At 42.1% G+C, this 72089-nt stretch overlaps 1 long non-coding RNA gene across 2 annotated transcripts; it reads right to left on the bottom strand.

Moving 5' to 3' along the window:
- Positions 1 to 39407: 39407 nt before the first annotated feature.
- LOC134474181 (uncharacterized) lies at positions 39408 to 48246 on the bottom strand. Of its 2 annotated transcripts, XR_010044836.1 has the most exons (4): positions 48126 to 48246; positions 47968 to 48038; positions 44578 to 44738; positions 39408 to 39670 (listed from the first exon to the last, which is right to left on the bottom strand). It is a non-coding gene; the product is annotated as an uncharacterized LOC134474181 (long non-coding RNA). The 2 variants fall into 2 exon arrangements; XR_010044837.1 differs by lacking the exon at positions 44578 to 44738 and having other exon boundaries at positions 48126 to 48245.
- Positions 48247 to 72089: the final 23843 nt, after the last annotated feature.

The raw sequence follows: 72089 nt of genomic DNA, 5'->3' as shown, positions 1-72089 counted from the left end.
CCTTACATATTATAAGGGCTAGTCTACCATCCTGTTCCGCTTTTTATAAAGCACACAAGGTAGGCTTGAGGATGACAGTATGGTCTTGAGTGCATGGCCCTGTGTGAGTATCTTTGCTCAAAGCCAACTTCACAGTGATAGAGGAGAATCTGTGCCGCTTCACCTTGAGCCTCAGAGGAGTTTCCCTGCTTGAGGAGCACGTGGATTTGGCATCTGCCAGGACCACAGTTCCCGGGAGGGATGCAGGTGCCAAGAATGAAGCTTTCTGGGGAGCGAGCACCTCTCCAGGCTTGAGATGAGAACCGAGGGACAGTGAAGAGCGTTTGGTTGGACCTCAGGGTCTGGGGATTGTGTCAGTGCTTTATCTTCAGAGACTGGATGCCACACAGTTTTGCTCAGAAATCATTTCTTCAGGTATAAAAATTTGGGTATTTTATGTAAAAAATGAACTTTTAAATCTTAGACTCAATGATTTTCTTAGATTTTAACTTGAAAGAAATCATTTAAAGTGAAAAATGAGGTATGTTTCTTAAGGGTAAGGAAACTTCTTTTTTAATGAAATTTAAAGTGAAATTAAAGCACCATAACTCATCTAGTATGTTTTCTAGCAATCACTGTTGTGTCCCGATTGGTGCCTTAGTTGTGTTTGTTTTTTCCTCCTTCCATTTTTTCCTCCTTCATTGGCCTGTTCAAAGAGCCTGAGCAAGGGGAAGGAAGAGATGGTGAACTGAACTTGTTGGCCTTTGCTTGCAGGCTTGATTAGAAAAAGCACTTTCAGGGGCTGGGGATTTAGCTCAGCGGCATAAGCGCCTGCCTGGCAAGCAGGCAGTTGTGAGTTCGATCCCCGGTACCGATAAAAAGGAAAAAGACAAAAAAGAAAAAGCACTTTCATGAGGTGTACAATAAAGATTATAGGTGCCTCCTCCGTTACCCACTCCTTGTCTTCTCTGCAGCCTCTGTTTCACCCTGCAAGATGTGACCTGGGAAGCTGTAACCAAGTGTCTGAAGTGAAGGTTACTGTCTTTGTCACTGGGGCAAAATTCCCAGCATCCACACCATGAGCAAAGAGAGGTTCATCAAAGTAAAGCTCATGGGGCTGGGGATTTAGCTCTGGCATAAGCACCTGTCTGGCAAGTGCAAGGTTGTGATTTCAATCCCCAGAACCAAAAAAAAAGCTCATGGCTTTTAGAGGTTTTGGTCCGTAGTCCCTTGGGCTCCAATGCAGAAAAGCCCTGGTGGAAGACAGTGGCTTCCACCACAGCATCCACAAAAAGGAAAAGGAGCTGAGGAGGAAAATGGGACCTTCCAGGTTGCACCCCTGGTGGCAGTGCTGTTCCAGCCAGGCCCCACCTCCTAACACATGAGGCTTCCAAGGGGACAGCTAGATGCAAACCACACCCGGTTAGAAGATTCACTGTGGAAGGTGCCCCTCTCCTCCCAGGTGAAAGCGCTCATCCTCTCTCTCTCAGTTGGTTCTTGTGACCTCTTTCGGGAAGGCAACTCCCTCCTGGCCACACTGTTCTGTCTCCAGAGCATGCCTGACTTGCTCTTGCCATCTCCTGTGCTCAGACTGTTCCATTGCCAAAGCAAGTTCAAGAGGACCTGAAAAAAGAAAGCCTAGTTACTACTAAGGAACCCACTGTGTATTATGTGCATCTGCGGAAAACGATACACTGCATGTGCCCAGAGACACACAGTTGTCTTTGAACTTTGCCATTTGAAACAGTGCTGGAAGCAGAGATCTGGGGACCATGCTAAATGGTCTCCCATTGTAAATGATCATAATGTGAGGAACGACCAAATTCCTGCCTCTTGGAAGGAAGCTGCTGCTCAGCTCTAGTAAGCAGCAAGGTTGGATTTGCATAGGCAAAGCTGAGTAGAAAGCTTTCCTATGCCAAGGAAAGTAAACATCGGGCAGAGAAGAATGTCAAAGAGGACAATGAAGTTGTTAGTCTTACCAAGAAACTTTATATTCCTGTTCTTAAGGGGGCCAGGAGAGGCTTAGGTAAGGATACATCATGCAGAAAAGTCCAGCTGTTGGGTTTACATTTACTGTGGCACCTAGGGATTGATTTCAGGGCCTGGTGCATGGTAGGTAAGCACTGTCCCACGCTGATACAACCCCAGCACCGTTTCGGTTTTTGGCACAAGGCCTTGCCGTATTGCCCAGGCTGGCCTCAAACTTGTGATCCTCCGGCCTCAGCCTCTCATCTGGGATAACAGGTGTGTGCCATTATACCACTTAGATTTTTATGACCTTCACTTGACACAAAGTTTGTAAACGGCCCCTTTATGAGTATGGATTTCCTCAAATCCAAGGGCATGCAAATGTCTCCCACCCCTACCCCCGCCACCACCATACATCTGTGAATGAGGTGCTACCCCATTGCTTAAATAATGTTGGTCAGACCCGCAGGGACATTGACTTGTTAAGTCTTCTACTTGAGTGGGGAGTTCTGGAGCCCTTGGAATACACTTGGCTCTCGCAGAGCTGTGGGTGCACAGTGGAAATGGCCTTGACTGGTGAAGACAGTGGCCTTGGTGAACAGTGCTCTGCTGGCCTGGATGGCAGCTGGATAGCATGTGCCCACAGTCACAGTGTAATTTGCACTGCACTTCTGAGTCATGGGCTCACATAAAAACGCTGCTGTTTCCTGTTCCTGTCACACTCTGGCCCGTAACCCCTGACCTCTACCCCCACCCTCCAAGCCAAAGCAACACAACATTGACATTCAGGGTGGAATCAGCGTTCAAAGCATTCAGGATTACACTGATTTGTCAATTTGCACATTTCTCCAGGTTGGTTTGTTACCCGTCAGTACTAAGCATCAAACCTAGGGTCACTACCTTCACCAGCCCTTTTTTATTTTTTCGACAGGGACTCAAGTCATCTATGCTGCCCCCAAAGTCATAGTCCTGCCTCAGCCTCCAGAGTAGCTGAGATTATAGGCTTGCACTACTGTGTGCCTCTTAGGTGTGTGCCTTTGAGTTGCGTCCACAGCTGTCACACAGTCCCATTTTTCTGAATCTGATGATCTGGTCAAGCATCACAAGCCTTGTAGTTTTATCAGAAAGCTTTCCTCCCCCACGGCTCTTCCCTCCATGCAAAACCTACACCTTGGTGACCAGGACATGGGTGAAACCAGGACGGATTTTTTTGATGAATGTAATAATTCGGATCAGAAATTCTCTGAATATGAGTGGTGAGCAAACAAAAATGAAACCCCAACTGTGGACCTTGCTGACTTACTAGATATTTCATCTTCCTGTCACTGCAGCTGTTCTACCCGGTGTTGCCGGGACAATAATTAACCAGTATCAGATAATCCCTGCTGCCACCAATCCTGAAATATGCCACAGGCCACACTGCACCTGTCGAGGCCTTGCACTGCCACCCACACTAGCAAGTTTTCTTGGCAGTGCATCCTAGGAGCCAGTCACTATCTCCCATTGCCACCTCTGGATGATGACTCCTTTTTGGGGGGAGTTTCAAGGCCACCAAAGTGAGTCTTTGCTGCTCCAGACCCTCTATTTTAAGTTAGACTATGCAAGCTTCCAAACTCAACAGATTTTCAAATTTTGTGGTTCAAAGGGAAGGCCAAAGTCCTTAACTGAATGGATTATTGTAATAAGTTGAATACTAAAAATTAAAATATACTAAATGTAACTGTCACCATAATTTAGAACAAATAAAAGAAAAAGCCAGAGGGGAAAATCACTTTTTTCTAAACATGTTTGATCAACATCCATGTGAATTCTCGATAAGGACATTACTATCTTTATTTTTTGGCATTTTTTCATTGTAAATATGCATGACAAAATTTGCCGTTTTAATCATTTTAAGCAAAGTAATGATATTAAATATATTTGCAACATTGTACAGCCACCAGTATCTGACAGCAGCTTTTCCCCATCCCAAATTCTTCTAGATGGTCCATTAAAGTGGAGTCATACTCTTTGGCCTTTTGTACCTGGCTGATTTCTCTTACATAATGTTTTAAAAGGCTTATCTCTATCAGAGCACATGTCAAAGTTTTCTTCTTTCTGGGAGTATAACACTATTGTGTACCATTGTCACCTAAATGTGAATTGTCTTTCAAAGATTTGTGTACTGAGGGTTTAATCCCCCTCGAGCAAGCTTCAGAGTGGGACCTACAAATTAATTTGTCTATGATGGTGCTCATGGAATTAGAGGATTCACCAGTAATGACTTCATAACTGCACGGACTGTTAGGAGGCAGCTCCAGGGGGAGGAGGCAGATCACTGAACATGTGCTTTGGAATGCTACATCTCGGTGCGAGCCCTTTCTTCTTTGGCACTCTCACCTGCCTCCTGGCTGCCAGTGAGGTGAGCAGCGCTCTCCTGCCATCATATCTTTACCTCACCTTGGGTCCAAAAGCAATGGACTGACGCCTTTAAAATCATGAGCCAAAATAAATCCTCCTTTGAAGTTGTTCTCAGGTATTTTGTTACAACTAAAATGCTAACCTACGTACACACTTTTATTTAGCCATTTCTCCATGAGTTTCTTCCGCCTTTTAGCTATTGTGCATAATATGCGAATATTGAGGTGGAATTGCTAGGTCTTTATGTTCAGCTTACAGAAGAACTCCAAACACTTGTACAGTGTCTTCGCCACTTGCTATCTCCATTAGCAATACGTGGGGGTTCCAGTTTCTCTCTTGCCAGTACTTTTTGTTAATAGCCATTTGCTAATGGGTGTGCACTAGTAGCTCATTGTAGTTTTGAATTGTATTTCTCAAATGATTAATAATAATGAGTATCTTTTCATGCTCTTTTTAGCCATTCCAGTATCCTTGAAGTTTATAGTGGTACCTCAGTATTTAGGTTATTTATTCTTTCTGGGAGGTGTGAAGAATATCAAAAATGGTACCAAACAAATTGTTTCAGCTGGAAATGATAGTCACCAGGCAGCTGATAGCAACGAATCTCAAGTATCACACATATGGAAACTCTTGGCATCAAATGCATTAAGTGCCAAGTTCATTGTGCTTCAAACCAGTCAAGTACCAAGATATGATTGTGTTGAAGTTAACTGCCCATTTTTAATGGAATCAAGTCAGTACATGTGTGATTACAGAAGTTCTATATATTTTGAAGTTTAATACTTTATCAGATATGTAATCTGTAAATATTTTCTTTCATTCTATGGTTGTCTTTATCAATAGTATTTCATACACAATGGTTTTTAATATTGGTAAAGTTCAAGTTTTTTCCCTTAATTGCCTATGTTTGACTTCATGACTCAAGGAACTATCACTGTCTACTGCAAGGTCATGAACATTTTCACCTGTATTTTAAGAGTTACATAGTTGTAGCTCTAAAATTCACCTTTTGATCTGTTTTTGATATTTGTGTATGATGTAAGAAAGGAATCCAGGTTCATCCTTTTGCACATGCAGGCTCCATTTTCCCACCACTGTATGTTGAACAGGCCACCAGCTTTAGTTATGACAGTGGATTGAGCTGCTCTGTCTTCCTGCCTCACCAACACGAGGGAGGTTAGAGACAGGAAGTGCGCAAACTGTTTCTTCCACTTCTTCCTGTTACCCAGCCAATGAGGTTCAACCTTGATTCCTATGATGGAGGCTCCTGTACTCGTTTAAAATTTCTAACTGGCCAAGACAAATACACTCTGGGATTATATATTTGATTTCCTGAATGTTTCCTTGAGTCAGTTTCATGTATTCTATTGTTTTCTTACATTGTTTATGCAAGGCTTCCATCTTTTTGCAGTGCTTCTCAATTTTTTAACTAGGTCTTTAGATGTGCTTAGCATTTGTTTTATTATTTCTTTATTATTTCTTTATTTATTTATTATGTTTATCATTTCTTCTTTTACCCAGGAGATTAATTCTGATGAGTTCCTTTATAAAAGCATTATGAAGTTGCTTCTTTATTCTAGTTGCTATCATTTCAGAAGTTTCAGGTGTGTGGCTTATTACATTTTCTTCTATGTCCAGGTTTGTTTAGGATGGGCTGGAAATTTGAGGTTGCATTTTGCTATTTCATTTTGTCATTTTCCTGTATTTCCCTGGTTCCATAGTGGCACTTGGAAACTCCCTAGATGGGGAGTATGCACTGGGTGGATCTTCAGCACTCTTCACGTGGATCGCCAAAGTACCCCAGCTGCTTGAGGTCACTGGGCAGGGCCCTACCAGGTTCTGAGTGATGTAGTAAAACTTAATGGTATATGGAGTATACTAGGCAGGCTTTCAGCTCATACCACATGGCACACCAAAGCTCCCCAGCTTCTTGGGGTCTCTGGGTGTGGCTCCACCAGGTTCCAAGCAAAGACCCACCACAGCACAGCTAGGTAGGGATGGCTGTGGTAGGCTTCAGCTCACAGGCGGTAGCTCCTGGCTACCTGGAGGTTGCTTGGCAGGGCCCCTAGGTCCCAGGTGATGACCTAAAGGTCCCTCGGTGTTCAGGAATGCTGGGTGGGGCCTACCAGGTTCCAAGCTGAGTCCTGAGGCTGCACAGCTAGGTAGGGTTCTCTGTGGCAGGCTTCAGCTTACATGCGGCGGCTCCCTCTAGACTCTGGGACTGTTACTTACCCAGTTAACTTTTATATAGTGTCTTTCCCAGAAGACCAGTAGATGGCTGTGAGAATTGATGAGGCAGTGTACACAAGACATGTAGCACAGTGCCTGTCACACCATGGATGGGTCAGATGGAGCTTTTGATTCTGAATTCAGCTATCATAAGCAAGTAAGGAGCTTTCTAGAAAGTTCATTTGAAGGCTGAGAAAACAGGCTGGAAATGGCTAGAAGCCAGATAATTAGAGGAAAGATCTAGACTCTTAGCTTCTGTGGTGACACAACAAAATTCAGCAAAGCATGGAGCACACGTGTAGTGTTCCAGAGACTTCCCAGAGGAAATTGGTGCAGTTAGGAAGAGAGGGTGAGTGGGTTCCTCACTGTCCACTCCCACGTAATTTGCCGTCTCCCCAAATCACCTCATCTTCTATGGTGGAATTTTGTCTCCAGAGTAAGAAAACTCACCATGTTGTCTGTGACTGTTTGAGGACCAAGCTGCCCCTGTAAGACCTTTTAGTTCTGTCACAAGCCAATCTTGTCATTTGTTAACATTTACTAAATGATGACCAGCGGTAGATTTGTGGGCAGGTAGGGGAGGGGCAGCATAAAATATCTGAAAACTTAGATGTGTACATACTACTACTTGTATCATACTTTCCCCTTCCTGATCTGGGACAGTCATCCCACCTGTTACATTTCATTAAAAGAAGTCCTTGGCAAATTTCTTAAAAATACGCCTTAGAACTGAAGGACACTTTCTATTGGATATTTCCTGAAAGGGATTATATACCTTTATCAGGCTGGCCATGTGGTTTGCTTTAGTCAAAAGTGACCTTAAGAGACTCATGAAGTTAGTCACACGGTCCTGCCACCTCCTGTCCCTCTTGTCATGATCTTGGCACCCTTCCATGTTGGGGACAGATACTCCATTATCCTGAGTCACAGAATGAAGAGAACATAGGCAGAGCCATGATTATTAATTCATGACTGACACCATATGATTGAAAAATACACTTGGTATTGCAAGCTACTGAGAATTAGGATGCATATGTCAAAGCCAAATTTAGTTTTTATTAATGCGAGTCAATAACATCCTAGTCTTTTAAAAATCTATTTGCCCACTAGAATGAGAAGCTCCAAATGGTGACCTGGCAGCATTCCATCATATTGGAACTGTGATTTTGAATTCCTCCTCTGGATGTAGGACCCTCTAAACTAGTAGTCATAGAAGTAGAAAACAGTCTTTGTGTGTGACCGCCATTTTGGTTCTGCACCAACACAGTCCAACAGAACTTCCTGTATCATGTAGGACGTTATTTGTCCTGTATGGCAGAAGTTAGCCAGCTGCAGCTACTGAGCACTTCAAATGTGGCTGATGTAAGGAACTGAATTTTTGTTTTCTTGAGACAGGGTCTTACTAGGCAGTGCAGGCTCACCTTGAACTCACTTATTTAGCCCAGGCTATCCTCAAACTCACAGCAGTCCTCCATCCTCAGTCTCAAGTGCTAGAATTACAGGTGTTCACCACCATGCCCAGGTAGGAACTAAATATTTTAAAATCTGTTAAATAGCAATATGTAGCTAGTGGCTACCATTTTGGACAGCACCGTTCTACACCCTCATAACTGGCTTTGGAAAGAAGCGCCATATTCAGCTAGTGATTCGGAACATAAATGGAATTCACAATGAGAAGATGCTACCTCCTAGCTAGTCTTGGACTGGTTTTCAGTAGGCTGAGCTTCTGTCTAGAAAGCTGGATGGTTCTGGGTGATGGAAATGTGATAGAGCTAATGAATTCAAGATTATTTGCCCAGCTCCCTTGTCCTACAAAGTGAAAGCAGATTTGTCGAGGACTTGGTCTTCCTCCAAAATCTTGTGGTCTGATACTATAGTCCTAGTGAATCCTGAGACTAAATAGCAAGTTTCACCCATTTCTGGTTGGGCCATTTGGATTACTTTCTCTTACCTTAGGTACCACTCAAAGCCCAGGGGAGTTTAAGTAATAATTTTAAGGGAGCAAATGATTTAAAGGGGGAAAAAACACCTAAATGATGTATCCAAGGCTGTGTCTCAAATTTTAATTCTTCAGCTTTATTGAATCTTGAAACTCCTCAAGACTCTTCTGATGCTCTGTGAAAGTCATGCATACCTCCTTGCCTCTTTATCCCTGTGAAGGTGATAATTTGTGAACACGCAAATTATTAATTTGGCCCCTTGATAGAAGACTTTAGAATGCATATCATTTTCTACAGGCAAGCTAAAACTTAAGGTTGATCAACAGAAGGATCCGGTGGTTTTCAGTGAGTATGTGATCTTTGGTATGTCTATCTTGAGACTAAAGCATTTTACACATATAACTAGACCAAAAAAATCATTTGACTTTTTTGTGGCAGTAAGGATTGAACCCAGGAACTTTGCACTGAACGATACATTCCTAGCCCCTTTCTTATTTTATTTTTTATTTATCTATGTATGTATGCATGTATGTATGTATGTATGTATGTATTTGAGACGGGGTCCTTTCTAACTTGCCCAGACTGGGCTCAAACTGGCAATCCTCTTGCCTCAGCCTCCCGAAGTGCTGAGATTACAGCTATAGACCACCACACCTGGCTAGTGTTTTGATTTTTAGCTCTAGTACTGTTTCAATGTATTTTAAGAAAAAAAGTAAAAGAATAATATGATGAATTCCCAATACCACTTCCCTGAATTTACCATCCTTTATATTTTGCCTCACGTGTCTTTCTCCCTCCCCCACCATACACACTTTGTAAAATCCCTGAGATATCGAAAGCCTGCTTTTTTACCGCTAAATACTTCAATGTATATTTCCTGAAAACATAGTCTTGTACATAATCATAGTATAGTTGTCACAGGGAATACACTGACGGGCATGATTAGCTCATCTGCAGTTCACATTCAGATTTCATCTGTTATCTAAAAATGCCCAGTGTGGCAGAGCTAGCTGTTGTAATTATTTCTCACTCTGAGGTTCAGCCCAGAATCATGAGATTACATTTGGCTGCAACATCTCTTTGGTTTCCTCCTCCTGCACCTGTTCTGGCCACTTTTGTCTTGATTGACTTTGCCATCATAGATAAATGGAGGCTACTGACAAAATATTCCATCAGAGTTGTGTGGGGCTCCCGCATTAGCTCCAGATCACCTGGTGTTGGCAGGAACCCCACAGGACCAGTATCACACGGAGGGATTTGCAGCAACAGGCGCATGCTGGCTGTCTGTACCATCACTGAGAATGCTGTCTTTGCTCATGGTTAATGGCTGCTGGTTTTGTTCACTGTGAAGTAATGTTTCCCCTTTGCAGTTCATCTTCAATTGTTAGGGAACTTACTAGCATCTGAGTGGCTTATTTTTCATTGAACTCTCACTCATCTGTCTTAGCATCAGTTGATTTTCTAATTTCATTGTTCCCATATTGTACTATAAGAAAGGCTTTTTCTTTTCGAAAACTAACAAATGTGTCTAACATGCTTTTCCTGGACGCTGAACTTTCCCAGCCCTACATCCTATCCCATTGGAGTGCTGAGTCTTGTCCGTGACTTGCATCTCCATCTCCAACCTTCGCCCAACCAGGATTCCATCTCCCTTCACAGCCCCTGTCTTTGGCCTTGAGTCTGGACAGTGTGTCCTAAAGAGTAGAGGACATGAATAAAATTACTGAAAGCATTTGATCTGTGAGAGAACATTAACCTTTTTGTATAAATGTCTCCTCTGTTTGTTTATACCTTATTCCAAAAGGTAATTTTCAAAAGTACACAATCTGGTGTTTTGTTTGCTTGGTTTTTTAGAGAACTGGGATTAAGGGAAGCAAGCATAACAAAGGTAAGACTAAGCGTGGTATAAATCCAGCGTGTGAAATGCTGGCCAGAGGGGCTGTGGGTTTGGCCTTCCTAGCAGCCAGTACCAAAGCAGTATTACTAACTGGTCTTTGCGCATCAAGAAAAAGGTGATATTTTTAAATTACCAGCTTGAGCTGAAGTCACTCGAAGGTTGCTGGGAACTTGCAGTATGCTTGTCATTGTCATCAGAAGTAGCTGGTTCTCTCCCAGTTCTCACCTCACCTGCTGATCTCAGCTCAGTGCAAGACTCAAGTTCTTTCCCTCATCAGTGCTCAGGAACAGTGTTCACTGAGAATTCTAGTGATCTGGGGTTCCTCAGATTCCCAGTTCTGTCTGTTCTACAGACCTCTGGACTTCATCTGATCCTTCAGTCTGTGCCATTGTCAGGAACCTCAGGCCAGGCAGGGAGCTGGCAAATTGATCAGCTCACATGTCCTCTCTCAGTAATCTCTGTGCTTCTTGATTCATGACCCAGAATTCTAAGAACCTTTGTTTCATATCTTTTTTTCTGTTTACTTATTTGCTTTATGTGGAAGGATAAATCAGACCCTCAGTATTCTATCTTGCTGGAATCAATGGGCCCTGGTTTCTCAGCAACACCAAACTGTCATGCCTGACCTGAGAGAGACCCTCAACAAACGTGCCACCCTCCACGAACAACAGGAAACCACTGAAGAGCCATGCTGCGCTCAGCAAACAGAATTGATGGCCATAAATAAAATTTAGGACAGGACATGCAATCTCCCCAGTACTAGAAAGTCCAGTATTATCTGCATAAACAGCACTGACCATCCTGGGAACTTTGACCCAAAACACTCCACCCAGATTCCTTGGGATTATAACCTCATCCCCAAACCCTGTACAACTTCACTTCTCCTCTGGCCAGCTGCTGAAATCATTCACTCTCCGGGCCTATCTGCACAGAGACAAAATAAATCCATCCTTTTGCTCACATCAAGCCTGTGTCTGAGTGGTTTTTCCTGTGCCCTTGGTAACATATTGGTGCTCAGGATGGAGTATTCCTCCCTTGAAAGGTCTTACACCATATCTCAAATCTTCTTCCTGCTGAAGCCACCCAGTGACATTTCAACAGTGCTCCAGGCACCTCCTGCCACGCCAGGTCTCCTCAGATCGGGTAAGGCGGGTAAGGCGCTGCCCTCAGCCCTCTGCTGCCTTCCCTCCCTTCCACCCACCGGAACAAAGAGAGGCTTGCCCTACTTTCTGCGCCTTTAAACTCAGTGCTGCTTACAGACACTCCCCAGGAAGGCTCACTTCTCTGGGTAGTTGATCAGTTGCAGTGGTGACTGCCTTGGTCACTCACCAGTGCTCCATTAATGACCCTGCATCCCAGCTGGAGATGTCTGTTGTGGACCTCACTGCCACTCTCATGCTGGCCGTGACAGTCACTTTCTGCTCTCCTTGGGAAAGCTTCCTGCTGTTCCTCTTTCTTTCCCTGTCTGTTATCTAAACCTCTTCACCTCTACCCCAGTTTGAAGTCCAGACATCTAATATTCTTCTGCAACACTGCACAGTACAAACTGGACAATGGCTCATGCTGGCCAGAAAACAGCACTTTTGATATCTCTATTCTGTGGGATTTAGCTGCTGGAGATGAAGCAAGTGGTTCAAAGTGGCCTATGTCCAAGTATTCCTTAAACGCCTTAAAACAGTCTTAGTTTCTATCATGCCCTTTCCTGTGAGGTCTACTCTCAAGACTGCTGGGACTCCAACTTGGCATAGCCAGTCAGGGGTGGTATAGTCACTTTTGTAAAAAAAAAAAAAGGAACTGAATGGGAATGAGTCAAAGCCCCAAGGGACTGCCACAGTCATTCTAAATAGTGCTTAGAGGATCCCCCAAGGGTGTCCTGAGCCCGAAGAACACAGTGTCAATGTGCTATGCAGACCTGTGACCCCTCCTTTCCTTTGAGCGAGGCCTGGAAGAAGTCTGAAGTAAATACTGTTCTCCAGTCCCTCCTGGCTTAACTGGCCAGCTCGCATCATCCTTTCATGGGACACGGCTCAGATGTCTGCCTTGGGATTTGTGGATTCAGATGATTCCTTTGCTGGGTTCTTGTACTTCCAACATGTTCAAGGACACAACCCACAGCAGTAGCCCGAGGTTCCTCCTGAACAGCAGAGGGCTTTGTTCCCTCAGGATCCCCAGCCCCTGCAGAGCCAGCCTTGTGACCAGGCTGGGCCTAAGAAGGGCTCCTGTGCCCGCCCTGCCACTTCACAGGCACGTGGAAGTGCTCCTCAGATGGCCTTCCTCCTAGGTCTGCTGAAGTCAGGCAGAGAAAACAGCAAGGAGTATTTGACAGAATGCAGCAGATGCTGCACCTCACAAATCTAAGTTCAAATCCACCGCTGAGCTTTTAACCACCAAAGGGATCACGGTGGAAACATGACTTGGAAAGCTGCCCTTGGATGCCTGGACAGGCTCTTTGCCTTTAGGGAGCATAAAAGCCAGCACTGCGGTGTCCAGGGTCACTGCTGAGCTGCCCCAGTCCTAGGGAAGTCTGGAGCTAGAGGCACAAGTCTAAGGCCTGCTCTCTACTTGCCAAGAAAGCTGACCTTATAAGGATGTGAGTGTGAATTAGACTTGTATGACTGTTTTGGCCTAATTTCATGATTTTCTTTTTGTAGTACTTGAGATTGAACTCAGGATCTTTGCACTGAGCTACATCCTCAACTCCTTTTGTTTTTTAAATTTTGAGACTGAGTCACTCATTTGCCTAGCTGAGCTCTAACATGCCACTCTTGTACCTCAGCTTCCCGAGGCGTTAGTGATACTGTGCAGTGGACCTGACAGACAGATTTCCACCCTGCACCTTGTGCAGGATGACAAAGAATTGCAAGTGTACATCCAATGGTAAAGGAAAAAGCAACTACAATTATTGGACATCCGGAGAAGATGTGAAAAAACAGTAAAGTGGTATTGAGTCGACAGGGAGTAAAAAGCACAGCACGATACACAGATTTTAAAAGCTGTGCACCCCAGCCCAGGCGACTCTCACCAGGTCTTTGGGATTGCCAGGAATGATTGACAGGTTCCAACTCATCTCAGGGGCTCCTAATGTCATGTGTGTGCTGGAGTTCATGCTGATTAAATCACATGCCTGAGATGCAGCCTATACTAGGAACCTTCAACAAGGTTTGAGAGGGGAAAATGAAACTTCGGGTCAGGCTAAACATCTAACATGCCTATGCTCTGGCCTAAAGCTTGAGAGATTTTTGAGGTCTTTGTCACACTATATTTTATTTTTTTGCTTCTCTCAGGACAAATGGAGGAATGGCCCTGGGGTGTTTCCCCAACCTCAGTGGGAGGCTGCTCCCCGTTACACTACTTGTATGACTAAGATTATGGTCATATACCACCATTCCCTGCTTCTGGTGAACTGTTTTAAATAGAGGAGGGATGGGATATTCAGCTGTTGCCAGAGACAAATGTCACAGGCCAAGCATCACGCTTTTCACCTGATGGTATGTCTGGTCTCTGCCATGTACCCTCTTCTTTCTAGCTGCCCCATACCACCACTCCACTTTACTCCTGACCCTTGAGCCCTTTCTCTGAGACAGAAAGAACATGGCCAGCAAACGGGTATTACCACCCATCCCACTGCAGTGAGCTGGGGGAGGGGGCAGCAGGGAAGTTTGGTTTCTAGAATAGGATTATTGAAGCCTCCAGAACTGCACTGGTTTCAGTTGGGCACGCTGGCACACTTGGGAGGCTGAGACAGTAGGATCACTGGACGTTCAAGGCAGCCTGGGCTACAAAGTGAGTTCAAGGCCAGCCTGAACTGCATGAAACCTTGTCTCAAAAGACAAGAAAAGAAGAAAAGAAAAGCAAGACAGATGCACTGCTCTGAAAGGAGCTGGAGCCCCTCTTCTTGCAAAAAATGTCAAGATTTATCGCAGCTCAGCTGATACCTGTACCTCCCTCATCATCCCACTCGGAAAACCTCAGAGACACAGAGCTGGAGTACAAGTTAGAGCATGTCATGCCCTCTCCTGTCGCTGAAAGCTAAGGTTATTTACTAATTACTCCTTGTTTCTTTTAACTCACCAGAGGGGACTTTCAGATTTCCTGGTACTTACTGTACCAGACAGACCTTCCCAAGGGGAGACCAGAACAGGGGTCCAGAGCAGCGAGACCGCTAGCTTGGATGGCCATTCTCTCCAGGAGGACAAACACTGCCCTGGGGCCTGGGGATGCACAGGGGATGCTGTGCATCCCTGGGGATGCTGTTGTCCCCAGCAACCCCTTCTCCTGGCCAGGCAAAGCTGGTAAAGCCCGCCACCGCGTGGTTGGCATTCATGCGCACATAACCAGAGGCAGGTTCTGCCGGGGCCTCCCGCAGGACAGTCTTCGAAATAACCCGCCCAGAGCGCGGTCGTCCCCGCGGAGAGGAAGCGCGGGCCGGACGTGGCCCATGCGGGGACCCGCACTCCACACCGCCGGGGCAGGCGCTCACCCTGCGGGCCCGCGTGGGCGCTTGCCCGGCTCTGGCGCTGGATCACAGGCTGCTCGAGGCCGCTGCCCCGTGGACGGCGCCCGGTGCCCGCCCAGCCGCGGTCCTGGTCACCGGCCAGCCTGTCCCGGGAGGCTCGCTCCCCCGCTGTCGCGGGCTCCTGGTGATGGAGCCGGCGTGAGGTCGGCGGAGCGCTCCGGGCCGGCCGGCGGGGGGCGCGCGTCTCGCTCCCCCAAGCTGCGCCCCGACTCGGCTCCCGCCTCCGCCCAGGGCGGCGCCCGGGTCCCTGGGGGCGGAGGGTCCCGGTTTCCGAGCTTAGCGCGAGGCCTAAACGGTCCGGCTCCGGGAAAGTCTCTCCTTTTCTGAACGCGTTGGCTCCACCCTTGAATGTGTACTAAAGGTCCGCCTCATAGCTTTCCCTTGGCTATTATGAGGGCCCTAAATGTCTTTTTCTGCGATGGAAGTCAGCGATCCTGCTGTCCTACTCGGTGGATAGGGTGGGTTAGGTTCCATGTCACAGCTTTAGGAAACTTCGCCACCACTGTCCAGCCACCGGACAGTGCAGATACAGAATGTTCCTATTATAGTAGAAAGAACCAGCTTATACACCAGTCTTACTGTGCTAATGCCGGGGCAGGCCTTCAAGGAGAAGTTAATAAACCCAGTTCACACTCAGGCAGCTATGAACCCTCCAAGCAGCCCACCTAACACTTTTTGGAAACCTCTTAATCGATGACCCTAGGGGTAATCTAAGCACTGAGGGTGAAACAGAGGATCTGAGAATTATCCTGGCCCTGGCAGTGTGACATCTGGGTCATGTGTCACTCTGCGTCTGTTGGTACTGGGATACTGGCTCTGTCTTATTGATTCCCTGCACCTTCTGTAGTTCCCTGCACATATGCCCCAGCCCATTTGCACTGGCATAGCTGAACAGTTTCACCCAACATGATGTAGGAGACAGGGCATGGCCAAAGAGTCTGGGGAAATGAGTATAACCTGTCACTTACAAGACCCCAGAGGAGCACCAAATAATTCTCAGGACCTTGTAAGTGGAACTTCTAGCGAACTCCCACGAGATGCAGACAACATAAAAGAAGGCCGGAGGCCCCGGGAGCCGCTGGCAGGACTTTGCTCTAAAGCCTGCCCCGCGTTGCTCAGGCATAGCGAGAATTTTATTTTTGCTTTTCCTTCACTTTTTTGGTCTTGTTTTGTCCACGTTTGCTCTTGTTTCTCCCAGCTCTGCCTTCACGCTGCACTTTTCAAATAAACTTTTGACACTGTTTTTGGCTGCGTTCATCCAACTCTTGGTTCAAGGCAAGAAGAAGCCGGGGTACTTTAGATCGGTGGGTGACCGAACCTTTTAAAAGCCACTTCAGCCCTGGATGCCCTTTTGCCCTCAGATAACAAAGGAAGCACTTGGGATGCTCCAGCCACCTGCCAGCCTCCTGACCTTCCCGCACGTCCTGCCCGGCAGTGTCCTCTCCTCTGCTGCCCTGCAAGCCGCTGGAGGGCACCTCCCCACACACACTTTCCCTGTGAGCTCTGGGTGAGCTCCAGCCGGGCCTTCAGGTCCCAGAGAGCTCGAAGCTTTAATCATTGATTCTTAACACCTTTCTGCAGCAGGTGAAATCCTTATCTTCTTATGGGGGAAAAATATGTCCTCTTCTTCCCTCTTCGATGGTTTATGCAGGGATCTGGAACCTTCTTGCAAAAGGCTAAAAAGCAAATATCTGTGAACTGCTCAGCTCTGCGGTTCTAAATGTGCAAACAACCACAGGCCCAGTGAATGTGACCGTTTTAAAAAAAACATCTCTTTAGTTATGCAAAACTTCACCCCAAGGGCTGCTTACCTGGTCTTTACAAATAAGTTTAAACTCTAGGTCCCCTTATCTCTGAACTCTAGTATTGAGAAGCAAGCTTTTAGACCTAAAAAAGGGAAGAATCACTGACATGCCTGCCGCGTGAAAGTCAGCAGAATTTCCTTCCAGCCTCCCACTAAACTAGAAGTGCCAGAAAGGGATGGTACAAAGCATCCTCATGGATACTGACAGGTGAAAGAGTCAAACAGAGTTAAAGGAATGTTTCTCAACCACGTTGCCACCAACCACCGCACTTAACATCGGATTCACGGCCCTCCTTTCCTCAGTCCTCCCTTTTGGAGCAGTGCTGCGGTGTCCTTGGAGACCAGGCCACCTGCACTCATAAAAGCACCGGGTTGAGACGCAGCCCACCTCTGGTTTTCTTCGTGCACAGTGATCGCCTTCCTCCTGGGAGTGGGCCCATGGACAGAGGCTTTTGTTCCTCTTCCTTTCCCCTCCTCCCACTCCCTCCAGCTCTAGAACCCCTTCTCTTTTCTATTTGCTAAACTCCTTTCTCCCAGGCTGGGGTTATAGCTCAATAGCACAGCGCCTGCCTGGCAAGCATAAGGTACTGAGTTCAACTCCCTGGTACAAAACTTTTTTTTCTCCTTTCTTACTATCTTTTATTGTGTTCTTTAAATATATACTTTGGGTTTCTCATATAAGAGAAATCGAGTGATATTTAAGCATGTGTGATTGATTTCACTTAACATAATAGTCTCAAAGCACATTTGTTTTTCCTCAAATGACAAATGCATCCTTCTTTATGGCAGAGACAAATGCATCCTTCTTCCATGGTATATAAATACCACATTCTCTTTACCCATTTATCTATTTTTTCCATTTGTCTATTGATGTACATGTAGGCGGATTCCAAGATTTGGCTTTTATGAGTTGCACTGTTATATAAAGTATGCATGCATCAGTGTACTATGATGCCGTTTACTCTTTTGGGAAGATACATAGAAGAGGAGTGGCTGATGGAATGGAATTTCTAGTTTTGGTTTGGTTTCACATTTTTAAAGTTGACTGGTCCATGTGTGCAGGGCACACTGTTCCCATTCCGTGTACCAACTTGGTGCTTCCACCTTACACATCCCAATTTTTCCGCCCTGATCTTTTCGCTCCCCCCATCCACTTCTTGATCTGCTTCTCCTCTGAGGAAGACTCAGCTCCCGACTTCCTATCATCTTTTATTTGGTTCTTTAGTTTTACTACAGGTTTCTCATATAGGAGAAACCATATCACAGCTAAGCTTGGATGTCTGGTTTATTTTACTTGACACTGTGGTCTCCAGGTACATCCATTTTCCTACAAACGATTCAAGTTTATCTTTATGCCCATAATACCACTTTCCTTTATCCATTCACCATTGATGGACATACAGGCCCCTTCCAAGGCTTAGCTATTATGAATTGTGCTGCTATAAACATGGGCATGGGTGTATCCCTGTAATGTGATGCCTTTCACCTTTGGGGAAGATAACTAGATAAGGAATAGCTGGGTCAAATGGAATTTCTAGTTCTGGTTTTCAGAGGAATCTCCATACTGATTCCTATAGTGGTTGTACCAATTTGCACTACCACCAACTGTGCAGAAGCCTTTGCACATGTGTTGCTGGTTGATTTCTTGATGGTGGTCATTTCTTTCTGAAGTAACAAGGAATCTCAATGTTATTTTAATTTTTATTGCTTTAGCAGTCATCAGTGTTGAACATGTTCTCCTGTATTCACTGGCCACTTGTACCGCTTCTGAGAGATGTCTGTTCATTTTAGTTGCCCCTTTTTAAAAATTTTTTTATTTTAAAGAGAATAAAACAAAAGAGAACAGAACAAAGCAAATCAGAACAGAACAATGGAAGCAACACAGCACTTCACAACCAGACAACTGGGCATCAACAGTAGCTACCATAATGTCTCTTTTCTTTGAAATAGTTGAGCATACCTTCCCACACAGTAATATCAAACATAACAACATAGTATAAAACCATTCAAGAGAATGAAAGCATTACAGTACTTCAAAACCAAATAATAGGAAATTAACAAGGGCTACTATGATATCTCATTTTCCTCAAAAAACTTGTCTATACCATCACACATAATAAAATCAAATAAAGCACAACAGGATAGAACCAATCAAAACAGAAGAACAAAAGCATGGTAGGACTTCAAAGCAAGATTATTGTAAATCAGCGTTGGGTACCATAATGTCTCATTTTCTTCAAAATATCTGTTTGTAACATCACACACAATAAAATCAAACAAAACAATAAAACCAATCAAATCAATGAATGAAAGCATTATAACACTTCAAAGCAATATAACAGGAAACCATAATTACCATAAAATATTCCACTATATTCAACGTATAGTGATCCAACATTTGTTGTCCCTACCATCCAGACAGCATAAAATCTAACAAAATAAGAGAACAAAGCCAAACCTAAAAAAATTGTGTAAACAATGCAACAGTTTAAAATAAGACAATAATGGTTTGTGTTGATAAGTCTGCAGTGATTTTGGTTGGTTTTCCTTTATAGGTCATCTGTTTCTTTTCTCTAACAGCCTTTAATATTCTATTCTTGTGCCAAATTTCTAGAATCTTGATTATTATATGTCTGGGTGTAGATTTACTTTAGCTATGGTTAGTTGGAGTCCTATATGCCTCACTTACCTGCATGCCAGATCCATTTCCTCTGTTTGGGAAGTTTTCTTCTATTACTTCTGTCAATATCCTTTTAATTTCATTTGTGTTGATCCTGCTTCTTCACCTACACCTATCAGTCTTACATTATGCTTCTTCATGTCATCCTGCAGCCATTGGGTTGTAATTTCCTGATTCCGTGTTATTTTTAAGAGATCTTTCCTTTCACGATCACTAGCTGCAATCCTGTCTTCAAGTTTTGAAAATCTTCAGTCTCTTTCAAGCAGTTTTGCCAGCTTTTGATTGATTTTTTAATTGCCTGGATCTCTCTTTGAATCTGTTTCATGCATTGTAATTCCTTTCCATCATTTTCTTTGCTCCTCTTTATTGTCTCTGTCTTCCTTAGACCTGCTAAACAATTGTTTCAGTATGTTTGTGATTTATTCTTTTACCCGAGACATTATTTCTGATTTGGTTGCTTTTACAATCTCATGAAGTTGCTTCCTTACTTCAGCTGCTATCCTCGCTGAGTTTTCAGGTATGTGACTTGCATTTTATTCCATGACTGTATCTCACAGACTTGTCCTGTGTGGGCTGAAGGTCTCAGTTTGCCTTTTGCTCCTTGGTCTTGACATTCTCCTGGGCTTCTCCCAACAAGCTGGTTGTGAGGCTCCACTTCCCACATTGGCTGCCCCTAAGCAGTGTAGGGAGATGGGACTGGCACCTGGGTTCCTCTAATTCCAGATTTACAGAGAGGTAGTGGAGTGTGGGTTAGGCTTCTCCAGAGCTGTGCAGCTACACTGTGGCTTTGCTGATGATCAGCATGGAGGTGGGGCTGCTTCCCTCAGTCTGTGTGTCTACACTGGGACTCCCACCATGCTGGCAGACACACAGGGGTGTGTTTGTCTGACTGCAGTGGGTGTGGCTGCCTGAGGGCTCCAACGGTCTCCAGTGGTGGCCTACAGATGCACAGGGCTTACCTGAGCCTTTTGGTGGCAGCACCAGGCAGGCAGAGGCCGACCTCCTGCTTTTCTCAGCCCGCCCTGAGTCACCCAAAGACTTCTTGATATTGAGTCCTCTGTGAATGTTAGGTTAAGCCCTGCTGGACCTGCAGCTTTCCTTCTGTCACTTACCTCCCTTCTTCATTTTTCTCTCAGTTGCCCATTTTTTTTTTTTTTTGACCAGGGCTTTTACTTTGGGGGTGAATCTGGGTCTTTTGAGCCCCTTCCGTTCTTTTCTCATTACTGAAAATTGAACATAACCACTCATGGGTGCAGGCAAGGGCTTTACTGCCAAGCTACACCTTAGCCTCTTCTAAAATTTGATTGTTGGATGGGGTCTCACTAAGTTCCACTCTGCACTCAAACTTGAGACCCTTATGCTTCAGCCTCATGAGTAGCTGTTATTATAGGCATGTGCCACCATAATGGTTTCTTATTCCATTCAAAAATGCAGATTTTTCCCAAACAAGAAATTCTAAAATATTTAACTTTTTTCCTTAAAACCATATGACAGAAGGCAAGGCTAGATCCTTGGGAGTGAAGTCATGAAGCAAGGGTCTTTCTTTTCTTTTCTCTCTCTGTCTTTCTTTTATACTGGTGATTGAACCCAAGCCCTTCAGACATCACCAGGCTTTTTGTCTTTTTTTTTCCTTTTGTCACAAGGTCTTGCTAACAGGCCCAGACTGAGCTGCAAATCGGGATGCTCCGGCCTCATCCTTCCAGAGTGCTGGGATTGCAGGTGAGCAACCCTGCAATTCACTGGAAAGCCAGCTCTGTACTGTGAGTGCACCGTGACCCTGTGGAGAACACTGTTTGTCCACTTTCCAGGACAGAAGGATGCAGTGGGAAGGGCTAAAATCAAACCTACCCTCTCCCTCTGTGCTCCAGGCTGCTCCTAGTCACTGACAACAGAAACAGCTCACACAGCTTCAGGAAAGGCAGATGGGTCAGTCCAGAGTTTCTGCAGTAGGGAGCTAAGTGAGGCTGGGCAGGACACTGCCGGCCTCCAGACAGGTGGAACCTGGCGCTGAGGGCATCCATGTTCTCTCCCAGGCCTTCCTCATCTGTGCTGCTGACCCCTCCCAAGCCCAGGCCCTCCACCCTGCCTGCGAGACAGATTTCTTTTTCCACTTTCAGTTTAAAAATCCCAAGGAAGATCCCAGATGGCCCTGGAGGGGGGGCCCACGCTGTCCTTGGTCTCACAGTGTAGTCCGTGCTGGCCTCAAACTCATGGCCATCCTCCTACCTCAGCCTCCTTTTGCTGGGATGCACCACCATGCCCAGTTTTTTTTGTTTTGTTTTGTTTTTATTTAAGGAGAAAAAGAAAAAAAACAGAAAAAGGGTACAAGTTGTACAGAAGTTCAGAAAAAACAAGCAGTTGGTTAATAAATTACATATTGTCATCTTAGAAATAGTTGTTCAAGTTACAAAATTAAAGCATATAAAGTGGACATTCAAACAGTGAGACTGCAAATAGTTCTGTTCAATGATCCAACAAAACCTAGTAATATGGTTATCTATCTTATACACTTAAATATACATCAGTTATATCCTTTAGAGCATTTTCTTTTCCTCTCTTTGGGTTTTTATGACTCACACAATTCTTATTACTTTTTTTGAAGAGAATAAAACCAAATGTGACATAACAAAACAGAGTCAGTAAAGTCAAAAGGATGGACATAATACATAATGTAAAAACAAAATACAAGGTGATCAACAATGGTTACCATAATGCCTCTTGTTATCTTAAAAAGAAATGCCTGTATCATCAGTTATAATAAAATTGAACAAAACAGTAAGGAACAAAACCAATAAAAACAAAACATTGGAGACACTACAGGGCTTCAAAAGAAGATAATAGTCAAACCAGAATGGGTGTCATAATGATTCTTATTGTCTTCACAGTTGTTGCCTATACTCTCAAACTTGGTAGTATCAAGCAAAACAGAATAGAGGAAAATCAGTCAAAACAAGATGGTGAGGGCAATACAGGGTTTCAAATCAAGTTAATAGGAAATCAAAGTGGGTTACTATAATATAGTATCCTGCTATTTTTATTTATTTTTCCCTTAATTAAAAAGATAAAAATAAAAAGTAAATAATAAAAAAGGAGATTGGGATAAAAGAGGACATAACAACAAAACAGCACAGGTCAAAACACAACCATTTAAGCAAAATAGTGTTTCACCACAAGATATCCCAACATAAAAGTAGTTACCATAGTGTCTCTTTCCTTGAAATCTTTGAGTATAACTTCGTATACTGTAGCATCAAACATACAAAGACAATGCAAAACCATTCAAGAGAATGACAGAATTATAGGGTATTTAGAACTAACAGAAAATGAACAATGGTTTCTGTATAATTTCCTTGTCTATAAAAGTTTTTGTTTATATTATCACATATAATAAAATCCAGTAAGATACAACATGTTAAGACCGATGGAGACAGAAGAAAAAAAGCTTGATGGGACTTCAAAACAAGATGATATTGAATCAGCACTAGCTATTATGATGTCTTGTTTTCTCCAAAATGGCTGTTCCTACCATCCAACCTTCTCTGCCTCATTTCTGTTGAGCTCTTTTTCTGTCATTAGTTGTCAGTTTGTCTTCTTCATTTTGCTTTCTGCTCCATTCATTATGGCCTCTCTGCCACTGTTCTGGAATCTTGGTATTTTTCTTTTTTAGAATGTCCTGCAGTATTCTCTGTAGAGTTGAATTGGTGGTTGCAAATTCCTCTAGTTCCTCCTTATGCTGGAAGCACCTTGTTTTTCCATCAATTTCTAGGGACAGTTGTACAGGATATATCAGTCTTGGCTGGAGGTTGTTATCTTTCAAAGCTTGAATTATTTCCCCCCACACTCTTCGTGATTTGATGGTTTGTGCCGAAAAGTATGCTGTAATTCTGATGGGTGTTCCCTTGTAAGTGATCTGTTTCTTGTCTCTGATGGCTTTTAATATTCTGTTCTTATATTGGATTTCTGGAATTTTGATTATTATATGCCTGGGTGTAGCTCTGTTTGGGGTGTAGGTGGCTGGAGTCCTGTATGCCTCATACATCTGAGTATCTTTACCTTTAGCTAAATTAGGGAAATTCTCCTGGATTATTTCTGTGAATAGCCTTTGTAGTTCATTTGTTTATGTCCCTACTTATTCTTTTATGTTCTTAATTCTTAAGTTATAGATCCTCTTATCATCTTCTAGCCTTTGTATTATTGCTGTTTGTTTTCTTGTTATTTTTAAAAAGTTTTTCATTTCATGCTCCCACATTACAAATCTGCCCTCCAGTTCATTATAATCTGTCCTTAGTTTCTTTCAAGCTGTTATGCCAGCTTTCAATAGAGTTTTTAGTTTCCTGGTAATCTCTTTGAACCTGCTTCACGTATTCTATGATTTCTCTATTTTCTCCATCAAACAATTCTCCCCTTTTTTCTGTTCTTCCATTCCACCATCTTTTTTTTTCTTGGGTGGTGCTTAGCATTTCTCTAACTATTCTACTTATATCTTGCTCTACTTCGTTAAATACTTCACTTTTGAACACATTTATGAGGCTCCAGAGATATTGCTTTATATCTGTTAGTGCCGTGTCTGATATTGCATGTTTTCTGTCCTCATTCTCCTTTGCATTTACCTTTTCTGGATCAGTGTTCTCAGAATTGGGAGCCGAGGACCCTTTCTTGTTGCCTCCTCTTCTCATATTTTTTGTTCCTTCCATACAGGTGTATATAGGAGGCCCAGTTTCTTTCTTTGTTGGTTACAAAGTTTGTTTGAATCTGCCATCTAGGTGTTCCTGCCCACTGCAGTGTACTAGGGAGACACAGATCTGGGCAGCCTCTGCTGGGCCCGCCCCTCCAGGTCAACCTACTGAAGGCTTCACTGCTAGGGTGCACTGCCAGGCGCTGGGACCTGGTTTGGACTAGCCTACAGGATCTTAGTCCATGGCATCACCCAGGCCAAGCACTCCCCACCAATCCCGCTTGAGAAGGGAATATGTGACTAAAGTCACTGCAGCGTCCTGTTCTGGCTAGTCTACTTGGTCCCAGAATGTCCTCTGTTGGAGCCTCCTAGTCTATGGAAGGGTCCCCATTCCTCTCACTCACTGCAGGTCGATGCAGGGCTCCCCGCCAGTTCCACTCTCAACTCTGTTCTCCAATTCCTGCTCTCAGAGTTTTCGCCTCTCTGTCCCTGTTGTGCTGATTCAGAAGCAGCAGCGGTGGCAGGAAATTCAAATCGTGGTTTCCAGTGGCGCGGGTTCTAGCTTCGGCACTGAGATTTTATCTGTTCCAGTTATAGCATCAGGATTGCATTTCCAGTTGGTTTCTCTCAGCTTAGTTTGTTCCTGGGTCAGCAGGGTATATCTCCCCTTGCTTAGGACTCCTCATGCTGCACCATTCTTGGATTCTAAGCTGGCTATCTTAGAAAGCCTCGTAGCTGCTGTTATCTATCCACTATGTTCTCCCTCCGGTTTTAAACCATGTTCGAGACTTGCTGTTCTGCAAGTCCCTAAATCCTCACCAGAGTGCTATGAGCCCGTCCTGCTGATGACTAGGCTGTGCTCAACTGTCATGCTCTGTTTCTTCTTGTGGCCACTGAGCCGGCCTAATGCAGCCCCTCTGGCTGGCCTGGTGTCCCCAGGGGCTGGGGATCTAATGTCAGTGGGGCACGACTCCATTCACATTGAAGATGGATATTAAGTCTCTTCACTCCAGTCTCTTCATTTCTTGTCAGGAAAAATACAAGCGTGTCTGCTATCAAAGGCACAGAAAATGTGCCTTCCCGTCAGAGCAGCTGTGCCCTCTCCCTGGGACGGAAGGGACTGTCTGTCCCCAAGGCAGCTTCCTCAAGGTCAATTTGGCTGATCCTTTTCCAGCATAACCCAAAGAAGACTAAGTTAACATCTGACCTTAGGGAAGCAAGCTAATTTACAAAGTAAAAGACTGCTTTTAAAAAATATTTAGACCAAAGCCTGAGGAAAAAGTGGACATACAGTTTCAAGCAGCAGATACATCAACAGAGGGTTTTCAAAGCCCCACTTAGAGCTGTTCTCACAGGACCGAGCTCAGAGCGGGGGTCCTGGACTCAAACAGGAAGTAGGTTACAATGCCGTTGCTGCTTTTTAGCTACATGGCTTTGGGCAAGTGTCTTTTTTTCTCTGAGGTCTTGTTTTATTTGTAAAATAGAAATAATAATAGTAATCATCCATAGGGTAGGTAGAAGGACTCAGTGAGACAGCACATGGAAAGCTCTGTCACTTAGGCTGACAATGAATATTACTGTGGGTAACGTGTGTGTGTGTGTGTGTGTGTGTGTGTGTGTGTGTATGTGTGTGTGTGTATGTGTGTGTGTGTGTGTGTGTGTGTGTATGTGTGTGGTGCTGGGAGCTGAACCCAAGACCTTGATACCAAGCTCCAGCTCCAGCCCTGTTTTACATGTTGCTTTTGTTACTATGTTAGACAGGGTGTCCCTCACTCACTGAATTGCTCAGAGTGGGCTTAAACTTGAATCCTTCTTCCTCAGCCTTCCAGGATGCCGAGATCACAGGCATGTGCCACCATGTCCAATGACTGTGCACATGCTTTTAAATTTAAAAGTTTTTTAAATTTTGGGCTAGAGGTATACCTCATTGTTCAGGTACTTGCTTAGCAAATGTGAGATCCTGCGTTCAATCCTTAGTACTAAAAAAAAATGAATTTTTTTGGCTTTACCTATTTGTCCCAGCGTAGGCTCTCATGGCAAAGTGCCTGGTCTTACTAGGCCCTGGATTAGGGAGACCTCTGGATCCTGTGGTGGCTCGGTGTGGATCAGATGTCACCCAGACACATTACTAACCCTGCCACAACAGTGGCCCTGCCCTTCTGTCAATGCTGAGAAATGGTGACACTAGAATAGGGAGGACACCACTGCCCTGAGAAATCCCACCCTTGGGATTCTGTATGTACTTTTGGTACAAGGACACTACTAAGTGGTTTTTGTTCTTTGCCTTAGTTCTTCACTTTTGAATCTGTGCTGGTGGGCCTGAACCTGGGGCTCCCGTGTGCCAGGCAGGGCTCTACCCCAAGCTCCCTCCCTGTGGGGGATGAGGTGTCACTTTGTAGGCCCAACCCCCTCTAACCTGCAATTTACAATAGCCGCCCTGGTATGCGAGAAGGAGGTAGAACGGGAATGCCCGTTCTCAGTGAGCCCTCACCCTCTGGAATCCATACTGTGAGCTGGCTTTGTTTTGCAGAAGTCTTGAGGAAGTGGCTGGCCACCCTTTGTGACACTAACAGCAGACAAATTAACAACATTCTTGAGCTAATGAATTTCTTCCTGGGCTAGAGAAGTTGTGAGAACTGGTTGTGATTATTTACTTCACTTAGATAGTTTTAGAATAAACATTGTAGTCTGTCACGTTGTAGCTTGCCACAAAGAATGCCTTTTCACTACTTAATTATCTGGGCTCTGTGAATTGATCGGGTTTACTATATATGAATCCTAAAATAAAGATTGTGCGTACAGTGCAGTGCAGTGCAGTGTAACGCGGTGCAGACAGCAAAGGTGTCTCTCCTGTCTTTCTTTTCCAAGCGCTGTACCCCCCGTGTCCCGACAAGGCGTGCGTGTTTACCTTGCCCGGAGTTCAGAGTGCTCTAGACACTCACGACAAGTGGCGCCCGAATTCAGGGACTCCGAAGGTCGCTTAGGAAGGTAAGTATAATTTTATTACGGGGAAATGGGACAATCTGCTTCCTCTCCTTTCTTAAAAATTCTTAAACATTTATTATCTATATATGGCATATCGCTCAGGTCAGCTGACTTGGATATGTGTATTGATACAATTAAAGAATATAATCCTTGGTTTCCAGATGAAGGAACTTTGGATGTAGAAGTATGGAGGAAGGCAAGGGTTAGTATAGAAAGGGCTATGCAACAGGAGGAAAAGATTCCTTTACGTTTTTGGGCTATTTGGTCGGTTGTGTACTCTTTATTAAAAGCTATGGAAGATGAACATATTGTAGAAAATCTTCAACTAGAAATTAAGCCAGTTATTCAGGAATTGCCCCTCACAGAGGAGGAGCAGAATGTAGTTCAAAATGACGCTATCGCTTTAAGTAGTGAAAAGGCGTCCAAACCAAAAGTAAAATCCGCTACAGCCGACTCAGCTTTAGCTGCCGCAGCAATATCAAATTATGACAATCGCCCAATTTTACAGGCTATACAGCATTTAACACAAGAGGTGAAACAACTCTCCGTTAAGCAGAACCCGCCTGTAGTTCCCTCTGCACCTCCTCCATCTAACCCTAATTGGAGTAAAGCCAAGCTAGCTTTGGCTGATTTACCAAAATTAGGGGATTCTGATGAGGAAAAGCCTGCCTTTGCTTTCCCTGTAATCAGACCTCAGCCAATAGATGGAGAGGCAGTTCCCCCTAGATGGGAAGCATTTAATATGGATGATTTAGCAAAATTAAAAAAGGCTGTAACCCTTTATGGCCCTCAGGCTCATTACACTAGAGAATTAATAACATCGGTAGCAGATCAGTATGGTAATCTTGCTCCTTATGATTGGAAAGCCTTGGCCAAAATTCTTTTAAAAGAGCCAGAATATTTACAGTGGCACATGTGGTTTATGGAAGGTTGTGCGAAAAAGGCAAGACAAAAATGCTGATATAGTGATAGAAATGTTTTAAAAGATATTTTAAAAACTTTACCTCAATATTTTTCTCCGTTTGGACTTGTAATAGCACAGGATAAAATTCAAAAGGAAGAAGTTAGTCATTATTTGGGATATATTCTTACTAGACAAAAGGTGATTCCACAAAAAATGTCTATTAGGAGAGATAAGTTATCCACTTTAAATGATTTTCAAAAATTATTAGGGGATATTAATTGGCTTCGTCCCACACTAGGTATTCCTACCCATGCATTACAGCATTTGTTTGCTACTCTACAGGGCTCTTCAGATCCATCCAGCCCTCGTTCTTTAACAACAAAAGCCGAGCAAGAATTACAGTTTGTAGAACAACGAATTAAGGATGCATTTTTAATTAGGATTGATCCTAAATTGCCTCTAACTTTATATATTATTAATACTTTTCAATATCCCTCTGCAGTTTTAGGTCAAAATGCTATGCCAGTAGAATGGGTATTCACTAAAACTAAGCAATCTAAAAATGTTATGCCTTATATTGACATGGTTGCAGCTTTAATTATGAATGGTAGAGCTCGTTCTATAACTTTGATAGGAGAAGATATAAACAATATAGTTATCCCTTTAACTAAGGAACAATGGGAATATTTGTTGTCAATTACTGAAACCTTACAAATTGCTTTAGCAGATTTCATGGGAACTTTTTCATATCATTTTCCTAAAAGTAAATTATGGGATTTTTTTAGACGTCAACAATTTGTGGTTAATACCTTATTAGCTGTACAGCCAATTCCACAAGCTTTGACTATATTTACAGATGGATCTAAAAATAAAGCTGCATATTGGACTCAAAAATCTTACTGGGTACGTCAGACAAATTTTAACTCTGTACAACAAAATGAACTTTTTGCTATATTACAAGTGTTTTTAGATTTTCATAACCAACCTATTAATATTATAGCCGATTCGGCCTATTCTGTTGGAGTAGTGACAAATATCTATTCAGCTGTGTTATATTCTAATAAGCCTGCTTTATTGTCTTTATTTCAAAATTTACAAATACATGTTCAAAAAAGAAATCATTCTTATTTTATTACTCATTTACGTTCTCATTCTCAGTTACCCGGACCATTAGTATCAGGTAACAATGCAGTGGATTCCTTAGTTATGTTCACCACACCCGTTGAAGAACATCAATTTAATCATGCAAATGCAGGACATTTGCATCTTAAATATAAGATACCTTTTACAAAAGCTAAACAAATTGTAAAAGCCTGCCCTATTTGTAGACCATTACATTTAAGAATTATTCCCGCAGGTGTCAACCCTCGAGGAACTCAACCTAATGAATTATGGCAAATGGATATTACACATGTACCTTCTTTTGGTCGGCTTTCTTATGTACATGTAGTTATTGATACCTATTCTTCATTTCTATGGGCTACTGCTCAACAGGGAGAATCCACTAAAAATGTTATTGTACATTTATTGGAGACTTTTGCAGTTATGGGAATTCCTTCTAAAATCAAAACAGATAATGGACCTGCTTATACTAGCAGAACATTTAAACAATTTTGTGATCTCCATAATATTATTCATATTACAGGGATTAAATATAACCCCCAGGGTCAAGCTATTGTTGAAAGAGCACATGGCACTCTTAAGTTGCAAATTAAAAAATTAAAAAGGAGGAGTCAGGAGGATATTCAGATACCAATACTGTTTAAATTGCAAAACAGTCCAAAAACATTACTGCATCAAGCATTGTTTATTTTAAATTTTCTCAATTTACCACAAGGTGAAATATTAACAAGAGCTGAAAAACATTTTGAACAGCAACAACAGCCTTTTGTGATTAATGAACCTATTTGGACTAAAACAGCTCCAGAGGCTGAATGGGAGAGGGGCACATTGCTCTATAGGGGGAAAGGTTTTGGTTATATCTCCACAGAAAATGGAATTCAGCAGTGGGTCCCTGGACGATGGATCAGGACCCGCGTCTCCAGATCCTGTTCACCAGCCCCGGAGACAACTCCCCAAGGAACCGGAACCGTGCCTTCAGAAGCGAGCGCGAAACCAGCTAGAAGCTGAGGATGCTGAGTTTGTTCCTATCGCAGCCATGGCCAGATTACAGCTAAGAAAATCCCGCCGCTCACAGCGACCAAATTTAAATCCCCTCCCTACATGGGGACAATTAAAGAAATTGACCATAGAAGGGCAACGGCTTGTCCTTCAAGCAGGAAAGCCTTTAAACCCTGAAAACTTGTTTTTAGCTTTATGTGCCTTGCTCACCGTTGCGTCGGGGACTGAGGTACCTCCGCATTCGTACTGGGCATATATTCCAAACCCCCCTTTATTAGAACCTGTAAAATGGGGAACTAGTGATATTTTACTTTATACCACACCTAGAGAAATTTTGTCAGCACCGTGGGCTGATTTAACCCCCCACAATCAAGATGATGGGACACTATTCAATTTTACTTATTATGGTAATCAAAGGCCTATTTGCATTGGGGAACCGCCTTGCATCCCTCTGGGATGGCAGTATTGGATTCAACATGGAATAAAAGCAGGCAACAAAAGGACAAGGCTTCAAGCCTTGGCTGCTCAAACCTTTAATGTTACCTGGAGAAATTTAACAGCACCTGATACAAATACATTTCCTGTATGCCCTGAATTTACTTATAAAAATATTTCTTATAATCCCATAATTTGGCAACTATGTATGGGAAAATTTGCTAAAAATATTGATGGGTATATTATTTGGAGACCATTTGGAAAATTCGTTAATGGATGTGCTGAATGGAATGAGACAAGATGTAATCTCTCTGTTGTGTATAGTCTTCCAGATCCAAAGAAAATAACTGACGGAGCTCCTATATTTCAACAAAAGACGGCTCTCTTGTGGTGGGGAGATGGTGGAATCGCTAACCCTGCTGTTGCAGCCGAAGAATACCCTCATCACCTTCAAAATCATATTTGGAAGATCCCAGCCGCTATGCAACCTGTAACCTTGTACAATGTTTCATATTCAGGGACTAGTCGATCTGTATCTACTACTTATAATTTTACTAGGTTTAAAATGTATAATATTACTGTTTGTGCACCTCTGCCTTATGTCTTTTTAGTGGGAACTTTTAATTTTACACATTTTTCTTGTACTTGTTTAAATTGTCAATTGTTTACATGCTTAAATAACACACTAAATTTCACTAAGCCTTATACAGTTATGCTGTTACAACAAAAAACTCATATTTGGTTGCCTGTAAATTTAACTCGACCTTGGTCTCAAGACCCGGTAATTTCTGTTACTACTGAATTTTTTAAACATCTGTTAAAACGTACAAAAAGATTTATTGGAATAGTGGTTGCTGTACTGTTAAGTCTGATAACTGTAGCCTCTCTAGCAGCAGTCTCAGGAGTAGCTTTACAAACCTCTTTGCAAGAAAAACATGTTGTCGAATTATGGCATGAGAATTCTCATGAACTTTGGTTAACTCAGTGACAGATAAACGCCAGACTACAACAACAAATAGACCTCCTTAAACAAACAGTTGAATGGATGGGTAGAAAAATATTGGCTCTTCAGCATCAAGTGTTTTTAAAATGTGATTGGAATTCAACTACTTTCTGTATAACCCAACGACCTTATAATCAGACAGAACATGAATGGGAAATGATTAGAATGTATTTAAATGGAAACACCTCTGCCCAGGAGGAAATAGAATCTTTGCATAATCAAATTGACAAGGATTTTGCAAAGCAAAATGATGATGAATCTCTAGCACAATTCGCGCAATTGCTTGCTCAATCTTTGAAAGGATTAGATTCCAAAGGAATCTGGCAGAGCATTACCCACACTTTTAGTGGCATGGGACTTAGTTTAATTATAGTTCTCATTGCCATAGTTCTTGTGTATTTTTACTGCATAAGACGAAATGCTATTAATAACCTGATCTTATGGAAATTGTTGTTAAAAAATAAAAAGGAAGGAAGTGTGGGGGATGAGGTGTCACTTTGTAGGCCCAACCCCCTCTAACCTGCAATTTACAATAGCCGCCCTGGTATGCGAGAAGGAGGTAGAACGGGAATGCCCGTTCTCAGTGAGCCCTCACCCTCTGGAATCCATACTGTGAGCTGGCTTTGTTTTGCAGAAGTCTTGAGGAAGTGGCTGGCCACCCTTTGTGACACTAACAGCAGACAAATTAACAACATTCTTGAGCTAATGAATTTCTTCCTGGGCTAGAGAAGTTGTGAGAACTGGTTGTGATTATTTACTTCACTTAGATAGTTTTAGAATAAACATTGTAGTCTGTCACGTTGTAGCTTGCCACAAAGAATGCCTTTTCACTACTTAATTATCTGGGCTCTGTGAATTGATCGGGTTTACTATATATGAATCCTAAAATAAAGATTGTGCGTACAGTGCAGTGCAGTGCAGTGTAACGCGGTGCAGACAGCAAAGGTGTCTCTCCTGTCTTTCTTTTCCAAGCGCTGTACCCCCCGTGTCCCGACAAGGCGTGCGTGTTTACCTTGCCCGGAGTTCAGAGTGCTCTAGACACTCACGACACCTCCCGGCCCCAGGCTTTTCCCCACCGGTTTAAGTGAAGGTTCGAGTCACCTCTTCTGCATGTTCACAAAGGGCACATAGCCAGGAGGGCTCAAAATAAGAGCCCCCTGTGGAAAATAAGAAAATAAGATCCCAGCCCTGTGGAAAGTCTGAGAAACTGCTGAGGCGGATGAGGGGATGGGCTGCAGGGAGCCTAAAAATCCTCCCCCAGCTGTGGCCTGAAATGCCTGGCTGAGGTTAGCGCTTACACTCCAAGCGCCTTCTTTCCCCTTCTTTACTTATCACTACACAATTTTTCTTTTCATTTAAATAAAAATTTCTTAAGCTATGGCTGAAGGATCATTTCACATCTCTGAATCATGAAAGATGATTGTTTTCTAGATCATACTCCACAATTTGAAGATTTGCTTTGAGTTTTACAACCTTTGGGAATTTCTTGGGCACCTCCACTGAGGTCTCCACATCTTTCTTTTTCCTTTGGGGAAGCCCAGAATCACTTGAGACCACCAAGTTCTTCCAAGTCAGACGCCAGGATGGCAGGGGTGCCGGATGGCAGGGGGTGCCGGATGGCAGGGGGTGCCGGATGGCAGGGGGTGCTGATCACCTGCAGAAGGTATGGGAATGAATGAGGTGGTTACATAAGCAGATAACCTCAATCCCTCTGGCACTTTCCTAATTGGACCACTGGATGTGTTGCTGTTTAACCGAACATGAATTAATCAGCTTTCTTGCATCTGTAATCCACGGATGACTGAACAGATATATCTACACCACACTTTAAAACACTTCAACTGATTAACTACATTTGGTTGATGTTATAAGCACAAGATCATCCAAGACTTAGCCCTTAGAGACCAGATATCTCCAAACCTGATGGCTCCATTTATAAAAATCGACTGGGCTGCTTACTAAACATATAAAGATGTCTTGACAAAGGTATTTATGGAGTTTGTTCATTTATATGGTATGGTTTGATTTTTTGACACAAAGTGTTGTTAGATAGTTCAGGCTGGCCTTGAGCTCACTATGTAGCCCACAGCAATTTTCCTGCCTCAGCCTCCAGAGTGCTGGGATTACAGGCCCATTCCACCATGCGTGGGCTTTGCGGTTTTAAAAATTAGATCAGTCCTCAGACTCTAAAGTCAGTTAGAGGACTCCAGTTGAAAAGAAAGACTTCTGAAGAAAGACTTCACTTTCAAAGATCTCAAGGTGATTTTGGGGTGCTGTACCTCACCAGGGTAATTTGCGTAGCTGGGGAACCGGAACAGTAGGAGTCTTCCATGTCCTGGAGGGTGAGAAAGCTGAGCTGCACTTGAGTGTCTGCAGCCCCTAGTTCCATCCCCAAAGCCACGAAACCAAGAGCAAAGCGGCCCCAAATTCTATAAAGGGGAGTGGGCAGATTTAGTTTTCAAATGATGGAAGAAACCTAGTTAAAGAATACTTAATTCTGTCCACACTGTGCCAATGTGAGAGTGGCATCTTAGGTCCTTTATTTCTCTCATGCCCCATCTGTTCCTTGGTTCAGCCATGCACACAAAGCCAGGAAACCTTGCTGTAAATGTGAATTATTTTAGCTGATGTTTCTGGAGCACGGCGATAAATTAATCATGACGTCTGATCTGATTCACGGTCCTATTGTAGCCCAATTTACACTTCGAGTGTGCAGGGCTGAAATGTGATGCATAAAAATGCTGCACACATCATGGATTTTTCTCTTCACCGAGTTCCCTGCAAGCAGTGCTTTGGCCTCTGCGGGGAGCACCTGCCTGTGGCTCAGCTTGGAAACCGAGGGGAGGCTCTGAAAACCAATGCCTCTGGCCTGGGGGCGCCACAGGGCTGCTCCCGAGGGGGAGCAGCTAAACAGAGCAGCCCCAACAGCCACAGTCACTGCCCCACGGGGAGCTCCAAGGTCAGGACTCAGGATGCAAACTCAGCCTGGGCAGTCTGGTCAGGCACTTGACTGGCAGCCACGGCTCGGTTGCAGGCCCTACCTGAGCCATGGCTGTGTGTGCAGTGGCTCACAGCTGTGATTTCCATGGGATACATCTACTTTTCAAACTCATGCCACCCATCCAGTGGCTTTTCCCAGTGGTTTAGAGATTTAGTCATGTGGGAGCTTGGGATGGCTCAAATAAAAATAGTGATTTGAGCTGGTGGTGCTGCAGGCCTACGTCTACAAGGTAAAGGAGGAGGATGCAAGTTTGAGCCTCGCCTGGGCAATTCGCCAACTTAACCACAACCTGTCTCAAAATTTCCAAATTTTGAACATTTTAACTGACATGCTGGGCTAAGGTTGTAAGTACTGAGATGGGCCATCTGGCCAGGGTGCATGGTACCCACATCTGTGTTCTCCCCAGTGTACGGTAAAGTCCCAGAAAGGCCTCGTCTCCTTGCCCCTCACCATGTCCCTGATCCTTGCATTCTTAGTTTTTTGGTTTTCTGAGATGAAGTCTCACTAGGTAAACCAGGCTGGCCCAGAACCCCCTGCCGCATCCTCCAGAGGCGCACGCCACCAGGCCCAGCCATCCTTGTATCCTTGCCGTTATTCTTACTTTCTTTGCAGTGACCTACAGTGCTTTTCACATTTATTCATTCATTCATTTGAAAGTTCATTCATTCATTCATTTGAAAACTTAATGAACCCCTTGTTCATTAAGAGCCGTGTATTCGGTAAGCTCAGGTCCACTGCTAAGCAAGACATGCAGGAAGCTTGCCTGCCCACCCAGAATGGCAAGAAGCAGGCGAAGCAGAAGTGGGGATGGGGAGTGTGGGCCTGATCACGGCCCCAGCTAGGTCCCAGGAACAGGAGCCTTCGTGTTGACTTCGGAGAAGGCCAACACCTCGCTGGCACCCTACGTGAGTATAGTAACACAATTACTCAGTTGTCTCAAAGCAAAAGGCATGTCTGATGAAAGAGCACATGCTGGCAGAAGAGAAGGAAATTCTGCTTCCTTTGTGTGGACTAAGCTGGTAGAGGTGGCTTTGGCTACTTGTGAGTCCCTGGAAGGTGTGGGAATCTGATCTGGAGGCAGCGAGGAACCTGGGCTCTGGTCCTCCATTCCTCGGCACACTGGGCCACAGAAGGAGCCTGGGGCTCTGGGACTCAACGCCAGCCACATGTCATGTCTACGGACCCCACCATGCATTCTCGGGCTTTTTGCTTGTGGTTTTGTCTTGCTTTGTTTTTGAGATAGGGTCCTGCTAACCTGCCAGGCTGGCCTCTAACTCTCACGATCCTCCGGCCGCAGCCTCCCGCAGGCATGGCTCACTGAGTGCACACACGCCCCTGGCTGTCCTGTGGCCTCCTAACTCTCTCCCTCCTGCACAGTGCTCTCACTTCCCTCCTTACCCGGCTCCAGTCCGGTGCTGGAGTATTGAGTGTGTCCCCTCATCTCTGTCACAAGACCTGAGAGCTACAAACAGTGATGCCTAAGTGTAAGAGAAATCGTATTACCACCTCAGATAACTTTAGACAGGACTAACATGCACGTCAAATTTCTTTGCGGTCAGCTGCAACTAAAGCAATTTGTCGTGGCACTTTAGCCAAGCATCTTATCAGGTATATATTTAGGAAAATTTGGAAGTTAATACCAGAATGCCACATAAGGCCACGGTGAACAGTAGATGCAATTAGTGCTTCCACACACACTCATAACAAACTCACACATTCACACCCATGCACAATCAAATCGGTCATACACTTGTATACAAGCACCTACTTTATAAACGGGCATCTTGGAATCCTTCTGTTCTCTACATAGAATCCTCATTTTTAAAAATCCTTCAAATGAGTTTGGTACCCACTGTGGCAGGAGGCCCTACCTCAAAAGAGTGGTAAGCTGTAACAGGTTGAGGTACTGCCTAATCCGGTGCTAGAGTGCTCCCCTGGCATGTGCAAGGGCTTGGGGCTGATCCTCAGTGCCACAGTTTTTAAAAAATTCTATCACTGCTGTAGTGATGTTATACTCAGCCAAGATTATTTAAGGTAGTATATATACAGAAGAATTCTTAAAAATTTTAAATAATTATGCATCCACTTTAAGGTGTATTTTTAAATACAGTTTATCATATCATCACCTCACAGAAATTACTTCACATGTAAATAAATTTTAAAAAGTGAGTTGATAAAAAAAATACAGAGTTGATTATAATGCGTAAGGTTCTGGAATTCAACAAAAACAACATAGGTGCTAAAGAATGAGTGTGATTTAAGTAGAAAATTCACAGATGATTTAGGAGGGCCCAGAAAATCATGCAACGCTCAGCCTAAAGAACCCTGCACACAGCACTCCGCGTGCGGCTCCACTCCTCGGGCAGTGGCAGAGGACAAAGGGGTGCTGGAGCCTGCGGCCCCTCGGGAAACCCAGCCATACGGTTTCTCAGCAGAATACTTCGGGCTCTCGGCCCATCTGAGCTGAACGTGATCCTGGCTTCTGCAGGTCACAGCTCGCAGGCACTGGGAACACCCATAAATCCTCCCGTCAGGGCAGGAACGTTTCCCTAGAAAGTCACCCAGATCTGACAGCCCGGCTTTCCTGAGCTACGCGTCGCTTCTTCTTAACATCCCACCCAGGAGCCCACGGAACCGAACTTCAAGACTGAACGCGGATTTATATGCATCTTAAAAGAAGAAACGAAGCCGGACACGGCACGCACGCCTGTAGCCACAGCTCTCTGCAAGGCTGACGCAGGAGGACCTGGAGTTTAAGCCAATTCAGCCTCTTACTGAGGCCCTGCGCCAAACGAACAGCTGAGGACGCAGCTCGGACTGAAGGCCCTGGCACACACACACACGCACATACACACACGCACACACATACATGCACGCACACACATACATGCACACACACACATACATGCACACACACACACATACATATGCACGCACACACACACGCACACGCACACACACTCATACAGATTTTTTTCGGTACTGAGGCCTGCCTCTCTGGCCACGGAGCCACCCCAGCTGCCAGGCAGCACACAGCCCCTGGTACTCAGGGCTCCGCACTCCTGCTCCACGCTCACGGCCTCCTCCGTGGCCACGCCAGAGCCCCGTTCCCTGCTCTCGGGGGCTGCGCCACCCTCTCCGGGATCCCAGGCTTCGCCCAGGGCCTAGCTCGAGGGCTGCAAAGGCAGGGGAGGGGGTGGAGGGCAAGGAGGAAACAGGGGCCCCCCCAGGGCTCCCGCGGGCTCCCGGAAAAGCGAGGCCCACTCCCACGCCTGCAGCGTCCCAGCGGATGCGGGGTTGTTCCAGGTCTGTCGTGGAGACCCGGCAGGCGGCCTGGGACTTGCTGCCCTCCGCCCCTAGGTCCGCTCACACCTTCCCACCCTGGGCGGGAGGCCACGCCCCCCCGGCAGGGGGCAGCACTGCGCCCTGAGGCCGCAGTCCCCACCCGGGCAGAGCCGCCCCACCGCGGGCCTCCTGCGGCCTCAGCCTGGCTCTGCCTCGGTTTGTTATCCATAAATCGATACATTAGTAATATAAACCAGCGGAAATGTGTGAAGAGAATATAAAACGAGACATCAAGAGTACTTGGCACTTAGCATGCATTTGATAAACAATAGCTCTTGCTTTTGTTATGGCGCTTATTATTTTTAACAAGCAGAAGAGTTGTTCGTGTTGAGGAGAACCTTAGAACCTCTATCTCCTGACTCCCCCCTCCATGCCCTTCAGACTCTTCCGGTTCCTCCTGTGGGCCAAGGCTGTGAAGATGCGGTTGGGGAAGGGCTGAAGTTTCTTGGAAGTTAGTTGTTTCATACTCAGTCTCACCCATCACTGGTACACTGAGTGGATCAGATGTGCTGTTGGGGGGGGGGGGTACCAAGAATCTAACCCACGACCTCCTGTTTGCCAGGCAGGCGTTTGTGCCTCTGAGCTAACCCCTGGCCCCAGATGTACTTTTAAGCTATTCCTTAATATAATCGTGTCTGTTCTAATACAGAATGCACTAGTTCAAATGTTTAGTTTCTGTCCAAAAAATGTTGAATAAAACTTGATGTCCCACAGAGATTCACCCCATTTCTCTCCCAGAACAGGCCTGGGGTACAGATACCTCATGCTTGTGTGACTGGAGGCCCCTTCCAGAAAGATCAGGCGGGCATGCAGTCATTCAACACATTGTCAGATAGCTAGAAAACATATGTCTTGGGGAAGACGAGTGGCCCGGGCATGCAGGACCCCAGCACAGAGCCCTCTCTCTGTACTCTAGAAGCTGGGCACATCTCATTATCACACTGCATCATCTGTCTGTGGCCGGCATTTCCCAGGCTCCCCCAGCTGCTGAGACCGGGGCAGATCTTCCTGTGAGTCCCCACCACGTTTCTCGCAGTTAGGGTCTGATTATGGCTGTACATTTGCAAACTCCACGTCTTCCCCGCGAGGTTCTAATGCCGGTGTAAGTCAGCGGACACCAGAGCTCCCGGGGCCTCTTCTAGTGCCTTGAATGTACCTGCTCTTCCCCCTCTGCCTCTCTACAGCCCTTTCCTCTCTCCCTGCCCGTCCCTTGTTTCTATTAATGAAGTGTTGGTACATTGAGATAGACATAATGGTCACATTCATCACAGGGAATTTGCCCCTGGACATGATACACCTTGATTCTTTTTTCCCATCCCTCTCCCCTCCCTTCAATCCCACTCCCCTCCTTATTTACAAAGCTTTGTTTTCATTTTTTCTTCTTTCCTATTTTTTCTTTCCCCTTTGTTCCTTTCTTTCTCCCGAGTTCCCATTCCCATTTGAACATTTCCTATTTCACAATATGTATCATGCATTTTGGTCCTTATTTATACTTTGTATTTCTCACATCAAAGAAACAATGTGATATTTACACACGTATGACCAATTTATTTCACTTGAGTATTATCTCAAGGTGCATCCGTTTAGCTAGAAATGTCTTAAGCTTATCCTTCTTTTTGGCAGAGTAGTACTCCATCATATTAAAAAAAAACAACGTGTCTTCTTCATCCATTCCTCGGTTGATGCACATTTGTGCTTTCCCTTCCTCTTCTCTCTTTGATTACTCCCATTTGTGAAGTGAATGTGGCAGTGGCGGGAAGACCTGGCTTAGCTTCACTTTGCACAAACCTGGTCATGAAGGGAAAAAAAAAGCTGTGTGGACAGGATAGTTGCTTCTGGTCTAAGACATCTTCAGATGAGCAGAATGATCAAGTTGTGGCACAGCAAATCCAAGACATTTTGGCTCATCTTGGTGAATAATTCAATTAATTTGTATCCAATAATATCAGGACAGAGAAACTGATTAAGTCTCATTCTCCCTAACAGAAGCTTTTCAGCTACCCAAACATGGTGAGTTGAGGCACGCTGTGACATCACTGCTCGACCTACAGCTGCTTCATTTTGGGAAGCACTTAGCTTTCAACCCCCATTCCAACAGCCTTGTGGTTAGACTGGCTGCAAAAGAAATGAACAGTTTATAAAACGCAGTGAGAATTGTGGTATCAGGTGGCTCGGCAGACAGGAAAGCAGGTGTTGTTTGGCTCCCTCACACCACCTTTTTGCACCTCACAGTGTCCAGAAAGAGGGCAGGATGGATGCGCCCTACTGGCTCTGGTGCCCTGCAGCCTGAAGGACTCCTCCACCCCGCACTTGGGGGCTGAGGGCCCTGTACAGCACTACTGTAGGACTGGGGGGTAGGACTGGGGGTCGGAGAACCACCCTTGGACTTGATGTTCCAAGCCTCTCACTGTGACTGTGCATAATCCTGTCTCCTCATCTGTAAAGTGCAGATGGGGGTAGCATCTACTTCTCTGGAGTGTTAAGATGAAATGGGAGAAATTCCTACGTGTAAAGCACTCAGAACAGTGCCAGGCACCCGATACGTTTGCTGCAGTACGTAAATGACTGCACACAGATCACAGAGCACTCGAGTCCTGTCACGTGTGCACACACCTTAAAGGGGAGCGGCAAATGGGGCTGCCACCCTCAGTGACAAAGCCCGCCTCCCGGACGGCAGGAACTGCCCCCCCCCCCGCCACTGCCTAAGGTTCTGTGACTTCTCAAGCACACATGACAGTGTTCTGTGGAGAATCCCACCTCAGCAGGACACGCTGTCAACTTCCTTTATTTCTATTTCAAGGCAACATTGGTGGAAGTCAGGTAATTTCACAACATTTTGAATTATTTCTTGAGCTAGGGCATTTGATGGGGGTGAAGTTGAAACACCTACTATTTCTTTTAAAGTCTGGAAACCAGGGTGATTGCTTATTAATTATATTTTGTAGTATCATGGCATGCTGCACAAATAAAAACCTCTTTTCAAAGTCATTTTTAAGAAGAGTATTTGTTTCTTTTTCTGTGAAGCCATCTACCTTATATGATTGCTGGTTTCTTGACATGTGTCCTCTCATATCATGCTGGACCATAAACATTTTTGTACATTTTTCTAGGAAACACCTATGAAATAAGCACCTAGGAAATAAGCAAGATCTATACGTAGCAAAATATAGTCTTTTAGATTTTAAAAAGAAATTTATAGTTGGCTAAAACCAACATTTTTGGTGTTATTAGTAAAAACAGATATGAAAACACATGATGGTATTTGATTGCAGGCTGGATTGTAATGAGTAATCTAGCCCATTTTTGCATTTAAAAATTTTTTTTAAACAGAAAAAAGTAAGAAATAACAACAAGACAGTTTCAGAACAGTCTAGTAACAACAATCAACACAGTGCAGATTGCTCACAGCAGTTGTTCAGACACAGACATGAAACACCACGCAGGGAGCTACTAGCACCAAACCTTCCCCTCGGTGAAGCAAGGGAAAACAGCTGAATAACTATCTGAACTGTCTTGTGTTTCCATATATTTTTTCCCTTTCCCTTCCTTTCTCCCATCACAATTTTTCTTTTGCTTGAAGAGCTTCAACATCACTGGTCATTCAAGAGATGCAAATTACAACACTGAGATTCCATCACACTCCAAAAAGAATAGCTATTATCAAGCAATCAACCAATAGCACATATCGGCAGGGCTGTCAGGAAAAAAGGAATCCTTTTCCACTGCTGGTGGGAGTATAGACTGGTGCAATCACTGTGGAAATCAGTATGGAGATTCCTCAAGAAACTAGAATTTCTTGAGGTCCTACTCAACCAAGGTTTTCCCCTTCTTAATATCTTCCCAGAAGAATTAAAAGCATCATACCACAGCACTATATTCTCCCCCATTTTTATAGCAGCACAATTTGTAATTATCTAAATCTTGGAAGCAACCCAAATGCGCATTAACTGAAGAATGGATAAAAAAAGCTGTGGGTTTATATGGAATATTACTTGACCATAAAAAGCTCGAGTGAATGGATGCTGAAATAAACGACCCGCAGGTGCAAATGTGGTATTATCCCACTAGTGTGAGAATCTGGAAGAGTAAACAAAATCCAAACTGTGTAATGGATATTGTGAGTAGGAGAGAAACTCCATTTTCTCATTTCATTAACTTGTGAATTGGGTAAATGAAACTTTCCCCCATAATCTTCAGTACTGTTTGGCAGATAAGTCAAGGCATTACAGAAGGACGCAGTTTTCCACCTTTCTCAGTTATGAAACAGACGGTCCTGCGACTGCCTGTGTTCACAGCTCTGGTCACCTTGCCTGCCGGCCTCAGGACTGCAAACTGCTGGCCGCGCCTGGCTGCTGGAAGCCTGGCGGGGAGCTGGCCTCCCTCCCCAGTCCTTTCCACAGGCCACTGCACAGGTCCGGGAGCTGCACGGCCCTGGCTCCCTGGGCAATGGAACTGGTACCCCCCTGCTAACTTTAATTTCTCTGGGCAACAATTAGCGACTGGATGTAAACTCAGTAGGGGTTCGGACACCTTGAGTGGTACAGAAAGCTTCCTGCAGAGGCGGAGGTCCAGGAAAGCCAGGAAACTGCGAGTTCCCAGAGACAGCCAGGCAGGAGGAAGGCTCCTGGCCAGCGCAGGGGAAGCCGTGAGGCATAGGCACAGAGACTTAATGTGCTTCAAGAAAGGACATGAGATTGGGTCCCCTCAGTGGGCTTTCTGTATTACGGGGTGATTTCACGGCCAGCCAGGGAATGCCGGCCTAATGCGTGCAGACACTTCACAAGTTCTGTGATACCGTGCTCCTTACAGTTACCTATACTGTCACTTTAATCATGTATACTGCTCCACTGTACACCACAATTCATTGATAACAACATGAGTGAGCATTTAGGGTTTCCCTGGATGTTTTACTGTTACAAACTTTGCTGATATGAATATTCTTGTGTGCGTTGTCACATGTGCATCATTTCCCTTCCCACGTGTCTAGTAGCTGGGTCAACTGACACGGTATCTTCAACTTACTTTCAGGTCAGATTATTTCCCAAGTGGTTGTAAAAATTTACACTCCCGCCACTAGTGAGAAAGAGATTCCCATTCCTTTTCTTTCGTGCTGACACTTGGTTTGGCTTTAGCTTTGTCAGTGTGTGCAGGGTGAAATGTTATCTCCAATTTTCATTTCCTTTATAGCATTTTGCAATTAGAGACTTTTGTTTGGTCACCTTTCTTTCTCCTTGTAGTTTGTGCTTTTAAGAAACAGTTCCGTCATCAGATTATAAAGATAGTCCATTTCCAGAAGCTTTATAGTTTTGCTTTCACACTTAATTAAGTCTCTAATCCCCCTGGAATCTCCATTTAGAGGTATGTTTGAAAATGCCCTTCTCTCCCGTAGGACAGCATTGTTTGGTAACTGTTAAAAGTGAAAAAGCCTAGTGTAATCTCTGTGGAATGTTTAAATGACTAATTCCATCTTTTTCATGGTCACAAAACCACTTAGGTTTGCTATTTTAGTTTTCAGTCAGTTTTATGATTTACACTTTTTCTCAGAATCTGTCCATTTTGCCTGCATTTTCCAACACACTGGCTAACGTAGCGATAGTACCCTCATCATGCTTTTAATGCATTTTTGCATCTATAATTGTTTCCTTTTCATTCTTAATAATGCTTTTAGGTATTCTCTGTGTTTTCGGTCTTTGTGAAAATTTGTAATTTATGTCTTTTCAAAAGCTAACTTTTAGCTTTGTTGATTCTCTTTATTTTCTACTTGCCTATTACGCTGATTTTATTTTAAAGAGCAAAACAATAAAAATGATACAAAATTTCAAAACAAGATAGTAACAATGGTTAAAACATTGCATATTATCTTCAAAGCAGTTGTTCATATTACAAGATATAGGCATGAAAACTTGATCAAACAAAACAAGCACAAACTTTTCAGTGAACTAATAGAAATTAGTAGTGTAACTATACACGTATGTATGTAACTCCTATGTATGTATATTTTTCCTTTTTTTTCCCCCCGTCCTGGTTCCTTTTCCCTTTTGAACAGTTTCTTCCCATTTCACAGTAGCTATTGTACATTTAAGACCTTCTTTACTCTCAATTTCTCACACAGATTTCATTCATTTATGTTCTCTTAAAATTTTTATGCTTTTATTTCTATTACTTCCCTTTCTATCCTGTTGTGCTAATTTCTCATACTTAACTTTTCCTCTAATACGTATTAGAAAGCATGAAGTTTTCAGTTATTATAACTTTTCATCTGTGTTTTGTCATCCACTTTCAGTTCTGTTATAATCTCTTATTTAACCTGTGAATTAAGTGAGTTTCTGTCTTATTCTTCAATGCATCTTAAAGATCAAATTTCTCTCAATTTTTATGACATACACTTATTCAGATCACCTTTGACATTCCATGTGGTTTTAAGTTTAGCATATTTGATTCTCTCAGTGACTTTACCTAAGATTCAGAATGATGTATAAAAATTAATAAAACTTGCTAAGCAGGTAAACATAATAAGCTTATTAATTTGAGTTTGAATTCTCTTAGCTGTTCCATTATCTGAAAAACACAGGTCGAACAACAAAATGCACACACAATAGCAGAACACACTGGCACACAAGAGTGTGGTTGTTAGTTTTAGAAATACCTTGCTTAACACTGGAAATGTATCCATACAAAGCAAGGCACTCTGTTACCTTCGTAAACCAGCAGCTATTCTCCGACCTCAGGACTTACAGTGTGCAGACTCAGGAGGATTCAAGTCACCTAGGAATCTATTAGAAATGCAGATTCCTTCCTCAACAACATCCTCCCGGTGACCTCTGAAGTTTGGAAACATGCTCTCCAATACTCAGTGCTGTGGGTGTGGAAGAAAGGGGTTCAGTGACAACTCTGAGTTTGGGTAAGAAGTGCTGGTTGGGGGCTGGGGATTTAGCTCAGCGGCATAAGCACCTGCCTTGTAAGCAGGCGGTCGTGAGTTCGATCCCTGGTACCGGTAAAAATGAAAAAGACAAAAAAAAAAAAAAAAAAAGAACTGCTGGTTGAAGAAACTCAAAATGCCAGGGAGCCCTAAACCAAGAGCTAAACCTGAAAAGGCAGCTCTCTCTGTGGAGAGCTTTGCCTCACGCCCCATATTTCCTGAACTCTGGGAGGCTGAGGATCCCAAGTTCAAGCCCAGCCTGGGCCGTTCAGCAACATAACAAGATCCTGTCTCAAAATCAAAAGGAGCTAGGAATGTAGCTCAGTGCAAAGGCCCTCAGTACCAGGAAAACATAAACCACTGTGTGGTATACCAGTTAGGCCTTCACATGAGACACCACCAGTCACCCAAGTTTCCTTTTCTTGCAACACAGGGCTTTCTCCCAAATTGTCCCAAGTATTTTAGCTGTTGTGAGTCTCAGGCTCTCTCTCTCTCTCTCTGTCTCTCTCTCTCTCTCTCCTCTCACGTTCTCCTTCTCTCCCGTGCTGGGCATTAAACCTGGGTCTCACATGCTAAGCACACACACTCTTGCACTGAGTGACACCCCGAGCCCCTTCATAATTCTAATGTGTCTCGGTGGTGTCCGTGCTAAGATGACTTCAGGTCACCCAGGAGGCTGGGGACAAAGAGCGTGAAGTAAGTGGTGACAAAGGCTGTGGCGGAGTCTGTCAGAAAGCGGAGGGAAGTTTCAGGCAATGTCCCTTCTCAGCGTGCCTCTTTCCTAGATCCACACCTCCGCCCTGAGAGCAGCCAGGAGGAAAGGGAAGTGGACGCAAGTAAGGAGGCTCCTCGGTCTGCCTGCGGCTGGAAGCTTCCCTTGCAGGGTCAGAACCGATTTCTTGTGGGCAGTGAGCCCGCGTGTGTCAGCCCTGCCTCTCCGCTGCAGGATGGGAACATTAAGGCAGCCACAGACTGCATTTCAGCCGCCCTTCTACCAGTGTTCAAGAAGACAGCACATGGCAAGATCTCTAAACTGTGTGCCCAGTGGCTTGGTATAACTACCTTCCCTTCAAGGAGAAAGACTGCTTCTTGGGACTACAGAAGCACTCTCCATGGATCAGTGCTTTTTTTTTTTTCATGTGGCCAGGTATGATGCATTGTAAGCAAATGGTAGAAAAAATGTTACAAGTTTCCACTGATAAGTTCCTTAAGTCATGCGTAAAGACAGACTTAGTAAAAAGTTTTCTTTATTTTTCTGTGGAACCAAGCACTTCTAGACTTTTTGTGCCTTCCAAATGTTAGTGCAGTCAGTGTCACCTTGTCAATTATCAAATAATGATCTAGCTCCCAATGGTGATGTCTGCATTTAGATTGTTCAGGTGGTCAGGAACTCTTCTGTTCCTGGTTATCTGTCCAAACAGGAAACCTCTAGGGGTTTCTGCTCCAAAGTACCTCCTACTTTTTTGGTAAGATTATATGTTATCTTGACTAAATAAAGCCTGTAGCCATCAAAGCAGTGAATTGAGTTGTGCTGAGTATTTCTGTAGGTCTGACCACGTCCACCAACTCAGCGTGAAACCAAAACCCATTTCATAATTGGCGCCTAGAAAAATAATGTTTTGAGGGCGGCCGGGTGGCTGTAGAGAGCTATGTTCCTCGGTCAGCTGGTGGTGGGGTAGGCAGCTGCTGCCCCTGCCCTGCTCACTGTGCCCACACCAGCCACAGCGCCTCCCAATCCTCTGCATCTCTGAGGCAGCATTTTTGGATTACAACTTTGTACCTGTCTCTGACCCTGTTATGAGAGTCTGAGTAAATTTTCCTTAATTTCAAGTCAGAATTGCAATCATGATTCCCTGGCTTGAGTTCTGGGGGTGCAGCTCAGAAGTAAGGCACCTGCCTTAGGCTTGACACTTAGCACTGCCAGGAGCGGGGAGAGGGGGTAACTTTCCTTACTGGAGGTCTAGCACATCCTGGAGTTCTTTGCTTCTAGAATCTTCCCATAATATTAGGTCACAATATTGCATATGACCCAAAGCTTGTTTCTCAATTTTGAGTGAGACAGAGAAACTGTCTACATTTTTTGCTTAGCAGTGAAGTTCTAATCTTTGTGTTGCTTCAATGGTCATTAGGAATCAAGAGAAAAGCTCCTGGAGAAAAGTTCAATGTTGGGAGACTCAGTGACTCCTGACTTCCGGCAGGTGGATAACTCTGCTGCCTGCATGAAAATGCTCACTCACCCACTGTCTGTCTGGCCTTGGATAGGTTAATTACTTTCTTTCTACTCCAGCTTTCATGGCTGTAAAGTGAGGCTAAGCATAGGAACTGCGCATGTCTCGGGGGGATGAGAATTAATGGGACACCAGCATCTGCTGTATTGGAAACATTCGATTTTAAGCTAAATTTATGAAATCATTCACACTGATTATAAAATCTCACAAATCCTCATTTTGGTATATAGGGTAGCTTACTTTTTCTCTCTCACAGTGCTGGGGATTAAACTCAGGGTCTCATGCATGCTAGGCAAGTGCTCCACAACTAAGTCACCTCCAGCCCTAGCTCAGCATTTTTTGGGCGTGTGGGGTACCAGGCATCAAACTCAGGACCTCATGCTTGCCAGGCAGGCGCTGTGCTGCTGAGCTGTGAGCTACATACCAGACCCGCAGCATTTTTTAAAAGGTGAAATTTCCAAGCACTTTACTGAAAACAAACTTTGCAGTGCTTAATTGTGGTGGATACCTCATACATGTCAAGAATGCCAGAGCCAACTGACCCAGGTTTTCTTTACCTGAATTCACTTCCGAGAGGAAAGAACAAATAGAGAATGGCTGACTCCTGGCAGCCTTTTTTCTTCTAGTGGCAGTTGGGATTTTTAATCTTCACATTCAGAATCATACTTGTCAATCACCCTCCTTCTAATTACATTTACCTGACATTCATTTTAAGAAAATAATTTGTTTGGTCCAAAGTGGTTGCATATTTATCCTCTGATTAGTTAAGAACCCCATAAAAAAAAAACCCCTCCTTCCAGCCTCTGTGAAGAAAGCAGCCGATTTCAGAGTAATTAGCCCTGGAGGTGCAGGTGTGTGAGACACCTGTCTCCTCGGCCTTGCCTTCCACGCCTACCGAGGGGCCACCCTTCATCAGTGAGTTAAAATAATTAACTTACCCTATTGGGAGCAAAACCCAAGGACCGCTGAGGGCAACAAGTCTCCTTTGCTCCCTTCTCTTAGATTGAACCTGAAAAATAAAAAGACTCATGGGTGGTCGACAAGCAGGCCAGGCAGAACCGACTTCCCTTTAGAAGAAAAAGAAAAGAAGACAAACCCAAGTGACAAGGAAGACATTGTCTCCCTCCCGCAGACTCAGGGACTTGCTTAAGTTTCGAATTCTGTGTTTGTTTTGTGACTGTGATTGCCGTGCCGTTCAGGAGCAGGGAAAGAGAAAGCCTATTTTAAGGGAGATTTATGTGAAGAAATAAAGCAATTGGGGAGGGTGATTTTTTCTGACCTGCCTTTTGTGAGTGTCTGCAATTTATATTAAATCTCAAAAACAGAGTCCTTCACAAGGGGAAATTGTGGAAAGTTGGGGGTTTTAAAAATGGGATAGTCCATAGCTAGGAAATCAAGACTACTTTTTTTTAAGTTTCAATGTGGCAATTTGATTCCATTTTGTCCTTTATATTTTGTGTATCAATTTGTTTCCTTGAGTTCCATTAAAATAGCTACTGTTGAATGTTATTTGGCATAACTAGAAAAGATTGGGAGGCCAGTTTTTAAAAAAATTTTGATAATTTCCCACACAAATTTAGGCATTTTTGAGTCTTTGATTGGAATGTAGGGTTTTTTTTGGGGGGAGGGAGATGTAAGGTTGCTATCAATGAGGGATGTGCTGAATTTAGAAGATGGTTTATATGTAAGCAAACTTGGGTGCATTCACGCCTCCCCACTTGTCTAAAGATAATTTAAGAAGGACTGGTCTAGTCAGGCTGGACTTCAATAAAAGCTTTTTTTTTTTTTTTTTTTTTTTTGACAATGCCCACTACATTGCAGACTGCAAGAAGCCAGGGGCTGACTGATGATTCCACCCATAATTCTGACCCAAAAATATCCCTTCTTCTAAAAATATATTTTTCTTATAATGCCTGATGTTTTTAAAAGTATTTTTCCCACTTGAGGGCAGGTCAGCCTTCCTAACACCCATCCTGGAGATGAGGCCACTAAATCATTAAGCAGAAGTGGCTGCAAAGAAGGGAGAGGGTCTGCTGATGGAAAGGACTTCGGTGGACTTAGGCAACTGGCCAAACAGAAAGTGGGAAACCTGGACTCCTGCACCCCTTCTAGCCCCGGAGTCCCCAGATCTGCGTGCTCCCAGAGCAAGGAAACTTCTACCCCCAGCTCCGAGGACCGCGTTACCGCCAGCGGCCAGCAGGTGCCAGAGCAAACCGTGCTCGAATCCAGCACGGTTAAATGATTTTAAACCATTTGAAAACGGCTTAAACTTTTCAATATTAATTCCAATATATTTGGCATTCAGGGTTTCATTAAAATACCAGAAATAATATAAAGACTTAGCTTCACTGTCAAACTAAACGCTAATAGTTTGCTGGCCTTTCCTTCCATTAGCAAACTGAGTTTTATTGTTTTGTTTCTTTCCTACTCCGTTTTCTTCGCAGGGCGCTATTTAGTCGAGAGAAGGGCTGGCTCACTGCTCATCTGAGCTGCGTTCTGGTTGAGGAACTCTGCCGTCGCTAGTGGGTATCTAAGTCCAGAATGTCTTCAGAAAGGCGCTCACCTCGAGGCCCGGTTCCTGGCCTTTTGCTGGTCTGGGGGTTCTACGTCCTGCTCCCCCAAGCTCAGACCTCTGCCAGCAGGTGTGGAGAGCCTCCCTCCACTGCTCAGCGCCACAGATCTGTAAACTGGGAGCTCCCCAAACTCCTTTGTCTGACGTTTGCTTCAGCTGTTTCTACCAGTCCTTGGCAAGCTCCAATAATAATTGATTAAAAAGGATTTTCAGGGCTGAAGATACTGAAGGAGCTCTTGCTTGGCGCACTAAGGCCCTGGGTTTACTCTCCAGCCACACACACAAAAACGCACGTGCACATGCAATGGGGAGGCTGCCCATCCAACATCTGCAGAAAATTTTACCTGAAATACAATCTTATATATGCTATTGCACCCATACATATATTTTAATTTCCATAAGTAAATGTGTTGCCTTTGCATACATGTATAGATATTTACATATATTTGTTTATGTATCAAATCTCATTGCAGTGAATTTCACTGAATTATCCAACTCTATATTGTCTTAGAATTTTGCTGCCTCAAATGTCTTAATTAAATGAAAGCAAAAGGGTCATGAGATAGGCACTAGTGTACCACCTAGAAACTGAAGATGTTTTATCCAACTTGTATGTGTTTGTTCCCTTAGGTTTGAGACAGGCTCTCACTGTGTAACTCGGTGGGCTTTGACCTCATAGTCCTGCAGTGCAGAGGTTACAGGCATGTGCCACTGCATCCAGCTTTGAAGTTCAAGTTTTTGACATGACAGTGGCTATGTGTTCATGAGCATCTATAAATCAATGGATTAAAGAGAATAGCATGTTTAAAGTGTACACGTTAATATTTATTTATATTTGCTTTCTTTTTTTCACAAAAAATTTCAAATAGATTTCCAGAGTTACAAGTTATAAATATTTTAGCTACAAATATTTTAAGACATTTACCTGCTAAGGTTTAATTAACATAACTGATGCTTCTAGAATTACACAATATTTTTGCTGATTAAATAAAGGTAAATGTTTATAGTATAAAGTTAGTGATTTATCTGCACTGCCTTTCATTCACTTCAGTCATCACCTGAAGAAGGGGGCTAATTTAGCATATCTCAAATCCTGTTACAGCATTGTTGCTTTTCAAATAAATTCAAAGGAACCAAGCAATACAAGAGAATCTACCAGCAAGTTTGTTGATAGTAATTTTAGAAGTTATTTTGCTTTTCCCTGAAATTGCAAATTCCATTTCATATCCATAGTAAACCCTTTCTATGCTGAGTTTTCCCATGAACATGTGCACACACACCCAGGCATACACACACGTACACACACACACACAATTTCACATAGATCCTGACCATCTCCTCCTGGGCTGTTGGGTGGGAACACAATACTACACTTGACTAAAATTTGCTTAAAAATGCACTTTTTTTTTGCTCTTTCCAACGTTATGGTTTTTATAGATTAAGAGATGCAAGCTTTCTTTCCTGTTTCATCCTAAAAGCCCAAGGATCAATGCCAATTGGGGACTTAGATATCAAGGCAACTTTCCCAGCTGTGCTCTAACTGTTCTCTATTGTGCTCTCTACCATGAAGTTGGTATCGTTTTTCTGATTTCAGGGAAACCTATGCGAGCCATTAATTGTGTCTCATTATTAGTCCTGGCTCTTCTTTTCAATCCTGGTATGTGTGAATGCTTCAAGTAAAATACAACCGATAAACAAAACAGCAGTGTACTCCTTCATACATTGTTCATCCAGCAAAGAATAGAAGACTTCATATCGGCCACTGCACTGCAGGGCCTTCGGGGTGATTCATTTAAAAGGTCCTTGACGTAGTCTGCCACAGTGCCATTTCAAACCTGAATACTGGTGTAACATAATGAGAAGGGCAACAATTATGAATTCTTTCCATTAAATAGTACACAATTTTGTGTATCATTGCCCAATACTAACAGAATAAAAAGTGCTGCTATAGCAAAACTGGGGAGAAATTTAGAAAAATATATATATTGCCAGGAAAACTTCTGAACAGTTTATTAGTAAAGCAACATTTTGACCTGTCTTATCTGCAGCCTGGATTCAAAGTGAAGAATCAATGAGCTAGTATTTGAAGTATTTTCTAAATCTATGGTTTAAAATGCTAATTTTGATTGAAAATTTGATAAATGCTGTTTCCATATTGAAGCCAAGGGGATTAATTTCTAAATGATATAAATATTACTTATTCAGGGAATCTTTATAATCTCTAGAGGCAAACCATGACTATACAGGGCAAACTCTGCAACCTTTCACAGCTCTACCTTCAAAGTCACTTGGTCCTTTGTTCAGATGGAAGGACCACAGTATAAGAAATGTGAAGTCCATCAGTGATTGACTTCAGGCCTCTCTCAGTAACAGCCACCAGAATTGGAATACTTTTATTGGACAGCAATTTCTGAAAGAAAATACAATTGCATTGCAGAGAAAAGCTTCAAAAATGGCACAGAACATTAATTTCATATGATGAAATTTTAAAATTCCAATATTTAAATAAAATTCCAATAATCTTTAAAGATTTACCTGTGCTTACAGATGTTCATGTGATCAGTAGTTTCTCATTGTCAGGGTTTTGTGGTGACTCACAGCACTGTCTGCCCTCCATGCTTAGGGATCCACATCTGTGTCCAACCACGCATGGAACACATTCTAAAGAAATTACATCCCTCCTGAGTGTATATAGATTTATTTCTTGTAATCATGTTCTAAACCATAAAGTGTAACAACGATTTCCACAACACTTACATTGTATAAGGTATTATAAGTATGAAATTTAGAGGTGATTTAACACTACAAGAGGGTGTATATAGAAAATATGCAAATACTATGCTATTTCATGTAAGGAACTTGAGTATCCATAGGTTTGGGGGAGAGTCCTAGACTGATCTCATGGATGCTCAGGGGCAATTGCACTGAGCATTTGCGTGCATCAGCATGAATTTATTTTAATGCTATATAGGTCATACAGAGTGAAGTAAGTTTTATTCATTGCAAAAACACAGAAATTTTAAAAAGTGATCCCCAAAGATAACATTGTGATCGGAAGACATCTTTTGACAATTACCACTTGATTTTTGGTAACATATTCATTGTACAAAAAATAGTGGGTATTTGGGGAGACCCATGAACTGAAATCACACTTTCTTGTATTGAAAAAGGTTAATTAGGAATTGAGCTCAAAGTTAGGTTTTGAAGGTCAGCTGCTATGCTCGTGGGTCCTGTGACCCTGTCTCAAGTAATCACAGCATTAACGTACCAGTTATAGGCCTTCCTCTCACTTGATGACATAATCTCTTTAATTGGCGTTGGGAAGCCTGCGTGTGAAAGAGCCGTGGAAAACACCTAGAGACTATAATTTTACTCTCCCCATTCAGAGGGCAAAAGAAACAAGGCTTAAGAATGTACCAGAGACTCATTACAACCCAGGGCTGTCAACACAAAGCCCTCACAGTTTCCACCAAGGGTTTTAGGAGTGATCAATTCTGTTTAGTTCTAACTTTGGCTGGTGAACTATTAACCTTTTCAGAAGAACTGGCGAATGCTACATGTCAGATAATCTTCAGTGAGAAAGCTAAGAGGGTGGATAATGTGACTTAACTGATTAGACAGAAATGAGAAGATAATATTTGCAAAATTATTAAGTGGGCTCCCTGAAAGAAACTACTGGAGTGAGATGTGCTGCCTTCATTTTCCCAGTCCTTTACACAATTCTCTTTTAGAAATCCACGGCTCATCACAAAGACCTGACGGGCCCAGGGTCACTGTTTCCCCAAAGTTCTGAGGCTCAACTCAGGAGCCTCAGAGATATTAGACAAACACTCTACTATTGAGCTACATCCCCAGGCCTTTTAAATTTTTACTTGAGACACTGTCTGAATGAGCTTCCCTGACTGGACTCAAGCTTGCAATCTTGCTTCAGCCTCCAGAGGAACAGGGGTTACACGCATGCAACATCACAGCTGGCTTCGAGTCACAGCATACAGGAAGAGCTTCTCCTTGCAGGTCAACATTGTTGTAACTGCTTTCTGAATAGATTTTGCAAGTAAAGAAGAAATCTGCCATGGTGTAGCCTTTGAAATACCATGAAACTTTTGCAAAAATGTACCTTGGAAGCCAGGAGCAAGCAAAGGGTTGTTTGCTGAAATCATCAGCCTCAATTTAACAGTGGCTTATTGCAACACAGAGTAGCAATTGGTTCTCTTGTTCAAAATGCTAGCCCTAGTTTTAATAAGTAAGTAGACATTCAAAACCACTTATTTCTAGTACAACATCAGAATAGGAACCAAAGGACTTCCAGGCACATGGTACACACCTGTAATCTCAGTCACTTGGACGGTTGAGGCAGGAGGACTGAAAGTTTGAGACTAGTCTGAGACCCTTAATGAGACTGAGACCCTGTCTTAAAATTAAAAGGCTGAGGATATACCTCAGTGCAAAGGCCCTGGGTTCAGTCCTTAGTACCACTGAGAAAGAAATAAAAAGAAAGATGGAAAGAAAGAAAAAAGGAAGGAAGGAAGGACCAACGGATCCTAGAAAAGAGGAGGAGCAAAGCTTAGGGCACAAATTCTATTTTAATAAAATTATAAAATCTCAGAAGCCTCTCTCTACTGAAATGTAATGGTAAAAGGGCCATTTAAAAAATTCTTGGTCAGTGATCACAGAATATTTAAGTATATTCTCCCTCTTAGAGCAAAGGAAGGAGTGAGCTCTCTTCCTTTTACAAGGGCTTTTGGCTGTCAATTAAAGTAGTGCCTGGATTTAGACTATTACGGTCTTGTTATCTATTCATGACTTTCCCCAAAATTAGGTAATGACCTAAGCTAGAAGTACTATTCCTGGAATGAATGCATTTTACCAGATCTTGTGTTGGGTGCCATCAGCAATGTGCAGATATAGTGATGTGCCCAGCAGAGATAGGAAATCCTCATTTAAAACTGGCTCATCATACGTTTGATATACCAGAGCCTCCTTCCTGTGCTTTGACTGAACAAAACTTTGCCCTGAGGGCACGGAAAGGCAGCGGAGGGTATGGTATAACAGGCAGGCTGGCAGGGGCTCATATTTGGAGGCAGCACAAAAAGATAGGAATATATGCCTGCCTCCTATGAAACACACTGGACGATTGCTATATTGTGTGATGACATGTCTTTAATCAGATGCGCAGTGCAGTATGTACTACAGATTAAATATCAGCATTTGCCATCCTAAGGAAATAGCAACTTTCACTCTGAAGAACTTCCAAGTCTAAAAATGGCCCAGTTTGCCGTCATTCAGACTTAGTCAACACCACTAGTTTACTGATAAGCATGATAGCAACACGCATATGTCTAAGCTATTTGCCTCTTCTCAGTCTCTTGGTCAACTGAGTGCAACCTCAATAATATCAAAGGTTCACTGTACCCTGAAAATTAAAGTATGATTTTTCTCCCTGAACTGTTCAACAAAGCCAACAATGTTTTAGTCCCATCTGCATTTTCTACAGAATCCGAGCTCCACCATCTAACTAAAATGGTAATTTACAATGAGGAGCTGTGTTGATTGTTATCTGGGAGCATTCCTTAGGAAGAGGAAGGAAGAATCACAAGACTGACCTGTAGCTGCCACTGTAACCCTAATGGTCCCTAATGGTCCCTGACTAAGATCTCAGTATTTTCCCTGCAGAAAAGGCTCTGCATCTGGCTCAAAAGCTCTGTGTGATGTTATGCTCGTGGACTTCTTCAGCCTCCTGCTCCCATCATCTGAGTGACCCTCAGTCACTCAAAGCTCCATGCTCTTCCTCATTTTAAAATCTTCGAGAATGTCCTCTCAAGAATTTCTTTTCCACCTGGACAATCACCAGCGCACATCCTTTAGGCCAGTGTTACTTAGCTTGGGTGTCCTTTCCCCAACAAATTGTTAATGAGTGAGGGGAACACTGCCCTTGGTCCTGAGGACTGCACACATCACTCCAGGTATCCCTGTCATCCCTGTGCCAAAGTATCCCAGCACCTTTATTCTATGCTGCAAATGTACAACTGTCCTCTGCTTCTCTTGCGGGATGTGTGTGTGTGTGTGTGTGTGTGTGTGTGTGTGTGTGTGTGTATGTTTTAACCTCTAGATCTTGGGATATCTAGAACACTACTTGGTATAAATAGGTGCTTTGTGGTCACCTTATATTATAAAATCCTTAAAATCCAGAAACCCAGTGATACATATTAATGCTTGCTAATCTAAGATCATTTCAATGTTATTTCTAAAATTAATAAATCCAGCAGTCTGGTTTTAAAAGAACTACAGTCATGCTGGGTCAGTCTTCACAGAGGTAATCTTTTTATAGGAAATCAATGTAAGCCTGGCACAGGTCACTTTAATCATGTCTTTCAGATTAAGAAGATGAGCTATTTTACCCTCTCTTTGTCTCTATCCCTTCTTGTCAGCCAGGTTAAAATTTTAATAGGGTTTAAATCCAGAGATTTGAAATGGTGACTGGGTTTTATGGTCTCTTCATAGAGGGCACAATCAAGAAATAAGAGTCGGCAGCCGTTTTGTCTAGTTGCTGTGCAAATCAGTGAGCAGCCTCCGTGCCTGTAGCAGAGCCAGTGTTTGCGGCAGCAGCTCTGAATAGAAGTTTTCCTGTTTACCTTCTTCCCACTTGTTTAAGTTCTAAGGAGAGGGACCTGGCTATTTTGTTACAGAATGGCTGTTTTCAATGGGAAGGGGGGAAAAAAAATCACAGTTTCGAGTTTTTACAATGTTTGCCCCTTTTCCCAGCAGGGATGTGTTTTGAGTGTCTGGAGACAAAAAGTGTGGCCTCCACAAGCAGAATTTTAAAAAGAACATCATTTTCATTATGTAGTCAATCTCAATTACAAGCAAATGTTTTCTCTGTGGAGCCTCTTCTCCTTTCAGGGCATTATGCGAGCCTCTTTTGTGGGTTGAGAGAAAGGATCAGCGGTCAATAGGGAGCAGAGTGCTGTGTACAGTGGATTTTTGTATCCCTCCATCTCCCACATAATGCGTTCTGTCAGGAGAACAGCCCGCCACCCTGAGCAGATTTGCTGAATTAAAGCGCGCAGCGGGGATAGGAAACTTGTTGCTAGGTGACTGACGGCTTGGCAGGTCTGGGCCGAAGGTGACTCTGCTTTTCTTCCACTACTTAATCTTGCCTTTTAATCTGCATCTATAATTAACTCCGTTAGTGCCACACATCCATTTGTGTGTGTGTGTGTGGGGGGGTGTTTTTCTTTACTGCACTTCAGGCAACCAATTTATCATTATTCAGTCTTTACACTCAAACAACAAACTATTTTTTCTCCATTAGCTTCATATGAGGTGAAACGTTCCAGGTGCAAAAAAAGCTGCCGACCCAGTAGCTGCTTCCTCACTTCCTGTGAGATGTGCAGAGATGCTTTGCTAATCTGAATGGCGCTACATCCTCAAAGAGAGAAGACACTGCTTCCTATTATCCTTACAGCGTGATTGTGCCTAATTGAAAGGTTCTTGGTGATTTCAAATTCCTCACAGTAGTGACAAATATGAACAAATAAAAATCGCTTTGGTCCTCAGAGGTTTATATAACTGTTTCACCTAAAACAAATGCACTGCCCTCAGTGATTTACAGGACAAATTCTCTGTGATTATCAGTCACGTTGCCTGGACTTGGATGGAAGACACAGGGAAAAAATACTGATTCTAGCAGCAGCTCAGAGAATCCACCTGGCTAGCCAGCGGTTTAAGCGGAATGTCGGTCCCAGAGGAAGGACCAGGGTGGCCACACTTTGAACAGGGCGCCTGGCTGAATGACTCCATGCCTGGCTCTCTGACCTTCCTGGATATTCTGAGCACTAAAACGTAATCTAAGAACCCTTAAGACCTACTAGGCCTTGATTTATGTTTCTATATTCATCCAGGCAGTCTGTGGTGGTAAAGAGGCCTGAACTGTAGACAGATTGACTTCACCTAGATTCAGATTCCAGGTGTACTGCTTAGGTGTTGTTTGCTGTGAGATCACTTACTTAACCTCAGCTTTTCATAGCAGTTCAATCAAATGATTATAAAATGGTGCTAATAATAGTATCTATCGCGTAGTTATATGTCTCATATAGGATTAAATGGGTTAGCACGTATTGAGCAAATGGTTATCAGCTATTACTATTATATTGACAACATGATGAAACAATCATCTGACTTATTTTTTTAAATATTTTAAAAATACTTTTGAATATTTTTAGGCTTGGTGTGGTGGAGTAATACATTGTTTTTCTTTTTGTTTTTTGAGAAATAATGATCTAATTGGACTTTAGAACTGTATCATATTTGGATACTTTCACAATAGTTTGTCTTCAAGCACAAATAATGAGATACTCTTAAAGCAGCATTCAGCATTGGAAAAATTTTAAGATGTACACATTAAATACCTTTCATTTAAGGTTTTCATGGCAGTTTAATCACATGATCCCAATTCTCAAAGTGCTTCTGTCTGGTTACTGTACCAAAGTCAGCTTCAGAGCATTTCACATACACATGTATGTTTTGCTTTTACTTCAAGGTTTATACTAAGGTTAGGATTTTTTGAAGTGTTCAATCTGAGCCCAGCAAAATGGCACATGCCTGTAATCCCAGGTACTTAGGGGAGACGGAGGTAGGAGGATCACAAGTTCAAGGCCAACTGGGGCAACATACAAAAAAAAAAAAGTGCTCAATCTGACCCATCTAAATTAAGGAAAGGCAGTTATATGGGCTTTTATGTCAGACATATTTGGAGAGCATTAGGCCATAATTAAACTAACAGGGGCTGCTGGAGATGGCTCTACTTCAGTAGTGCATAAAAGCATCTCTCACACAGAGAATTATAAAGCCAGAGTAAGGACCATTAGGATGTCATTTACTACATTTTCATTTGATCAATTTATACTCTTTAATGTGATAGGTTGGTTTGCATCCTTTATGCAGGTGTTAATTCTTTGCCTTTGACTCTCTTTAATACATGTCTAGGAAATGTGGCTGTCCAAGCTGTTCACATGCATTCAAGAGGATGAGATCACACAATCAGCCCACTGTGACCAGCCCCACCAGCACACCAAGACACCAGGAAACTTTCGGCCCTGGTGGTCTGAGAAGGAGCCTAAAGTCCCAGTTTCTTTTGAGGAGCATCTGGCCCCACAAAAAAAATTAGCTTGATTTTTTTTCAGTATTTTTTTCCTTATCTCTCCAACAAGGATGGACAAATATACTGCACAATCCTGCCCAAGACAGATGACTCAAATGAGCACTCACATGTGATTTCACTTAACTTAAAAGTCTTCCAGACAATGCAGAACTCCCATTTTATAAGTGAGAAAATGCAAGCCCAGGCACTGCCTTAGCAGTCTGAAATGATCTGCCAGCCTATGGCAAGCACGTCCCAAAGCACAGGCACGTCTTCCTTAGGCCACCATCCCCAAGGCCTCCCTGCTAGTTCTCCTCCCAAAGTCAAGCTTGGTGTGGCGGAGTAATACATACATTGTTTTTCTTCCTGTTTTTTGAGAATTAATGATCTAATTGGACTTCTAGAACTGTATCACATTTGGATACTTTCACAATAGTTTGTCTTCAAGCACAAATACTGAGATACTCTTAAAGCAGTATTCAGTTCAGGGGCTCCTTGCCTGTTGCCTAGTTTGTCATAGAGAGTATCTCGGGGGCTGATGCTGATGTGAAGCCAGGGTCAGGCCTTCTGGGTCCCCACCGCCAGCAGAATTTAGCCTAGAATTTAGTCCAGTGTTCCGATAATCCTACTGGACTACAAATTGATGAATGAATTAATTATTTAATATATTTAAAAGAAAAAGCTGGTGGCTACCATTAGCTTCCTAGGCTTCTTTCTTTTTCAGTAGCTTTTCAAAGTGATTAAGATCTAGTGCTTTAAATGTGAAAAATTACTATAAATTTCGACTTTAAATTTTCATTCCTATTATCTTTCTTTGAATAAATTCTTGCCTTTTCAGTGGACCATAGTACAAATACTGGCTTAAAATCATGGAGCAAAATGAGTTCAGCAGTGATAATGTATGTTTAATTTTTTTCTATATTTGTGATAGGATGAAAAAGCATTAAAACAGGTAATTTTAGGGCTTTACTATGCATTGTCCTTCTTTGAGAAAAGTAATTAAAATTTTGAAATATTTTAAAATAAAAATTTTAATCTTATCCTTTATATTTAGGTGAACAATGAATGAAAACTTTAAATTTAAGCTTGCAAGTATAGAAATTACACATTTCATTCTTCTCAGCCTAATGCATTTTGCAGGAAATGTTCCAGCAGCCATCTCTAAAGTAGTTCTGTCATTCTAATATAATTGAGTAAATTAGCATCAAATAAAGCTCATTAATAAACTTTGATACTTACAGGCTGATTATCTGATTTTATAGCAGAGGCTATTTTTACTCATTATTAAAATCCACCTGTTAGTAAGTTCTGCTAATTGGCATAAGTATGCATAATGATAGCTAAGCACTAAGGATTATATTAACATTCCCCATAAATTTGTTGAAAACCTAAAAACTGTATTTTAAAATTTTTATTGCTATATGCTTGCAGTATATAATGTCTACTTTCCTCATGTGGAGCTGTGTGTAAGTAACACGTCTTAATTCCTTTTCCACCTCCTTTCCCTCCCCTCTCTTCCTTGTCCACATATTCCACGGTTCCCTTCCTTTTTTTCCTTCCTTCTCCTCCTCCTCCTGCTCTTCGTCTTTTTGTGCATGTTCACACCATATAGTTTATGCTCCTGTGTGGAGTCGATACACTCATATCGCACATGCCAAATCCTTTTTCCCATACCATATCACTCCCTTTCCTCACCCCTACTTCCATTTCTTGATCCCTTTCTTGAAGAATGATCTATTTCCCTACTTTCTATTATTTAGCTTTTATTTTGCTCATTATTTTTACTCTGGATCTCTCATATAAGAGAAGCTACATTTAAGCTTGTGTGTTTGATTTATTTCACTTAACATTATGATCTCCAGGTGCATCCAGTTCTGTATAAGTGACTCATTTCTTTTTCTTTATGGCAGAGCAGCACTCCACGGTATGTAAATGCCACATTTTCTTTATCCATTCATCTGCTGATAGACGAATGGGCACTTCCAAGATTTAGCTATTATGCTGCTATACACATTGTCCAGATTGACTGAATTTACTATTCTCCTGCCTCAGTTTCCCAAAGTGCTGGAAATACAGGCAAGGCCATCATAACTGGCTTAAAAATTGCTTGAAGACCAATTTCCATTAATGCAGTTAAGCCCCTGAAAACCTAAGCAAACCAATCTCTTTCAGAAAAGTTAAAAAAGAGTTTGGGGAAATGTTTCAAACGTTTCTATTCTATTAATACTACAACATAGTATGTATGAGTTCATGTTATGGCCATAATAGCAGATTCCTTACTAATCACTTAAATCATCAAAAGGGAAACTAATAGTACTCTTGGACTGCTAATATTTTTAGGAAAAAATATCTTAATTCTGAGTCATAGTTCAAAAATTGAGTCAAGAAAGTGATTTTATTCTAGCTGGGTGCCTGGCTTGAGCAACTCAGTTATTGTCAGGGAGCCTCAACTTCAACAGCTAAAAATCCAAGTTTTAAACTAGCTGAGTTCTCAGGAGTTGTTTTTATTTTGTCTTTTTCTATTATAGTTCAGTTTGAATTATTTTGACATTCCTCCATCACAAGGTAAAATTTAATTCTACTATCTTTGAATATAGTGGGTGTTAGGGCTCATATCTAGATGTTCCCCCCTCCCAAAATCTCATGTACTCATAGTTGGGGGGTTTAGCTGCATCTAAGGTGTGTGATACTGGGATTAAGAGTGTGCGGTACTGGATTAGTCTGCTGACTGGTTCAGCATAGTTCTGGGTGTGGATACTAGAAGCCCCACCCTGCGGATGGGGGGCAACACCCAAAAGGTTTGAGGCCTAGAAGGAAAAGGGAGAGGGAAGGTTGCTGTTGGCTGCTTGCTGATTCCTGCTTGCCATGCTATGGACTGCTTCTCTTTTGTGATGCCATTCTGCCATGAGACCCTGCCCTGGAGCCAGTCAGCTATGGACTAAAACCTCTATAAACTGTGAATTGAAATAAACTTTTCCTCTTTTAATTTGGGGTGTCAAGTATTTTGCCCCAGCAATGAGAAAAGTAATTAAGACAGTGGTTGGCTGACTAATGTCTAAGAAAAAGAATACAGCAGAAAGACATTGTGAGATTGTCAGTTCACAGAAACCAGTACAGTATCTCTATGTCTCTGTCTCTGAGCTGACAGGTTACAAGTCTGACTTCTCTGAAACCACTGCACAAGAGATCACCCAGAGAGAAGCCTGAGGAGCATGGTGATGTGATGACTCCATCCTCAGACTTCAAACTACTGCAAATAGAAGACAAGTCATGTTGGAGGGAATCCTGTTCAACTTGCAGATTCATAAACAAAATAAATCCTAATGTTATTTTGATAAGTAACTGCCTTTAGGTGGTTCATTATGTATCAGTGGGTAATCAGAAAGCATGGTAAGTAAAGACTCTGAAAAGAGTAGATAGTTTAGCAGTGAAACAACATATTTGAAATACGACCAAACGAATTTCTGATGCAATTTATCACACTAGACTTATTCTAATGAAATTCTAAGCAATACTGAAGAGGGTCCCTTAGGTTGAAAAGAAAGGAAGATAGATAACAACATGAAGCCCAATGAAAATATATTGTCTGGCCAAGATAAAACAGAGGCAATATATATAGCCAGAATTTTTCTAATTTTGGTGAAAAGGATTTAACTTATGAAAAAAAATTAGAAACTGTGTGTATATGTGTGTTAATGAGCATACAATGTATAAAACTGTAATTTGTGATGTCAATAACACATGAAGTTGGAGAACTTACAGCTGTGAAGGACAGAAGAATGAATAATGCCTGTGGGACTAATGGAGCTCTATTAAATGGGCAATATACATGCGGTAGGAGCCCAAGAAGGAAAAAAGAGAAAGAAGCAAAGAGTTTACTTTAAAATAAGTTTAGTGTTTGAAGTTTAACATTAGGTTTAATAGCTGAAGTTCAGTAATTGTTACTGTAAAACAGAATGTTATAACTTTAAGAATGTATGTCTATTTGCAATGGTAACTGCAACTAAGATTACTAGAAAGTATCAGTGAAACACAAACTAGGAGAATAAGAGGACAATAAAAATCAACAATACATACAGACAACAATTTTAAAATTTTAAAGTGGCAATATTAAGCCCTTCTCCATCAGTATTTAGTTCAAATGTAAGTGAATTTATCACCAAAGTAAAAAACATGAGATTGGCTAAATGCATTAATAAACAAAATCAAACTATATGGATGGGTCTGAAAATTAGGACATCAAACTTATGAGATGTAGCAAAAGCAATCTTAAGAATAAAGTTTATAGCTGTAAATATGTATATTAAAAGTAAGAGAGCTGGAGATGTGGCTCGGTGGGAGAGTGGTTGTCTGACATACACGAGGCCCTCGGTTCAACCCTTAGTATGACAACAATAAGGAAGAGGGAGAGGAGGGGGAAGAAGAATAGGAAAAAGAAGAAAAATCTAAACCTTAACGTAGCAGAAGAAAGGAAATACAAATTACAGAAGAGATACACAAAATAGGAAAGCCGGTATAAAAAAATCAAGGAAAGTATTTGGGTTTTTTTGAAAAGATAAAATCAACAAACCCTTATCCAGTATTAAAACATACAAATACCTAATTCAGAAATACATGAGGAAATTACAAATGATGCCACCAAAATTAAGATTATAAAAGGATATTGTGATCAACTCTAGGCCAACAAATTGGATAACCTAGAAGAAATGGAAAAATTTCAAGAAATACAAGATCTACCCAAATTGACTCACAAAGAAACAGAAAATGTGAACAGACCAATGACTATTAAGGAGCCTGAATCAATCGTAAACAACTTCCTAACAAAGAAAATCCAGGACCACATGGCCTGATTAGAGAATTCTACTCAACATTTAGGAAGACTTAAAAACCATTCCCCTCAACTCTTGAAAAAATTGAAGAGGAAGAGAGAACAGTTCCATGTTTATTCTACGAGGCCAGCATTTTCCTTACATTAAAGGCACACACACACACATTCCAAACTACAAATCAATATCCCTAATGAATACTGATGCAAAAGTCTTAAGCAAATATTAGCAAACAAAATACAGTATCATATGAGAAGAATCAGATACAATAACCAAGTGGGACTTATTCCCAGAATGCAAAGATGGTTCAGCATATGAAAACTGACCAACTTAATATGTTTTATAAGCTTGGCATGTGGTGGACACCTAAAATCTGAGCACTTAGGAAGCTGAGGCAGGAGGATCACTATGAATTCAAGGCCCATCTGGGCTACAATGTGAGTCAAGGATAACCTGGACTATACAGTGGAACCTTGTCTCATAAAGAAGAAAAATGTTTCATTGACAAAATGAAAATCAAAAACTACATGATCCCCTTAATTAATACATTAAAAGCATTGGCAAAATTCAACACTATTTCATGACTTTAAAAACATCCAATCAACTACAAATAGATTGAAACCACATCAAGATAACAAAGGGATGTAGAGGCCAATGACAGTGTATTAATCTCATGAAGTCCCAATTATTTTAACATTAAGATATTTATACAAGTTTTTCCTTTATATGTGTGTGTGGTGTTATTTTATTTTATTTTATTTCTGTATTTGTTTGTTTATTGGTTAACTCTGTGGCACTGGAAGTCTCAGCCAGACATATTCAGAGAAAGTAATAAAGGCACCTAAATTGGAAATGAAAAAGTTCACAGTGTATTAGTCTGCTTTCTTATAACCATGACACACTACTCAATACCCAAAACTGAAAGTGGAAAAGGTTTAATTTGGCTCATGGTCTCAGAGGATTCAGTCCTCAGGCAGCCTGCTTCAAAGCAGAAACATCAGGGCTGACGAGTGTGGCAGGAGCTTAGAGGACGGCAGGCAGAAGCAGAGTATGAAACACTGCCAGAGAGGGAGGGGTGGGGACCAGAAACACTCCTCAAGGTCATGCTTCCCCAACACACTGAGACACACCCCGAAGTGTGCTTTACTAATCCCCTCAGTGCTCTCAAGCCAATCTCATTGGCATAATTAAGCTTAACCACCACAGATGGCAGCTTATACATAATGAATGCTGAAGATACAGCAAGATTAACAGTAACTAATAAGTGAGCAAAGTTAGAAAAATCAACATATGTGAAAGATCAGTCTCATTTCTATACACTGACAATGAACAATCTTAAAAGGAAATTAACAAAATCATTCCAGAGGCTGGGAGTGTAGCGATAGGGTAGAGTAGGTGTTAGCGTGTATTACATCCTGGTTTGATCTCCAGGACCAAAAAATAAAGAAAACATCAGAAAGAGAGGAAAAAGGAAAAAACAGAGAAGAAAACAATTCTATTTATAGTAGCACTGAAGAGAGTAAAATACTTACACTGAAGACTTTTACACCGAAAATGATAAAACACTGAAAGAAATTAAAGGCAGCACAGACAAACAGGAGGACATCCTACATTCATCTTCTAGAACACTTAATGTTGTTAATTCATCAATAACTGCTCAAGGTAATTTGTGCATTCAATGCAATCTTTATCAATACTTCAATGGGATTTTTTCAGAAATAGAAAAATTTCTTCTATCAGAAGGGATTTCTAGTTATCCAAAATAATTCTGAAAAACAACGGCAAATGCCACTCACACTTTTGGATTTCACACCTTACTACAAAGCTGCAATGATAAAAAACAGTGTAGTACTGGCATAAGATAGGCAAGTAAATCAATGGACTAAAACAGAGAGCTTATAAACAAAGAGTTGTGTATATGGTCAAATAATCTTTGACCAGTGCGCCATAGGAAATGGATCATGTGTATCTTGAACACATTGTGCTGGGAAATCTGGATCTGGCTGAGTGTTCAGTCAGTTGGAAAAACTGAACACTTGCATGAGAAAGAGTAAAGGTGGACCTGTATCTTATACCAATATTCAAAAATAGTTGGTTCTACTTAGATTAAAGATCTAAATGAAAGTCTCAATATATCAAATCCCTGGGAGGAAGTATAAGGGTACATTTTTATGAAACTGGATTTGGCATTGATTACTTGGATATGGAACACAGGCAAAAGCAACAAAAGGAAAAACATGAATGGGACAACACTGAACCCAAAAACGTTTTTTGCATCAAAAGATACTAGAGAGTAAAAGTCAACCTATGAAATGGGAGACAATATTTGCAAATCATCTATGTGGTAGAGTTTAATGTCATAAATAAATCCTACAACTCAGCAATGTAAAACCAAGTAACCCAATTTAAAATATGCACAAAGAATTTGAATACACATTGCTCCAAAGATGATGTACAAATGATCAACAAACATACAAAATGATCTCAGAATATCTTTAATCATCAGAAAAAGGCAAATCAAAACCATAATGAGATACTACCTCACATCCATTAGGATAATTACTATTTTAAAGATATGGTAAAAATGTGAAAAAGTTGAAACCTTTGTGCACTGTTAGTACTACTGTAAATGACTGTGAAAATAGCTCATAAACTTGAAAATAGAATAGCCACACATATAGCAACATACAGTAATTCTTTTGGTCTATATCCAAAAGAATTGAAAGCAAGGTGCCAAAGAGATAATTCATACCTTTTTGCTCATAGCTGTACTATTCATAAGAGCTGAAAAAAAGGAAGCAACCCAAGTACCCCAGTTGCAGACAAGTGGATAAACAAGAGTAGTGCATGCACACAATGAGATATTACTTACACTTGGAAGGAAATCTGGTCAAAAGCTGCAACATAGATGTCCCTTGAGGATACAATGCAAAGTGATATGAGCTGGGTATTATTATTAGCAGTATTTCATTTCTATCAAGTAAAGTAGTCAAATTCACAGACGTAGACAGTAAAATGGTGTGACACACATCTCCAGAACTTTTTCTTCTCACAAATCTGAGACTCCAAACACAACAACATAGAAATATGGAACTTACTGAATCAAACACTCAAAAATGCTTAAACAGGCAATTTAATATTAGGCTTTTAGAACTAAATAAATAAGCTGAATATTTATCTCAATATTCTCTGAAGTAGAATGGAATTATTGAAAAAGTCAAATTTTCATAGAATTTTAAACAGTGCTTTTGGGACATGAGGAATAGAAATTAAGGAAAAGTGGGAAAACATGAGGAATAAAGCACCTAGAGAAATATTGCCAGAAGTGTGGCACACACTTTTAACCTCAGCACTTGGGAGATTGAGGCAGGAGAATCACCATGAGTTTCAGGCCATCCTTACACAATGAGACCCTATCTTTAAAAAAATGCATTTTGTAGAACACTAATTCATGAGCTATTAAAGTAAGTTAAAATTAAAATTATGTTTGAGAAATACTAGTTTTGACACATTTAGAAATGGGTTATTAACTGAGAAATATCTTAGAAAGTTTTATATTTTAATATGCTTTTGAATCTTGAATAAAATCAAAACACACTCAGCCACCGTATCTTTGACAAAGGAGCCAAACACGCTCACTGGAAGAAACAGAGTCTTGGCCCCTCCCCCACACCTGAAATCTCAGCAGCCCGGGGGAAGCAGTGGTCACTCTTCCCGCACACCCAGGACAACCTCAGCAGTCCAAAGGACCACCAACGACCCTTCCACCACCCACAGTCCCTTCGTGGGATGGTGGGCACCTCAGCAAGCCCTGCCTCCACCCAGAGGTCCTCAGAAGGCTAGTGAGAGTGAGGTGAGTGCCCTCCCAAGCAGAGCACCTTAGTGGGACAACAGGAGCCTCAGCATACCCCTCCCAACCTGGAGGACATTGGCAAGCCAGGGAGAGCATGAATGAGTCCTTCTTCCATACAGAGAGCCCCAGGTGGGCTGCTGAGAGTCCAGGAGGCCTTCTCCCACTGCCAAAAAAAATCCAACTAGGCCTGCAAGACCCACAGTGACACAGTAGGATGGGGAACACACTATAGACAGGTGGGTCTGCAGTTTGCAACAGCCTGGAGCTGCAGTAACAATATGAGCTAAGAGTTGGTTCACATCAATACTCCTAGGCTAGTCAGCCTATGAAGAATATGGGACTCATACACTGGCCCACAGGAGGAGTTGAGGTGACTTGTCCCTCCCCTACAGTGTAGGACCAGCACCTGGGTGAACCTCTACATAGTAGGACCCCCACATAGTAGGACCCTAGGACACATGATGGATAGTCGAGACTAGCAGCATTCAAAAGACCAAAATATCATAACCTAAGAGGTGAAACTGACAGAACAGAAAAGCAAAATGCAATCTCAGACCTCCAGCGCATCCAGAACAAGTACAGGAGACATTGAGAGAGAGGTCACTAGAAATCACACACCTGTAATTTCTGAAAAGATAGCAAGTGAAATAAAGAAACAAATCCACAAGGCTATAGAGGAATCGGATTAGAAATAATCTTTCAGGTAAATAGAGAAATTATAACCTTAATAAAGGAGTTGTTCAGCATAGCTAGAGAAAACAGATAAAAGTGTACAGGAGCATACAAAAATGAAGGAAACCTCAAATGAACAATATAGGAAAGAAATAGAATATCTGAAACAAATTCAAAGAGATATCCAGGAAATTAAAAATTCCATTGAAATCTGGCAAAATCACTTGAACAAAAGTGAAGACAGACTTTCAGACCTTGAAGATAGGATCACAGCTAGCAATCAAGAAAAGAAAGAACTCTTAAAAATAACAAGGGATCATGAAACAATTCACCAGTTCCAACACAATGCAAAGAAAAGCAATAAAATATTGATTGGTGTCAGTGAAAAAATGTAAATCACATTTAAAAAAAACTATTTCAGAAGTAATTGCAGAAAATTTCCCAAGTATAAGAAAAGAATCTGATACATAGATAAGTGAGGCATATAGAACTGCAAACAGCCATAACCAAACTAACTCTACACAGAGACATATAATAATCAAGGTCCCAGAAACTCAGCAAAAAACAGAGTACCAAAACCCATTAGAGAAAAAGAGACAGATTAGACAGATTACCTATCAAGGAAACTCCATCAGAATCACAGCCAACTTTTCAACACAAGTCCTCAAGTCAAGATGAGATTTGCGTGAAGTATTTAAAGCCCAGAAAGACAACAACTTTCAACCCAAAATGATATACCCTGAGAAAATATCTCTCAAAATTAATGGAGAAATAAGATGCTTCCATGACAAAGAACAATTGAAGAAATTCGTGTCCACCAAACCAACCCTAGAAAGAGGACTGATATATATTCCAGATAGACATATATAAATGACCACAATTCCCAGAACAGTAACAGATAGAAACCACCAGGAAAGATAAGCAATTAAACAAAAGGTAAAATCTGGGACCCAACAATAGGAAAAGAACATGATAGCAATGAACTAATACACATTCAGTTACAACCATCAGTGTAAATGGCTTTAATTCATCAACTAAAGGAAACAGATCAGCAGAATGGATCAAGAAACAAGGTCCAACAATATGCTATATACAAGAAACACATCAAACTCAAATAGACATTCATAGACTGAAAGTCAAACAATGGAAAACAAAATTCCATGCAATAGGAATGCAGGAAAAAAGCAAGATTCTATTCTGCGTTCAGACAATGTGAACTTTAAACCAAAAATGAATTGAATAACCCAGTATCAGTTACTGAAATTGAAAACATATTTAGACACTTACCAACAAAAAAAGCCCATAATCTGATGAATTCACAGATGAATTCTACTAGAAATTTAAAGAAGATTTAACATCACTACTTCTCAAACTCTTTAATGAAATTGGAAGGGAAGTAGTTTTCCATAACTCATTCCTGGAAGCAAGTATTACTCTGATACCAAAACCAGAGAAAGATCCAACAAAAAAGAAGTATAGGTCCATCTCCCTAATGAACATTAATGCAAAAATTCTCAACAAAGAGAATGAAAAATGAATGCAGCTAATCATCAAGAAGATTATACATCATGACCAAGTGGGATTCATCCCAGGAATGCAGGAATGGTTCAACATATGCAAATCAGTGTATGTTGATCAATACACCACATTAACAGAGCCAAAAAAATCATGATCACCTCAATAGACGCAGAAAAACCTTTTGATAAAATCCAGCACTCATTCATGATTTTAAAAAAAGCCCTACAAAAATTGTAATAGATGGTCTCTACCTCAGTCTAACAAAAGCCATTTATGACAAACCAGCATATTAATACTAAATTGACAAAATCTAAAAGCTTTCACTCTAAAACCTTAAATGTGCAAAATAGGAAAGAAATAGAATGCATAAAACAAATTCAAAGAGATATCCAGGAAATTATAAATTCCACTGAAAGCTGGCCAAATTGCTTGAACAAAAGTGAAGATACTAAATGGACAAAGCCTGAAAAACTTTCACTATAAAATCAGGAACATGACAAGGATGTTCATTATCACCACTCCTATTCAATACAGTGCTGGAAACATTAGCCAGAACAATCAGACAAGAGACAGAAATAAAAGGAATAAAGATAGGAAAAGAAGAAGTTAAACTATCATTATTTGCAGATGACATGATACTCTACATAGAAGACTCCAAAAACTCCATCAAAAAAACAACTAGAGTTAATAAGCAAATTCAACAGCATAGCAGAATACAAAGTCAACACTGAAAAATCAATAGCATTTCTGTATACAAACAACAAATTCACTGAGAGAGAAATTATGGAAATAATATCTTCCATAGTAATATCCAAGAAATGAAATACTTAGTAATCAATATAACAAAGGATGTAAAAGATTTATACATTGAAAACTATAATACTCTCAAAAAGGAGATTGAAGAGGATATCAGAAAATGGAAAGATATTCCTTGTTCTTGAATAGGAAGAACCAACATACTAAAAATGGCCATACTCTCAAAACTGTTATATAGATTTAATGCAATCTTTTTTTTTTTTTTTTTTTTTTTTGTCTTTTTCATTTTTATCAGTACCGGGGATTGAACTCACAACTGCCTGCTTGCAAGGCAGGCGCTTATGCCGCTGAACTAAATCCCCAGCCCCCAGATTTAATGCAATCTTGATCAAACTATTGACATACCTTAAAGCTCTAGAGAAAATATTCCTAAAATTCATTTGAAAACAGAAGAGATCTTGAATAGCAAATGCAATCCTGGAAAACAAAGGCAAGGTAGGGCGCATCACAATCCCTGACTTGAAATTATACTACAAAGCTATTGCAATAAAATCAGAATGGCACAGGAAAAAATAACAACCAAACAAACAAACAAAAACCAACCAGACCTCAGGATCAATGGAATAGATGAGAAGATTCAGACACAACCACACCACTTTATCTTTGACAAAGGGCCCAAACATGCTCACTAGAGGAAAGAGAGGCTGTAATAAATGGTGCTGGAAAAATTGGCTTTTCATATGCCAAAAACTAAAACTAGACCCATGTCTATCACTGTGTACTAAACTAAAGTCAAAGTGGATCAAAGTTCTAAATATTAAAATATAAACACTAAATCCACTGGAAGATAAGGTAGGTAGAAATCTTGAAGACATAAGACATCAGGGAGTTGACATAGATCCCCAATCTCCCAAACAAGTGTACAGTGAAGGCTTAAATAAATGAGACAAGTGGTATGATTTTTAGGGCATCAGAAGGATCAAAAACCTCTGCAGAGTTCAAGACTCTGGGGGCTAAGACAAAGAATGTCTCTGGGAGGCCCGTACTTATTTAATTTTCAAACAAGGAAGGGGTTAGAGTAGAAAATGCAGGAAACTGAACCGATCTTGAGAGTGGTTCAAGGACTTTTCCAAGTAACAGATTATGTTTAATTTAGGAGAACGATCTTATGACTTTCATGTTGCATTTCACTCCAGGAGTGAAATGCCTACAGTTAACAGTCTTTATTTAGTTCATTGGAGTAGGTGCCAGGTGTCCTCAGCTGTGACCTTATCTTGTCCTTTGAGGTATCTCTTTGTTCTGAGGTTGGCCATGCCCCAGCCATTCCGCAGCCCTGCATCTGTGTTCAATTTTCAGTTTCAACAGCTCCCAAAGGTAAAGAGTTCATGAACAAAATACAAACTGCACAGGAAGCATTTCAAAGAATCAACAACTGGGATCTTACCTTATTAAAAAGTTTTTGCACTTCAAAAGAAATCACCAACAGAATGAAAAGAAAACTCACCGAATGGGAAAGAATTTTAGCCAGCTGTCCCTCAGACAAAGGACTTATATCCAGAACATATAAAGAATTGAAAAACATCAAGCCCCTCAAATTCAAAGATCCAATCAAAAAATGGGCATCTGCGATGAACACCACTCCTCAGATGAAGAAATATGAATGGCAAATAAATACAAGAAGAAGTGTTCAATGTCACTGGTATTTGAGAAATGCAAATTAAAAC

This window comes from Cavia porcellus, unplaced genomic scaffold, assembly GCF_034190915.1.
Source record: "Cavia porcellus strain 051 isolate PalLab524CR breed Dunkin Hartley unplaced genomic scaffold, mCavPor4.1 scaffold_31, whole genome shotgun sequence".
NCBI lineage: Eukaryota > Metazoa > Chordata > Mammalia > Rodentia > Caviidae > Cavia > Cavia porcellus.
The sequence above is the reverse complement of the archived record's forward strand: the minus strand, read 5'-3'. Positions and strand labels throughout refer to the sequence as shown.